The sequence below is a fragment of the Schistocerca cancellata genome, chromosome 6 (assembly GCF_023864275.1).
Source record: "Schistocerca cancellata isolate TAMUIC-IGC-003103 chromosome 6, iqSchCanc2.1, whole genome shotgun sequence".
Classification (NCBI taxonomy): Eukaryota; Metazoa; Arthropoda; class Insecta; order Orthoptera; family Acrididae; genus Schistocerca; species Schistocerca cancellata.
In genome coordinates, this window is record NC_064631.1 from 130,926,868 (window position 1) to 130,998,956 (window position 72,089).

Genomic DNA, 72,089 nt, shown 5'->3' on the forward strand with positions numbered 1-72,089 from the left:
TGCAGTCCTTATAGAGATGGCCAGCAGCCATCTGCTGCGACTGTGCAGGTGCACAATCACCATCGAAGAGTCTTGCAGAGAAGATAGCAAGTCCATAAACCACCACTTGTGCACTCACAAAGTTTTTGGAATTGTCCGTAGAACCAGCAATGCTGTTATCCAGTCCCTTGCTGAATTATTAACACACGTGCAAACACTAACAGTCCCTGCTTCTCACATATTGTCCATATACTATGACCAACAGAAATGTGTGCAGTGAAATGAATGTTTACAAGTTACTTAATTTGATGAACTGGTCTCAATTACAATTTTAGAACATAAGAATACAATTACAAAGGTACAAAATACATCATTAAAGAACATAACAATACAGATAACATTTGTAGTACAGGCTTTACAACAGAATAGAAATAACATATACATCAGTGTTATAGGAATTATGAGTACCTACATAAAAGATCAGAATAACTTTTGAAACATCAACTTCACACATGAGCATTAAAACAAAACAGAATAAATAATGTCTAAGCATATTTACAAGGTAAATAACATATTATTAATGCCAATTATATTTGAGGATAACAGTATTCCTCATCACAGTGAATATAGCTTAGTATTAGAGAAATTCTACAACATAAATCTTATTAGCTAAACATATAAAGACAGGAAGAACATAAATACACAAGGGTACACAAACATATAGAGGGATGACACAAAAGGAAAGGACAGGGTTTGTTGTACTGCAGTATTTTGCATGGAGATCTCCCTTCGTTCATCATTATTCCCAAAAGTCCTATCTAAGCTTGCTTTCTGTATTCTGTTCACATCCTCTGTCAAAAATAGTTTTTCTCCACTGTACAGTATCCTTTTTTTTCCCCCAAACCATTTTCATATAGCTTCTCAATACATTTCTTCCAAGTCATCATAGTTAGTTTCTTATATAGTCTACCCCTCTTAAGCTAACTTAAATCTACTGAGCTCAGATATATATACCGAGGGACGAGGCAATGCAGCATCACATAAAACAATTAATATAAACGGCAATGAAAAAAACGCAGATTTGCGAAGCAAGCAGCATTAAGAAATTAGCAAAGCAATTGCAATATTACAACTAATATAAGACAATGTGCAGCAAACAATAAAAATAAATCATTAGTAAAACTGGCTTAACAGAATAATACAAAGTCAAATTCAGTAACACTATGCCTGACAAACAGCAGTAACTTATACCTAAACATGACATAGCTCAAGCAGAAAAAATATTACAGTAAAAACAACAATGCAGAAAAGGGAAATGTCTATTCACATCTTAATGTCTATGTAATTAAAGTGATGCACCATAAAAACTAATTCTACAAAAAAATTACCAAGTACTCGAAAAGAAAATTATATATGCAGTTACTGTTATTAGTCCCTTCTTATTGTTCTTTCCATTCCAAAAGCTCCTTTTTCGAAGAATATGGATCATAAAATAATTATTTAATAGATCTGTTGACAGAAAGTGTTCACATTAGCAAATGCATCTAAGTTTATTTTGTAAAACTAATGCTGCAACACAGCTGGAAACCAGATATTAAATGAAATAAGCAATTATGCAAACCAAAGCATAAAAATATCATTCAGTAGTCATGTGACATTTCATAAGTTAGTAGAAATTCTCTCAACTCTCGTAGAAAGACGCTTGTCATAATCAGGTGTGCAGATGTAAGTATCTTTCCAAGTAATGAGGGTGTCGCATTGCCATATGAAACATCCCTTTAGAAAAATTATACACGACTGTGCTTAAACTGACACAATATTTTTAGCGCAACGCAATCTGACTTTCAAACATCCCTACAAAAGAATGGCCCTGACTTACATTAACCTATACGTGCGTGCTTGGAATGACATGGGGTTTTATTAGAATAAAAAAAAACACCCCATATTGTTAGCGGCGTGAAAGATCTCTTGCGCGCGTCGTTTGGTGATGATCGTGTGCTCAGCCGCCACTTTCGTCATGCTTGGCCTCCCAGGTCCCGAGAGCTCAGTCCGTGCGATTATTAAATTTGGGGTTACCTGAAGTCGCAAGTGTATAGTGATCGACCAACATCTCTAGAGGTGCTGAAAGACAACATCCGACGCCAATGCCTCACCATAACTCCGGACATGCTTTACAGTGCTGTTCAGAACATTATAGGAATGATGGTGGACATATTGAGCATTTCCTGTAAAGAACATCATCTTTGATTTTTCTTACTTTGTTATGCTAATTATTGCTATTCTGATCAGATGAAGCGCCATCTGTCGGACATTTTTTTAACGTTTGTATTTTTTTTTTTTTTTTTTTTTTTGTTCTAATAAAACCCCATGTCATTTCAAGCATGTGTGACAATTTGTACCTTTTTATCTACGTTATTCTGTGATTTATTCAGTTTTCAGATTTATACTGACCTTTTGATCACCCGGTACACCATCACTTCCACAAGCCACGCATGACTCAACTTGTCATAGACGCGATCGAAGTGTATAGAGACCAGTACATAACAGACAACATGTTATTGCCAGTGCGATCGCACCGCAGTAGTAGCGGAGTTCCGTTTGTACATTGCTGTCCGTTCCTGGATGGGTTCTCCAGGCATTCGCCAAGTAAAACCAACCCCTTCGGATTGCCACAGGACAGAGAATGATTCATCACTTCAAATCTGCTATCCAGTAACATACTATCCAATGGTGTCATTCTTTTCCTCATCTCAAGCGTTTGTTAGCACTGGCTGCAGAAATTTATGGCTTATGAGGAGCTGCTCGATCATCATGCACAGTCATTTTAATTCCCTATGCACAATCATTGTGCTAGTTGGACGTCTGGTAGCAGTTTGTAACTCGCGAGTGGTTCCTTTTGTTCTAATTTCACGCGACTTTTTACACCCACCATCCGCAAACCTTGGCGGACCCTGTCCATCAGTACAAGAGATATGGCTGGCCTTGATTTGATTTAGCTGTGGTTGTTCCCGCTTCACAGTCACGTCACTAACAGTCGACATCGACAACTTTAGAAAGGCTGAAATATCCCTGCTGGATTTGTTTCTCAGGTGACACCCAACGACTAGCACACATTCCAAGCCGCTGGCCTCTCCTCACAGACACATTCTCCTGTTACTGCTTCTCTATTTTCCCATATAGACTGAAGTATGCCATTGTTAAACCACTGCATAAAAAAGGGGATACGTCTGATGTCAACAACTACCGCCCAATCACTCTTCTGACTGCCTTATCCAAAATTCTCGAAAAAATAATGTATTGTAGAGTAGCTTCACACCTTTGTAAAAATAAAGTTTTAACAAAATGTCAGTTTGGTTTCCAGAAGGGTTTTTCAACGGAAAATGCTATATATATTTTCACTAATGAAATATTAAATGCCCCAAGTAACCGGAAGTCACCCGTTGGGATTTTTTGTGACCTATCAAAGGCTTTTGATTGTGTAAATCATGGAATACTACTAGATAAGCTCAAGTACTGTGGTATGAATGGGACAGTGCTCCAATGGTTTAAATCATACCTAACTGGAAGAGTACAGAAAGTTGAAATAAGCAGTTCACATAACATGCAAAAAACTGCTGATTTCTCAAACTGGGGAACACTCAAGAATGGGGTGCCGCAAGGTTCGGTCTTGGTTCCTCTGCTGTTCTTAACATATATTAATGACTTGCCATTCTATATTCACGAAGATGCAAAGCTGGTACTTTTTGCCGATGATACCAGTATAGCTATCACACCCAACAGACAAGAATTAACTGGTGAAATTGTAAACGAAGTTTTTCTGAAAGTCATTAAGTGGTTCTCTGCAAATGGGCTCTCATTAAACTTTGACAAAACACAGTATATACAGGTCCACACACTAAATGGAATGACACCATTAATAAATTTAGACTTCGATGAGAAATCGGTAGCTATGGTAGAATATTCAAAATTTCTAGGTGTATGCATTGATGAGAGGTTGAACTGGAAAAACACACTGAGGATCTGCTGAAACGTTTGGGTTCAGCTACTTATGCTATTAGGGTCATTGCAAATTTTGGCGATATACATCTGAGTAAAGTAGCTTACCACGCCTATTTTCATTCTCTGCTTTCTTATGGCATCATATTCTGGGGTCACTCATCATTGAGTAAGAGTGTTCATTGCACAAAAGCGTGTAATCAGAATAATTGCTGGAGCTCATCCAAGATCATCCTGCAGACACTTATTTAAAGAGCTAGAGATATTCACTGTAGCCTCGCAATATATATATTCACTTACCAAATTTGTTATTAACAATCCGAACGAATTCAAAAGTAATAGCAGTGTACATGGCTACAATACTAGGAGAAAGGATGATCTTCACTACTCAAGGTTAAATCTAACTTTGACTCAGAAGGGGGTAAATTATGCTGCCAAAAATGTCTTTGGTCACTTACCTAATAGCATCAAAAGTCTGACAAATAGCCATATAGCATTTAAAAGGAAACTAAAAGAATATCTTAATGGCAACGCCTTCTACTCATTAGATGAATTTTTGGATGTAGTAAGTGGGTAATTTCCCCAACCCCCACAAAAAAATTAAAAATATTAAGTGTCATGCAATATTTTGTGTAATGTAATATCTTGTATAGACACCTTTTATTAACCTGACACGTTCCACATCATTACAAAGTGTCGTATTCATGATCTATGGAACAAGTACTAATCTAATGTACTCTAATATAATGACCACACAATACTACCAGGCACCTTCTGCATCGGTGGGTTCGACTCTCATGACATCTAGTCATCTATTCTGCGTTACATAGGTGTGTCCATACACTTATGGTCAGAGAATTCAAATTCAAGCTGTGAATATGAATGGCCACTTTGTCTAGGATCCATAAACTTCCATAAAAAGTTTAACTAGATTGCAACAAATTTTGTATGTGCAAAGAGGACACATGGATAATGGAACAGAATATGTATAGTAATATTATGCGTGTGATATAAATTGAGGTGGACGAGAAATGTAATCAAGGGAATGGATATTAGGTCGACCAAGGAAGGTCTTTGATGGATTCCAAGACATAAGAAAATGCGGCGAACTAGTGGAAAATAGGTAAAAGATGTTAAGAGACATGCAAATGCAACGTGTAGGTGTATATCTCAAGAAGATAATTCAGAAAATATACTGAGGATGTCAGGCAAATCCAGTAACCGAGTTTGGTTTATTGGAAATGTTAAACGAGAGAAAATGAAGCAGTTCCTAACACACGGCACTGCCACCACCTCATACCAGCCAATGAAAAACGGAACCCTAACTACCTTACCACCTTCTTGAAAGGTCAGCGTTTTGTACAATTTTTATTGCCATTATTGCCTTCCAGAATGGGCTGAAGTAAACAATCTGACTGACGTCTACGACCCTAAAGTCAGGGGAATTTTTCACTCAGCCCGCTGGAAGCGAGATTACACACCAGATCTGTGTTTCGTCACCCCTGGCTTAATAACACCAGTCCCTCGAGTTCGGAGACAAGTGCTTCAAGATTTCCCCCATAGTCAACACAGGCCAGTAATATACAAAATCGGATTCCAATTATCAGTTATGCATTCCACGCACAGACCTTGACGGAATTAACGAAAGGCAGATTGGAAGATGTATACCAACGACACTGATGCTAACATCTGGTGGATTCAAGCAGTACCTGATAGCTACACAAGGTTTGTAGGATTGATTAAAGCAGCAGGCAAAAGATCTATCCAAAGAGGTTTCCGCAAGGAATACATACTACACTACTGGCCATTAAAATTGCTACACCACGAAGATGACGTGCTACAGACGCGAAATTTATACGACAGGAACAAGATGCTGTGATATGCAAATGATTAGCTTTTCAGAGCATTCACACAAGGTTGGCGCCGGTGGCGACACCTACAACGTCCTGAAATGAGGAGAATTTCGAACCGATTTCTCATACACAAACAGCAGTTGACCGGCGTTGCCTGGTGAAACGTTGTTGTTATGCCTCGTGTAAGGAGAAATGCGTACCATCACGTTTCCGACTTTGATAAAGGTCGGACTGTAGCCTATCGCGATTGCGGTTTATCGTATCGCGACGTTGCTGTTTGCGTTGGTAGAGATCCAGTGACTGTTAGCAGAATATGGAATCGGTCGGTTCAGGAGGGTAATACGAAACGCCAAGCTGGATCCCAATGGCCTCGTATCACTAGCATTCGAGATGACAGACATCTTATCCGCATGGCTGAAACGGATCGTACAGCCACGTCTCGATCCCTGAGTCAACAGATGGGGACGTTTGCAAGACAACAACTATCTGCACGAACAGTTCGACGACGGTTGCAGCAGCATGGACTATCAGCTCGGAGAGCATGGCTGCGATTACCCTAGACGCTGCATCATAGACAGGAGCGCCTGCGATGGTGTACTCAACGATGAACCTGGGTGCACGAATGGCAAAACGTCATTTTTCGGATGAATCGAGATTCTGGTTAGAGTATTATGATAGTCGCATCCGTGTTTGGCGACATCGCGGGGAACGCACTTTGGAAGCGTGTATGGAAGCGTGTATTCGTCATCGCCATACTGGCTTATCACCCGGCGTGTTGGTATGGGATGCCATTGATTACACGTCTCGGTCACCTCTTGTTCGCATTGACGGCACTTCGAACAGTGGACGTTATATTTCAGACGTGTTACGACCCGTGACTCTGCCCTTCATTCGATCCCTGCGAAACCCTACATTTCAGCAGGATAATGCACGTCCGCATGTTGCCGGTCCTGTAGAGGCCTTTCTGGATACAGACAATGTTCGACTGCTGCCCTGGCCAGCACATTCTCCAGATTTCTCACCAATTCAAAACGTCTGGTCTTTGGTGGCCGAGCAACTGGCTCGTTACAATACGCCAGTCACTACTCGTCATGAACTGTGGTACCGGGTTGAAGCTGCATGGGCAGCTGCTGTACCTGTACACGCCATCCAAGCTCTGTTTGAATCAATGCCCAGGCGTATCAAGACCGTTATTACGGCCAGAGGTGATTGTTCTGGGTACTGATTTCTGAGGATCTATGCACCCAAATTGCGTGAAAATGTAATCACATGTCAGTTCTAGTATAATATATTTGTCGAATGAATACCCGTTTATAATCTGCATTTCTTCTTGGTGTAGCAATTTTAATGGACAATAGTGTAGGCTGGAATGACGAGATCAACAGATTAAGAGAAGAGTTTGATGAAAACATCAGCAGAGAGAAAGCACCTGAACTATTACAATCTCTGGACAACGCTAGGAGAGACAGGTGCGTAAATACTGTTGAAAATTTAAACTTCATTCATTCAGCAGGATGGCCTCGTCACTGATACGGAAACTACATTCTGCTTCTATACCATTGATGAAGACCACACAAGATATTTATGATCAGACATAACACTCTTGTTAACAGATTCGGTATCTTGAATGGCCTCTATTGTTCGTTTGAATTGCTGATTGCTGGATCGTTGTTATCAGTCTCTAATACCAAGTCGATCTTCGTACAGTGTCCCTTCGGTTCTATGTTGAGCACGCGACACCATATATACGGGGCTTTATAGTAACAATTCTTAATTCGTGCCAGGCTGGGACACGAACTTGTATTTTCTGATTATTCCTTAGCCCCGCCTTAACCATTACGCTATCTGAGAGTTATCCCAGACTTTACTAAAGCTTTTATTGTCACTGATGTATCCCCAAAGTAATCGTAACACAACCACCAGATGTTGTCCTCCAGGGCAGTGGGGATGCCATCAGTGGGGTAGCTGAGTTAGGGGAGAACTATGACCGTGGTACAAGGCGTATGCAGGTTCAGTTTTCGAAGTGTGGACAGACTGCAGGAAACGGTCACGGAGAGGATAAGGAGCAACAAGGCTCGAGTGGAAATGTGGCCAGGAATGTGTTCCAAGAGCAGTACACCCACTAGAAGGTGGAGATAACATTCTTTGAGAACGTAGGTTTCGAAACAGAAAACGTACATGAGAACACTCCAGGCAGGTGGGAATGGAATGTGCTGTTTGTACTAGAGTATTAGTGCTGCCATCAGCAACAGTTGAGCCCCAGTGTGAGGTAGGCGTCAATGTTGTCGACTTGCGTCTACACGTAAACCCAAAGAAGCTGGAGCACCATTTCGTAGTAGCTACTGTGCGCTTACCACCATCAGAGGTACATCTTCCGCCAGGGGAGGCAGGGTCACCTGCAGGAAGTGCAGATAAGTGTCACCTGTGTAACGACTGATGCCACGAGGTAGTCGTCAGCATTCCCGATCCACATATTGAGGTAACCGATGCTGATCATTTGCTTCCACTATACCAGTAGAACACTAGCACAGACAGAACATTCTCACTTGTTTGCTGTGTTCTCATATGTGATCTCAGTTACTGACACGGCCCACCATGTTTTACCTCCACATTGCATTAAGTGTACCTTCCTTGGAACGCTTTTCCGGCCATAAGTCCATATCACGTTTTCTGCTCCTATTCCTCTCACGGACTGTTTCCTGCGTTTCTTCACATTTCAGAAAAATCACACTGTTTATAATATCATTATATAATTTCATTTCATTTCATTTTCATTGGTTTCGTATTCACTGATCCATTGCTTTAATCTCAGTGCATTTGTTTCTTTTTAGGTAACCTAGGATTTCATCATTACACTATATGCAGTGCGAAAGAATGAATGTCTGCAGGACTCATAGGAGAGCATAATGGAAATGGTGGAAGTCTTAACTAACATTCGTTTGGACACGGATATTAAAGTGCAAAGGCCTGTTTACAGATTCGAGAGGCAACTTTATCCGAGGAATCTAGGAATACCCTAGTACCCTAACTGTTGCTCTCGGGGCGTCCATTAAAACAAGTTAGACTAATTACAGAGCTCACAGAGTCATTCAAGAAGCAATTTTCCATGCGTTTTATATGCAAATAGAATGGGAGAAAAAGTTTGTGTCAAAGTGGAAAGTACCTATAAATAATAAGAATATATTTTAATAAAATAAATAAAGTTTGTGTAATAAATACTGTACAAATTCATGGAATATTTTAAAATTAACAATAAATCAGTCTTCGAGAAATCAACATTTGACATGATAGTTCGCAGTGAGCTTTACGTGCCTTCATTAAAGACAGGTAAAAAATACCGACTTCTTACGAGTCTATGACATGCTACCTCTTACTAACACCAGAACACAATATGTATATTTTTTGTGTTTTATAGCATTGTTGACGAGGGATGCATCAATAAACTCATTGTGTGGCAACAGTGTCGCGATGGGATCCTTCACCGAGGCTCAAACTGGGCCCAGAAGGCAGGCGGAGTCTCGATGGCCCCCGGGATGTTGCAGTGGAGAGGCGGCAGGCCGTCTGCCCGGACTGAGAAGTTCTGCAGAAGCGCCGCCAGCATGAGGAACATGTTCTGTCGGGCGAACGTCTCCCCAGGGCATACCCGCTTGCCTGTGAACACATACAAATAATTGCTGGTTAATGTGTATTGCATACCGAGAGACATGTAATAAAGATGAAATTAAAACTCATGTTTTATTAAATTGGTGGCACACACAACTAGTCTGAATCATATTCAACGAAGAGAAATCAAAGTGGGCTGCTGAATAATTCTGACAGCGAAAAAACTATTACCAACTATGGAGATAACAAAAAGGGAGTTGCACAAAAGTGATAATTTTTGCAGGCGACACAAATGTTATAATTAATCTGATTAGATGACAGGAACAGAAGCAAATGCTAATAAAGTTTTGCAAAAGGTTAATGTACAAGGTGTTATCCTAAGAGTGTGCAAAAATGTAACAAGACATAGAGGATGCTCCACTGAACAATTTGAGGTAGGGAATCTGGGGTCAGAGAAGTCAGCTTAAAGAGATGATAGGAATAAAATCACATGACTGTGTTCTCTTTTATTTACACTAATTAACTGCTAAAACTATCACTGACAAAATAAACCTACCATTTGAATTGTATCTTACAAAATGTGCTGAAACTGACTGCCATCATCCTCAATGCAAGCATGTCTACGACGAATAAGAGCCGGCCGCGGTGGCCGTGCGGTTCTGGCGCTGCAGTCCGGAACCGCGGGACTGCTACGGTCGCAGGTTCGAATCCTGCCTCGGGCATGGGTGTGTGTGACGTCCTTAGGTTAGTTAGGTTTAAGTAGTTCTAAGTTCTAGGGGACTTATGACCTAAGATGTTGAGTCCCATAGTGCTCAGAGCCATTTTTTTTGACGAATAAGATTCTGACGCACTCTGACAAATATCCCTTTCGTGTTTCGAATCACATCACAGGCAACTATTTCCATCTCCGTATCCACTGGGGTCTCTTACTCAAGTGACCTTAGATATTCCCATAGAAAATAACGAAGGGGATTCAGGTCAGGTGACCTTGCAGGACATGGAATAGGACCTCCCATTCCTATCCAAAGGCCAGGAAATACTGAACCAGTACTGCTCCATCGTATTGTACTATACGTCTCTCAACAGCAATGAATAATGAACGGATCTGTTGTTCATTCATAACACGTTCTGTCATGGGGCAACAGAGCCTCGTTATCGACAAGTAAAGTAAACAAAACCTGCATCATGACTTCCTCGCTATCAGGGTCGCATTTCTTGTTTCCTTGCAGGAAATAAACAATGTATATCTAAATAAACAGAACAGAACGCGTAAACTTGTACGTGTGTTATTTGTAAATAAGGTGGAAATACCGTAATGCTAGAAAAAGCGGTAGACTAGTTTATTTCCACATTTCCTTAAGCTGGCTTCTCCGACCCCAACCTATCTACCTCAGATTGGTCAGTAGAGAATTCCCTATGTCCTCTTACATTTTTGCACGCTCTTACGGAAACACCCTGTATGGTAATAAAAAATTGAATTTTTCTTAATTTTAGAGACAGAAAATGGCATAATTTCTGTTTTCTACGAGAAAGAAATGACAACATGAACGATTTCTTGGCCTTCTCAGTAAAATCCTTTGTGACTACGTCATATGAAGAATAACTACCAATGTTTCGTCTGCTATAGCAGACAGCCCAGTCACACTTGCAACCACACATCGAAAAGGAGGTTACTAAAATGGGTTTCAGCTGTAGAAACCTACATTCTTACATTGAACTTCAACTGTACTAAGAAAGCCACACACTTGCTTGTCAACTTCCACAAGATCGGCGTAAGAAGAGACATAAACCAACCAACTTTCCAATCGGTAGACGTTGAAATATACCGACAAAAACTGGATATTTAATACGCTTACGCACTGGAAATGTAAATTACTTGTACAGGGTAACACATACCAGTGCTGAAGGGTAATGTGAGATCCTTGGTGCACAGAGTGCCGTCGCTGTTGAGGAATCTCTCTGGTCTGAAGTGCTCTGGGTCTCTCCACACATCCTTGTCCATGTGCATACTCCATAAATTGGCCACCACCACAGTTCCCTGCAACACAATGTATTAATCAGCACACAGAAATTTTTAACTCTGTGACGCTTAGAGAAGTCATACATACATGACTTCTGTAGATATTGTGATACCCACATGTCACTCAAACTCCGACTTAATAAAGTAGAAATAGTGTGTTTTGATATTAAATGATTATAAGTACTGTGAAATGGTAGTCACCACTGCACCACACCTTCATAAATATTTCGTCTTCCTGCGCCAAACAGCAGAAGCCAGAGACCAATAGCTGACTTTGTTACTCAGTATCGTGACAGGATCTGGACGTTTCCAACTGACCTTTGGTATGGAGCATTACAATAGGAAGTAGTGGTTCTAACTGATCGTTGGTATGGAGCATCCAGACAGCGGATAGAGGTACCTGGCTTAACTTTGTGCACGAAACCAGTGGCTGTAGAGATTCTCTCTCACGGTTTACATGGACAATTCCAGTAGGAGGCAGAGATTTAGAACTTACCTTTGGTATGGTGTACCCCCGTAGGGTTGTGTCCTCTGTAGCTGCATGGGGTATCCCGATTGGCAGCAGCGTCTGTATCCTCATCGTCTCTCGCAGGATGGCCTCTGTGTACGGTAAGCTGCAGGCAACAGGTTGATGTTAATATGTTAAACATAACATACTCACAAACATAACACTCTTATAAACATAATTTCCAATTCCTCAAAGAACTCCCTTTGATGAATGATGCGGAGATGAGAGTATATTAGTTGTGCAATGAATTATCTGAAGAGTGCAAGGTATTTTTCTGCGTACATGCATAGAAATAACGTCTTCTCATCTGTATAAACTTCCCCCCGTGAACCATGGACCTTGCCGTTGGTGGGGAGGCTTGCGTGCCTCAGCAATACAGATAGCCGTACTGTAGGTGCAACCACAACGGAGGGGTATCTGTTGAGAGGCCAGACAAACGCGTGGTTCCTGAAGAGGGGCAGCAGCCTTTTCAGTAGTTGCAGGGGCAAGAGTCTGGATGATTGACTGATCTGGCCTTGTAACACTAACCAAAACGGCCTTGCTGTGCTGGTACTGCGAAGGGTTGAAAGCAAGGGGAAACTACAGCCGTAATTTTTCCCGAGGGCATGCAGCTTTACTGTATGGTTAATGATGATGGTGTCCTCTTGGGTAAAATATTCCGGAGGTAAAATAGTCCCCCATTCGGATCTCCGGGCGGGGACTACACAAGAGGACGTCGTTATCAGGAGAAAGAAAACTGGCGTTCTACGGATCGGAGCGTGGAATATCAGATCCCTTAATCGGGCAGGTAGGTTAGAAAATTTAAAAAGGGAAATGGATAGGTTAATGTTAGATGTAGTGGGAATTAGTGAAGTTCGGTGGCAGGAGGAACAAGACTTTTGGTCAGGAGAATACAAGGTTGTAAATACAAAGTCAAATAGGGGTAATGCAGGAGTAGGTTTAATAATGAATTAAAAAATAGGAATGTGGGTAAGCTACTACAAACAGCATAGTGAACGCATTATTGTCGCCAAGATAGACACGAAGCCCACGCCTACTACAGTAGTACAAGTTTATATGCCAACTAGCTCTGCAGATGACGAAGAAATTAAACAAAATTTAATAGTCATGGGTGATTGGAATTCGGTAGTAGGAAAAGGGAGAGAAGGAAACGTAGTAGGTGAATATGGATTGGGGGTAAGAAATGAAAGAGGAAGCCGCCTGGTAGAATTTTGTGCAGAGCATAACTTAATCATAGCTAACACTTGGTTCAAGAATCATGAAGGAAGGTTGTATACATGGAAGAACCATGGAGATACTAAAAGGTATCAGATAGATTATATAATGGTAAGACAGAGATTTAGGAACCAGGTTTTAAATTGTAAGACATTTTCAGGGGAAGATGTGGACTCTGACCACAATCTATTGGTTATGAACTGTAGATTAAAACTGAAGAAACTGCAAAAAGGTGGGAATTTAAGGAGATGGGACCTGGATAAACTGACTAAACCAGAGGTTGTACAGAGTTTCAGGGAGAGCGTAAGGGAACAAATGGCAGGAATGGGGGAAAGAAATACAGTAGAAGAAGAATGGATAGCTTTGAGGGATGAAGTAGTGAAGGCAGCGGAGGATCAAGTAGGTAAAAGGACGAGGGCTAGTAGAAATCCTTGGGTAACAGAAGAAATATTGAATTTAATTGATGAAAAAAGAAAATATAAAAATGCAGTAAATGAAGCAGGCAAAAAGGAATACAAACGTCTCAAAAATGAGATCGACAGGAAGTGCAAAATGGCTAAGCAGACCTTTGGAGAAAAGAGAACCACTTGTATGAATATCAAGAGCTCAGATGGAAACCCAGTTCTAAGCAAAGAAGAGAAAGCAGAATGGTGGAAGGAGTATATAGAGGGCCTGTACAAGGGCGATGTAGTTGAGGACAATATTATGGAAATGGAAGAGGATGTAGATGGAGATTAAATGGGAGATATGATACTGCGTGAAGAGTTCGACAGAGCACTGAAAGACCTGAATCGAAACAAGGCCCCGGGAGTAGAAAACATTCCATTAGAACTACTGACGGCCTTGGGAGAGCCAGTCCTGACAAAACTCTACCATCTGGTGAGCAAGATGTATGAGACAGGCGTAATACCCAAAGACTTCAAGAAGAATATAATAATTCCAATCTCAAAGAAAGCAGGTGTTGACAGATGTGAAAATTACCGAACTATCAGTCTAATAAGTCACGGCTGCAAAATACTAACGCGAATTCTTTACAGACGAATGGAAAAACTGATAGAAGCCGACCTTGTGGAAGATCAGTTTGGATTCCGTAGAAATATTGGAACACGTGAGGCAATACTGACCCTACGGCTTATCTCAGAAGCTAGATTAAGGAAAGGCAAACCTACGTATCTAGCATTTGTAGACTTAGAGAAACCGTTTGACAACGCTGACTGGAATACTCTCTTTCAAATTCTGAAGGTGGCAGGGGTAAAATATAGGGAGCGAAAGGCTATTTACAATTTGTATAGAAACCAAATGGCAGTTATAAGAGTTGAGGGGCATGAAAGGGAAGCAGTGGTTGGGAAGAGAGTGAGACAAGGTTGTAGCCTCTCCCCGATGTTATTCAATTTGTATACTGAGCAAGCAGTGAAGGAAACAAAAGAAAATTCGGAGTAGGTATTAAAAGCCATGCAGAAGAAATAAAAACTTTGAGGTTCGCCGATGACATTGTAATTCTGTCAGAGACAGCAAAGGACTTGGAAGAGCTGTTGAACGGAATGGATGGTGTCTTGAAGGGAGGATGTAAGATGAACATCAACAAAAGCAAAACGAGGATAATGGAATGTAGCCGAATTAAGTCAGGTGATGTTAAGGGTATTAGATTAGGAAATGAGACACTTAAAGTAGTAAAGGAGTTTTGCTATTTGGGGAGCAAAATAACTGATGATGGTCGAAGTCGAGAGGATATAAAATATAGACTGGCAATGGGAAGGATAGCGTTTCTGAAGAAGAGAAATTTGTTAACATCGAGTATTGATTTAAGTGTTAGGAAGTCGTTTCTGAAAGTATTTTTATGGAGTGTAGCCATGTATGGAAGTGAAATATGGACGATAAATAGTTTAGACAAGAAGAGAATAGAAGCATTCGAAATGTGGTGCTACAGAAGAATGCTGAAGATTAGATGGGTAGATCACATAACTAATGAGGAGATGTTGAATAGGATTGTGGAGAAGAGAAGTTTGTGGCACAACTTGACTAGAAGAAGGGATCGGTTGGTAGGACATGTTCTGAGGCATCAAGGAATCACCAATTTAGTGTTGGAGGGCAGTGTGGAGGGTAAAAATCGGAGGGGGAGACCAAGAGATGAATGCACCAAGCTGATTCAGAAGGATGTAGGTTGCAGTAGGTACTGGGAGATGAAGATGCTTGCACAGGATAGAGTAGCATGGAGAACTGCATCAAACCAGTCTCAGGACTGAAGACCACAACAACAAGAAACTGTATAAAATGTAAGATTGGAATAATATTATCTGTTGTGAAAAGAATTGCGCCATGTAATACGTTTACCGCAAAAGTAAATGTAATAGGAAGTTCTAATTTCGTTACCAGTTATGAACTTGGGAGAAAAAGGATATGAGTGGTTACAAATTCCTGAGAGCATACGTTTCCAATAACAGTCAGATAATTTTATCCAATATTCATCTCATCATGCTTGTCTTAAGCAGTAATGCACAGAATATTAAGGTATTCATTCGATAATAATTAACTTTCTCCATTACCATGGTAACTAAGATGAAGCGTTAACCACATCAGGGGTAAATGCACGACAAAGCGGCTTGTTGAAAAATTTTCACTGCTAGAATTCGTCTGGGGAGTAAAGAAATGATTAACATCATATCGTAAGTGTGGTCATTAGTGAGGCGGTAGTTCTGATAGATCCATTTTCAAATTATCTATCCTGGAATTTGTCTTTATTAAATTCTGGGAACCATGTAAAACCTAAATCGATATCCTTGGACGGGGGCTTGATCAGCATTTTCTGAAAAGTGAGCCCAGCTATTCCAGAGTGAAGACCAGTGTGCCCAAGGTCTCATGTCTGTGAGAAGTGAATAGGTGGTGCTCTACAGTTCTTGATCATCAGACTGTCTCGGGGGCTAATTTGCAAAACAGTCCATAATGTGTTCTGGTAGTCCATCCACTGGAGATGTTAATCGAGAGATGTCCTTGGTGGTGGTGATGGTGGTGAGAAGAGTAGGCTACAAATCACAAACACATTTCGGTATCTTCTGCTATCGTCCAATCAAGAAAAACATGAGTGTGACTGTATATAATACTTGCACTCTGCATAGAACCCTACACTGATGAGCTGCAGTAAAGATGTGTTACATGTGACGAAGGAGATGTGGAAACTATTCTGGTGAGATAGTTGTTGCAACTGGACTCCCTGACACCACCTGCAGGTGGTGGGTTGTATCGGCTAGCCAACTTGTGTGAGCCAGTGGCTATATGTCTAGTGCATACTCACTGGAGACGGTCGTTGAGGTTTGGAAGCCTCGAGTTTCCCACGACTGAGTCCAGCTCTAGTTGTGCTCGCCTCTGCGCCTCTGGGTGGCGGGCTACGTACAGCAGGGCCCACGAGAGCACTGTTGACTGCACCATGGAAGCTGGCAAGAAGGTGTCGAACAGGGTGACCCCCAGCTGGTCAGCTGCGAACACAAACACCTGCTGTTGACACTTGATACAGCAAATGTAACAGAGACTCTTACATGTATTCTTGGATGATGTATTGGCGTTTTGTAGTACTAAGATGGAGCACCAGCTCAACATATCCAGGCGCTCATGATGGTTGTTGAGCAAGGGCTCCATGAGGACAACAACAATTGGGGCGAACATAGGTGTTAAAGATATCGAAGATATCAAAATAGCCACAGCAACAACAATAGTTTTTGTCAAGTGAAAGTCGACAGTCATGAAGTCCCCCCATCCCTCGAACCGTCAGTGACAGCATTTATAAGACATGTGGTTTCTATACCTTTTACTTTTATGATAGAACTTAACAGAAACAGGAGCAAGTTCATTAGTTAATAAGATACAGCTCCCATTTAGTACTTACTGGAATATACTGTATCAGTACCCGTCTTCTTCTTCTCTTTTATTTCTTTCAGGTATCTGTCAATGAAGTCCCTCATGTGATCATCTGAGTATGTCTTCTCGTGTTCCTTGATCACGTGCTGCAAAAAGACAGACTTAGTCATTTATGTGTCATTTCTGCCAGAGAAGAAAAAACAATACCTAACTTTATTCTGTATTATCAGCCTCAAGTCAGAAGTCAGTTACCATTTATATATACAGAATAGATACATATGGAGACCGCAAAATGTAGTGAATAAAGGGTAAAAATTTTATTATGAAGATTTGGTTCAAAAATGGCTCTGAGCACTATGGGACTTAACATCTGTGGTCATCAGTCCCCTAGAACTTAGAACTACTTAAACCTAACTAACCTAAGGACATCACACACATCCATTCCCGAGGCAGGATTCGAACCTGCGACCGTAGCAGTCGCGGGGTTCTGGACTGAAGCGCCTAGAACCGCTCGGCCACCGCGCCGGCGAAGATTTTGTCTCAGATATGTAATTAGTGGATATCACATCTGGTTAAGTCTTTGAGACGGTAGACGTGTAGTGTAAATACTGTCCTAGCAGCCGCCTAAGGGTCTGTAATGATAGGCAGATGAATGAAACAGATGTCCAATGGACAGGTACACTTCCTTGTTGGGCAGAATATTGCTGTTGTGATGAAATAGTGGGGCGCATTCTTTTTAGCAAAAGTTTCTGTTTGGAAGCCAAAAATTTACCAGCATGGATTACGTTCTCTTCTTTATTTCGTTATGGGCGATTATTAACCAGAAACTGCAGCTTGAAATTACTAAGCCAAGTAGAAAGTTTGAATATGAGATAGCAAATGAAGCATAACTGTTTTGCACGTGGACATAAAAGGAAAGTAATTCGTACATGTAAAATTGTCATTGTAATGGGTTATAAACTGGCAGCTTTGAAAATTCGTAGTTTTTCATTTTCAATTAATAGTTTATTCCATTTATGAAATTCTGGGTGTTTAAGAGAAATTTCTATGTTAGAAAATGAAAAACAATGGTTGAAATTCATACAGATTTTCTAAAGATGTAAGATAAAGAGAAGAAATTCTATCGATGTATAAGACTGTAATCACCAGTAAGTTGTAAAACTGTAGTTAACAACAGTAAAATATGGCAGCTGGCCGGCCATGGTGGCCGAGCGGTTCTAGGCACTTCAGTCCAGAACCGCACGACTGCTTCGGTCACAGGTTCGAATCCTGCCTTGGGCATGGATGTGTGTCATGTCCTTAGGTTAGTTAGGTTTAAGTAGTTCTAAGTTCTAGGGGACTGATGACCTCCGATGTTAAGTCCCACAGTGCTCAGAGCCATGTGGCAGCTGGCAAAAAGTGTTGAACATTGGCAAAAATTCAGTGTCACGAAGACAGATGTAAAAAGAGACAACCCTCTCAGAAATTCAATTGGAAATCCCATTGCATATCTAGGTCATGCCTGAATTTCACGCTAGATAATTCATTATCTCGTAAGTTAAAAATGGTTCTTAAATTGGTGACAGTATTGCTGGGGAATTTTAAGGGTTTAAACATCCACGATAAAAAAAGTTGAAAGCAGAAGCTGTGATCTAGGATGCTTCAGCACTCTTGGCACGAATCATATTAACGCTCACTCATAGGTGTGGAGTTTAAAGAATACTCGGGAAAGAAGTACATAGGAAAGTAATTTACTGACACAACGTGAACACATTAGTAACGTGAAAACGGCTCAAAATTTTGTCAGCTATGTTGACACTGTTTTAACACGCGAAGTGAGGATGGTATGCTATTGAGAACCCGATTAATGTCAAATACGTCAGGAAAAGAATATGCTGGCAAATGATTCTCATCTTACTACTTACTAAACGAACATTTGACGAAATGTGTTTCTCTTCTTTGTTTTTTCTCCATTCAACCCAAACTGGTAAGGGGACCAGAATGATTAGGAATATTCACGAATCAGTTGAGCCACGGCTTTATAAGTCTCTTTTCTCGAGAATGAATCATATTTCTTTGAGATCCATCTGATGAAACTCGAACATTTGCTCTTTTTTACAGTTTTTTTATATGATCAATCCAGATGGTTAATTTAGATATTTTAAACTTGTTACTGTTTCCAGGGGTTAGTTGGCAACAGTGAAACTGAATAGCTGTGGATTCACCTCTGCCCTTCCCCACCCCCGCCCCCTTCCATTTATTACCAATACTTCCAGCTAAATACCTAGGGAATAAATTACAAACCACTTAAACTGTAACCACCACATACAAAAATTTGTGGGGAAGGCGAACCAAAAGCTGCGCAAAACCTAAGAAAAATACTGTATACCCCATGCTTGTCCGTCTTATTCTGGAGTGTTGTTGCACATTATGGGATGATTAACAGATGAAATTGATGGAGGACGTTAATAAAGCTTAGTGAAGGGCATTCCATTATGCATTATCGCGAAATACTGGCGAGAGTATCAGTGACACAATAAGGAAGTTGAGGTGCATGTCATTAACACAAAGAGGCTTTCCGTTGCGGTGAGATCTATTTTCGGAATTTCACTCAGAAATCTTCTCTTCTCAATGCCAAAATATTTTATTGACTCTTGGAAAAATGACCATAGCAAAAAAAATGCAATAAATCTAAGATCACACAAAAAGATTTTGGTATAAATTTTCCGCTTGTTAGAGTAAAACGGAAGAGAAATAATCTGAAAACTAATCTATGAACATTAATACAAACATTTAAGTTTGAATTGTGGAGTAATCACATAGATGTAGAGTTGTTACACTCAGGGTCACTGCTAATTCCTGCACCAGTCATCGATCCTCTACCTGTCTTCCTACTACTCGTTAGAGACTTCTTCTGCTGCTGTTTTCTCTCCTCTACATAATAGTTAAAAGCAGCTGTACATAACTGGACTTGCTCGATCTACTCTGGAATATCTTGCTTCCACCACCGAAAGAATAGTGGATACCTCGGTACTCACATGGAAGTAGGTCAGGATCTTCTCGGCGGACTCTACTGTGTCGTGGTAGCCGGACATCTTGGGCGCGATGGAGGCCAGTGCGGAGTGAAGCGTCAGGAGACCGCCTGTGGCGTCTCCAGCCCTGGCCGCCTGCAGGCCCGCGTGCCCCAGGTAGCGGCACACCCCGTCTGCTGTGCGCGGCAGCCGGCTGCCCGCCACCACCGGCATGAAGCCGTTGATGAAGCCAGGGAACAGCGCATCAGGTAGCAGTACACGCCGGCTGCCGTCTCCTGATGATGGTTGCACCACAATCTGTCGAAACGTCGTTTTGTATTAGTAGCAGGAATTAAAATATGAGGTGTAGTATTTGAATATATGACACAAAACTGAAGAAGTTTTTCCCGATTACGGTTCTTAAAGCTTCAACCATAGAATATATTAGCACTACATTAAACTAAAATAGAGTCCAAAAGCATCTGCATTAAGGTTGGGTTGTTTTGGGGAGGAGACCAGAGAGCGAGGTCATCGGTGTCATCGGATTAGGGAAGGACAGGGAAGGAAGTCGCCCATGCCCTTTCAAAGAACCATCCCGGCATTTGCCTGGAGCGATTTAGGGAAATCACGGAAAACCTAAATCAGGATGGCCGGACACGGGATTGAAACGTCGTCCTCCTGAATCATCTGCATTAGGCCTAACAGATACTCCAGAACACAACCAAATTCCGAGTGCCATCCTTGGATATCACACCACACTATTCCAGGTGTTAAGTTAACGTAGACCCAGGTTTGAATAGTCGTCTGCAGCATGTGTGGATGATCAACACAGATTCTGTCTTGGACAACACCACAATGAGGTGCCCAGCTGTGGTGTGTGGTTGTTGTATGACTGAAGTGGACTGTTACAACTTCCCTGGTTTCAATTTAAAGGAGCCACCTTTCTGAGTAGTCAATCTGAGCAGTTAGTCATTTTACATCTATGCTCTGCAAGCCTCATTACAGAGTGTGACAGGCGTACCTTGAGTACCATTGACAGATTCCCCCTTTCCACTTCCAGTTGCGAATGGTGCACGGAAAGAAATATTCTTAATAAATTTTCACGTTCGAATCTGTCTGATTTTACTTTCATCGTCTTTTCGCCAAGTCTACAAGGACACAGCTGTTTATTAGCTGACTTCTCAAAGGAATGCGCTCTCGGAATTACAACGTTAAAGCACTAAACAAACATGTGACGAAATACAGTGCTCTTCTTAGAATCATCACTCTTTGTTCCACCAATCCTATCTAGTAAGGGTCCGGTATGTAAACAGTCATCTGGAGCTTACGACGTTACTCAGAAGCTTGTTTACATATATATACAAACACGGCATTTCCCAGGTATTCATTTTGCCTATTTTCTATTAGAAATGAAAACAAAAAATGAACTGTGTTTGTAGAGAAGTAACGAAAAAATTTTGTCTCCACGTATTCGTGAAAACAACTTTCATATTATGAAACACCTGTACAAAGAAATATGCATCATTTACAAATCTATACGAACAGCATCCAAATTAAGAAACATGATTCTGGGCAGTTTTCTTTTACGCTGAGTGCACCTACGTTTTTCAAGCATTTCAGTGTTTCCTAAACCGTATCTCCTGAACGACGATAGGTAAGTGCTTCTTACCCCTCAAAGCGATTGTTGCCTAATGTTAATGGATATGTGTACCAATTTTGGTTGAAACTGCACCAGTGGTTTAGGAGGAGATGTGGAACATAAACCCACACATTGCACATACGTATTACCTTTTTTTAATAATATATGGTGATTGTGAACTGTAATAGTTCTACGTACTGTTACAGCCACTACCTTGATAATGAACATGCACTACAGCGAAGAACTATCGCAAAGTTTGCACTAATTATAGATGACCACCTGTACAGCAGATGTCTAGAACATCACGAGTGCGACCAACACTACTTGTCTACGTTGCGTGCAGCTAGCAAGAAGGAAGGCTGTTCCTGGGACTCACCTCATCCTGCCGTTCTCCCCGGATGAGCCCCACCAGCTCCGCCATCTCCGCTTCGATCTCCGACTCCAGGTGGTCGGAACGCCGTCCGAAGCCAAAGTCCCTCAGGTACCTCAGAGTGAAGCGACGCTGCTCCATCAGCTCTGGGCCCACTCTGAAGTTTATGCCTGCACAGCGTCGAGCATAGCCTTATCAGCATTGACATGACGTTGAAGAAACTGATGCAATTCATTTATGAACATTTGTTGAGAGATTGCACGGAATGGAATGTGCCATGAAACTGTGGGCGAGGGAGTGGCTGGGAGGGTGTGAAGCCAACCATTCGGCAAGGCGTACCTAACGTCAGTCACTACATTGAAATGAAGCAAACGTACCAAGCTTCGAAATAGGACACTGGCCACTTACACACAGCTCAAAGCCCCAGTCTATAAACCTGTGGCCTACAGTTCACTGCACGCCACATTTTATCAAATTTCATTACACATTTTGGCGAGAGAAGATCTTATTTTGGCGTAAGGGCAGATTCATAACAGCGAGGTGCTCGAGCCAGGTGCGGTAAAATTTTTAAAGACTGTGTGATTCCTGAACTGCAGCCTAGGCTTTCAGGCCGTAAAGTGTTGCATAGTGACTGGATCATACGTTTTTAGTACAATGATCACCCAGCCTCATTCATATGTTGTCCTTTTCTATGATTTTGGTTTTTCCGTGTGTGTGTGTGTGTGTGTGTGTGTGTGTGTGTGTGTCTGTGTGTGTGTGTGTGTGTGTGTGTGTGTGTTTGTGTTTGTGTGTATGCGGATTGTTACATTCTCATTGTTTCGTGTTGTTTTTGTTTTGTTTTAGCAATATTATTAACACACAGCTCATAAAAGACTTCAGTGTGGGCTCACTGAAAACATGTCTGTCATGTGTCCAAACCAATGTGTGATAATCGTCCCTTCCATTCAGGATTCACAAGATGTAGTATCTGTACCCAGAAACGATGTGGGAATGAGAGTTTCCGTAATAACAACTGATCAGCGTAATATGGGAACACAATGAAGTAACTGGCCGAAATAATAAGAAAAAAAGACATATTTCATGTTCTTGTCTATTAACTTGAATTTATTATACTTATTATACCTGATAACGAAGGAACATGACACATAGAAGAAGCCTGACAAGCAGCTTTATTATTTAGAAATAAAGTTGTCACATGTTCCGGTTTTAACGTGCACATAAGACCAAGATTCGTGAAATGTGTGCGATTTGTGAAGTGTAAAGGGCACAAATATAGCCCCTTATCCAGGTATGGTCACCCTCTTTAAACTCTCCAGCAAGTGGTGCACTCGTGCAGTATTAGCGTCAAAGCTTTCAGAGGGCCACAGTAAGGTGATAAGGTGAGTGCATGAAACAAGAAGCGTTCTTTGCGATAGTTCTGAATCTTGTTTTTTATTTTCGGAGATGAGATGAGTTTTTGTTACGTTTTAGTTACAGAATGTGCTTCACTGTCAAATATAAATATTAGCTATCCAGTTTTTTAACCACAGAAAGTCAGTCATGTCTATTTTGTCTTGGATTTTTGAAAATATCTTACATCAACTGTGCCTCTGGCAATCAAGCACCGTCTGTAAAGCGCGCCGTTCTCCTGATATGGCTCCCATAGAAGATGTCGGTGATGAAAATGACGGCGGTGGTTATGAAAAATGTCGAATTTGATACACAGTGTATTCGCAGGAAAACAAAGGACAAAAATGGATTCTGTGATTAAAGTGCAATTCGCGAAGCCACGAAAAATGCAGTCGTCGAAACTAAATTTATTTGCACTCTTTGTTTGAAACATAAGTGCTAATACTCGGATGTTTTCTAGTATCAACTGATTTTTACAAATTCTTTTGGGTTTAGTGATTTTCTTGCCAACTCTCAAAGTTTTGCATATCTTTAATACATGGGGTCTTATTTAGATCACATTCCTCATAAATGAAGAATAGCCACTTTCTTAAATTATCATTACTTTTCACATTCTTCATGAAGCTGTTACACTATTTGACACTAGCACAAATAGTAAACATACTTGGGAGTGTAATGGTCACGTGCTTTTCTTTGTTCTGGCAGTCTGATGGATAAACAAGTGATAAAAATAGGTGGCCAAATTTTGGGACTCTACCTTACACGTTTTTCACGGTTAAAGTGGAAAATAAATACCAGATTTGGATTGTTTCCATATTGCTCCAGCATAAAGCTGGAAACTAAATAAGGAAAACTATTAAACTAATGTTAAACTTCCTTCCTCAGGTAGCAGACATTGCTTACCTAGGTCCTCATGCGGCATCCTCTGCTTGATGGCGACGTTGGATATGCGGCCCTGCAGACTGGGGTTGTTGAAGGCCTCCTTCGCAGCCTCGTAGTCGCTGATGACCACCACAGGTAGCGGTCCAAAGTAGAAGCCCACCAGTTTGGAGTTGTAGCGGCGCGTGAAGGCGTCCATCACTTTGTATGGGAATTTGTAGTTCTCCAGCAGCAGCTGGATGTAGCTCCCCCATATTGGTAGCGCAGGGGGCCCTGTAGCATACAGAACTGGAAATGAGTTCTGCCACGCAGGTAACAGCGGCAACAAAGCTGGAAGCAGACTTGCCAAGTACTACATTCCCACGCAGGTAACAGCGGCAACAAAGCTGGAAGCAGACTTGCCAAGTACTACATTCAGACATGTCATTTTGTTCATGTGATGCACACAGTCAAAACGCTTGTATTTGAAACCACAATATGCTTATGTAACAGTATACGCGGCAACTGGACAATCAAAATCCTTATTTCCTTAAGTAAAAGGTAGACCAGGACACTTAGTTTACGTCGAAAACTTTTAGGCAGACGAGTATGCAAATACGTTTAAATTACATTTCTGTGGACCTGAAGATCATTAAGAACGAAACTAAATGCTATCACTATATAGAATGACTAAAGCCTAGCGATACACTACAGAGAAGAAAGGTGTAGCGAGAGATTTTGGGGTTGAAGAACCTTCCGACGTTACTGAAACGTGCGTAGAATAAACCAGAAGAAAACTTTTTCTACGCCATGTGAGCAACGTCTCAGGCATATGTTACCACCAAGGGAAACTCATCGTCCCATTCCCCCAGATTTTGTGATCAGATGCCCCAATGGATATCCCGTCAAAAACTGAACACAGATAAAGCTTGGTAACAGGAAGACGGTGTAGTGAACTGTGAGAAAAGAAGGAAAATAGAAACAGGGAACTGTCCAATATCAAGATAAGAGTATGCAACACTGAGAAAATTTGAGTGAATATGGAGTCATGTTTATATGGCCACGGTGTTGGTCTGCGAAGGGGTAATATGGGTCCAAATCTCCCTCAAGCTCTACTTTCTTTTTTCTTTTTTTTCCCTAAGATTATAAACTATGCGTCCGATAGTAGACGTGACTGTTTGTATTCAGATTTTTATCTGCGTCATAGTGTAACGTCCGTGTTACGAAGGGACCTCCAGATGCACGTACCTTTATCTCCGATATGTTCTACACAAGTTATGACTCTTGCATTCCGTGACTTTGTTGTAACATAGTTCACACCCGTTTCTTTGTTGTTTTCATTTCTGTAAGTGGTCTATGATGTATCTCGCGTGCACTTATTATTCTTTACATTTACTTGGGATGATAATATGTTCTAACCACATGACTCATATTGTATAACCGATGTATAGAATAAGGGCTGTTCAATAAAGAATGATCATAATTTTTTCTCTGGCAACATACCGTTACTCGTCCTCATAATTTTTATGATCTTCCTCAAAGTAGTCTCCCTTGAATGCAATGCACTTGTCCCAGCCTTTCCACCAAATACATGATGGAAACCATTTTTTCAGAGGTCCTTCAAAATCACCTCCGTAGCCTTCACCACTGCATCTGATGTTTGCTAATGCCTCCGACGAAGTCGTTACTTCATGTTAGGGAATAGAGAAAAGTCACATGGGACTAAATCCGGACTATATGGAGAGTGAGGAATGCACTACACGTACATTTTTGTAAGATATTCACCAACAACATTGGCAATATGGGGACGCACATTATCGTGGTGCAGGATCATGCATGCTTCACGAAAATGTGGTCTTTTTCGCCTGATATGGACTTGCAATGTTTTCAGCACATCCCTGTGGGATTGTGCAGTCACTGATATGTCTGCAGGTACAGCACGCTGATAAACCATTCGATGACTATCAAAGAATGAGATGACCATATATTTCCCAGTAGAAGCAACCAGTTTGGGGATTGGCGATGAAGGAGATTTCCACACTGAGCTTTGCTGTTTGCTCTCAGGATCAAAATAATGTTGCCAAGTTTCATCAGCAGTGATTACATTTGAAAGAAACTCCAGATCTTCGTCTAATATCAGCTTTAAATGCATGCAGACCTGCATGCGAATGTCCTTTTGTTCGGGAATCAGCTGTCTAGGAACCCATCGTGGTCATATACATATCGTGTGTAATTTCTCTGTGACCAACTTTTCGGTGGCACCCAATGAAATGTTCAGTATTTTAGAAAGTGATATTAAGGTAAGTCGTCGATCCTCTCTCACAATGACAGCAGCAGTGTTGATGTTTTCTTCCGTACGAGCAGTAACTGGAGTACCGGGTCCACCGTCCTTTGAAATTGATCGTCTGCCCTCTTTAAACATTTTAAACCACTTTCGAACTGTGCTGTAGGGAAGAACAGACTTTCCGTAGGTCTCCTGTAACATTGTATAGGCCGCAGCTGAAGATTAGTTGAGACGAAAGCAGAATCTCAAAGCCGTATATTGATCCTCGCGTGTCACCTCCATTGGAGCGGTAGGAGATACTGAACATGTCTGACCTTGAAACCAGGAGTCCCAACAATGAAACTACTACGGTGTGTCTGTTGCACATTAAGCTAACAGAATATCATACGGTTAAATTTTAGCGTGAGAAATTATGATCAAAAAAAGTTATCTGATTCTTTATTGAACAGCCCTCGTACAACAATCGCCAAGACTACAGAAAGAGAATAGACACTTCAGTGACCGGACGGGCAGTTCATAAATTTGTGAAAAAAATGGGACACTAGGGAGAGTTGAACACGGATCTCTCGCTTTCTAGTCCAACATCGTAAACATACAACCACGGGCGCCGAGGTTCTTGCAATTAGCTACATGTTGCAAATTTTGAGCTTTAACCGTTCACTATTTGTATTTTGCTTCCTCCTTCACAGTTAAGTGCATCTTCTTCTTGTTTTCATGATTGATTTGCGTTCAGTTTTTGAAGAAGTGGAAGTGGATCACTGAGCCATTTTACCAATAAATCTGAGGAAGATGCGATAGCGAGTTTCCCTTGTTACGCAGGTGCAGGAGAATTAAAATGTCAACATTTTATAGCGTTGACTTCATGGTGTGTGCTAGCAGCATTGTTCTGATTACAATTTTAAGCTGCAGACAAGTATATTGTTCATGTTGTTCATTGTATACCTGCTTTTTAATACGTAAGAACATCTACAGCTACAGCAACCTCCAAATTCCGAAAACCATTGTAAAATGCATGGAAGAGTGTAGTTTCCATACTACCACTTATTAGGGCTTTTTCTCGATCCATTCTCATATGGGATGTGGGAAGAATGTCTAAACGCCTCTGTGGGCGTTGTAATGAGTCTAATTTTGACTTCACGATTCCAATGGGAGCGATGCTTAGAAGGTTGTAGTTATTCCAGTATTTATCGTTTAAAGTTGGGTTTTGTAAGACTTAATCGGGATAGTGTGTGTCTGTCTTCTACTATTTTAGATTCCCCAGAATCTCCGTGGCACTCTACCACGTGTTAAACAAAGCTGTGACCATTCTCGTTGCCTTTCTCTGGATACATTAAGTAACCCCTATCGGTTCTACTTACCGTGAGTCCCACACACTCCGGTAATATCCTAGAACGGGTAGCACAAGTGATTTGTAAGCATTCGCCTTTGTAGCCTGATCGTATTTCCTTAGTATTCTCATAACGAACGGAAGTCCGGTACTTCCGTTTAACTCGGACTGAGCCTATTTGCTCATTCCACTTTATATCCATAAAACTAGTGCATCCGTGTGTGTAAACGATCTGGCCAATTTCGTTTGAGACCCACTGATATTGCAGTTCCAGGATACTACGTTTCTTCAGTTTGTGAAGTGCACGGTTTTACATTTCTGAAAATATAAAGCAAGTTGCCACGCTTTCCACGAAATCGCTATTTCGTCAAGGTACGACTGAACATATGTGCAGCTTTTATCACGCAGTTCTTCATCGTGGTTCACCGTATCACGCGGAAAAACTCGTTCCAGTTATCTAACACTGTCTACAAGGTCATTAATATACAACGCGGACAGCAAACGTCGCAACATATTTTCTAGAGGACACCAGAAATTACATCTGCAAGTCAGAAATCTCTACATCCATCCCAACATAAAATCTGTAATTTGTGAAGACATTTTGTGTGCCATGAGGTGCGATGAAAGACACCTCGTTGTTGCAATGTTCCTGTGTACATGGTTCTTAATATATCCCCAAAGGATAAAATCACTAGGCGTCTGGTCAGGTGAACTGGCGGGGGGAGGGGAGGGGGAAGGTGGCAAAGGGACAGAGCCATATCATCTTCACCACTACGCCCAATCCAGCGATGCAGAAGTTCGTCGTCTAGGTAGCGACGAAAATCTATGCTCCAGTGAGGGGTGCTCCGAGCTTTTGGAAGATGAAATTCTCGAACTTAGCAGTCAGAAGTGAAGACAGTGACAATTGAAACCTATCAGGGTAAGAGGTACCATTACTGTACTCTTATGTAAGGAAACCGACCCATACAGCTTCGTCTACGACATGGCACAGAAAACATCAAACTCAGTGAATCTCGTTCATGCGACACAATTTCATGTGTATGTTCAGTATCGCTCATTCTCACACTGTGGTGATTAACTTTTCCAGTTAAATAGAAGGGTGCTTCGTCGCTGAGTAAACACGGTGTTATAAAAACCGTGAACGTATGCAACATTACCTCTCATATTTGTATTACTGACGAAATAAGTTTTCAGATGTAAACCATTTTACTGCACGTCAGAAAATAATGGCAGTACTTGATCGGGTAAAACTAACCGAAGTATTTTGCTGTGGGATGAGAAAAACAGTGCCTTTTGGGATGCCGTTAGAGAGACTGAGAAATCAAAGCCACATAGAAGTATTATAGTATGTCTGTATACGATTTAACACATTGACTTGCAGCTTCGCAACGACAGTGTTAACTGTCTAAGGCCGCATGACTTCTCTCGTGTAGTCACCATATCATTTAGTTTAAAGCATTTCAAAATCCCTACATCAATTCCTGAGTGTAGCCTTTAGACACAGACACAAAATAGCAGTGGAGGACTTTAATTTATAATGCGATAGGCTGTTAGAAATGTGGAAAGATATCTTCCCAGAATGGGACAATGGTGTTAGTACGATGTATCCAATACCTTTTTGAAAGAAACAAGTTTCCTGCTCCGGCTGTTATTTGCTTATACTTTAATTTTATTCTGGGTACTATGTCGTTTCGGCTATGTAGCCTTTCTCAAGTAAAATGTTTAAGCCGTTAACTACATATGTTTTGGGTTACATTCATTTCCATGGACACTCCGTGGGTGTCCAGGCTTAAAAACTGTAGCCATGATATTTGGTACAATACAAACAGTAGATCACAACTACGCCATTTATTGCCGCCAGGTAACACCCAACTGTGTGCAGTGACACCTCGTCACAAACGAGTATAGGCATAGAGAGGGAACAACATATCTGCAACGAGACTCTGTATGATCTTATCATGTTTAGTAATAACTGCATATCACCTTAGGAAGGCAAGTAAACGAACACTCCGTCAATAGGATAGCGAAAATATGGAGTACATTATTGGTCACACATGGTGTTGGTTCAAATGGCTCTGAGCACTATGGGACTCAACATCTTAGGTCATAAGTCCCCTAGAACTTAGAACTACTTAAACCTAACTAACCTAAGGACATCACACACACCCATGCCCGAGGCAGGATTCGAACCTGCGACCGTAGCAGTCCCGCGGTTCCGGACTGCAGCGCCAGAACCGCTAGACCACCGCGGACGGCCACACAGGGTATATGTAGGCTGACTAAGTAACTGGCCATTGATGGATAGCTGGCTATTTCCACGTAGTATGTACACACTGGGAGCAGACGAAACCAAAGCTGTGATCCGCTGATCAGCCCGCTAGTATAGACAGACAGCGGGAAGTACGTACCTGGTGGGAAGTTGTCGGGCCTGGAGTACGCGCTCTTCACTAGCAGAACCAGCAGCAGCACGACGATCACCCCACACAGGAGGAGGGCGAGAGGCGACATTCTGGTAGGTCTCTGTCCTCAGTCACTGTCTAATCTTCACCGGAGGTCCTCGTTATCCCTGATCACGCTAGATGCACAGGCAGACAACTGGTGATGTTGCTTTCTTTCTGCCTTCTGACCACATGGACCCCCTCAGCTGCTTTTTAAGCAGCGCGACGCCCGCTTCCCTCACCACGAGACCCCTCTGAGATAGCGATGCCCTGCCTCTCGGAGACCACGCCCACACCGCCACGTGTCGTGACTCGGCGCCTCTCTCGCTGGAGAGCTACTACCACAAAACCTTGCGTCATCACACGGCAACAACAATCTGCAGCGACGGAATGTCGTCATGATTTGACACAAATACATGTACTCTCATACATCATCATGAAATCTTACGTATCAAATGATATGGCACAATTCAGACGCAGGGTAAATGACATCTTCTTTAAAGCCAACTCCCTAAGGAAAGTTCCTGACACATTTTACTGTCTCGTCAGCAGACTGTCGATTCCTCGACCTCTTCCTCTGATCATCACTTCTTTCCAGATTGAATTTTCACTCTGCAATCTATTGTGTACCGATTTCCTACTTCCAAACAATGTGCAGAACAGTGACTCGAAACAGAACATTTGGCTTGCGTGGGATAAAGGTCTGCCGACCCATGGCACTCCCTCGCGTTTTCACTACCATTAGCGCCTGCATAGAATTCTACAGGCTGTGGCGCTGTGGCACATGTACACATATGACTGATGCATCAATAGAACCATAAATTCACCGAGTTTGCTTGGTGTTCATCATATGGTTTACGAGTGCAGTGCCTTCACAAAATGGCGACAAAGCTAGAAAAGAGTTTTGTGTGTGTTGGAAGACGCGAGATATTTCTCATTGACTATAGTGCAGCATGCATTCAGAATGAGTTATAGAAAAGAAATACCACGTAAACAGAGCACTAGTTGGTCATATCAACAGTTTGGGAACAATCGATGTCTCTACAACAGAGAAGTACTGACTGATCAAGTGTGCCACGTGGAACAGTGGCAGTTTCTTTTGCAGTCCAAAAAAGTCAACGGTCTGTGCAAGCCACAAACTTGAAATATCGCGGCAAACTGTGTAGAAGATTTTGCGACGGTGGTTATATTTCAAACTGTACCGTCTGTAGTTCGTGCAAGAATTGAAACCTCAAGATTATGGCTGGCGTCTTTAATTTTACATCACAATGCAGGAAGCACTTAAGGATAAACATTTCACCTAAAATCTGATACTCAGCGACGGAGCACCCTTCTATTTAACTGGAAAAGTTAAAAACCACAGTGTGAGAATGAGCGATACTGAACATCCACATGAAATTGTGTCGCATGAACGAGATTCACTGAGTTTGATGTTTTCTGTGCCATGTCGTAGACGAAGCTGTATGGGTCGGTCTCCTTACATGAGAGTACTGTAATGGTACCTCTTACCCTGATAGGTTTCAATTGTCACTGTTTTCACTTCTGACTGCTAAGTTCGAGAATTTCATCTTCCAAAAGCTCGGAGCACCCCTCACTGGAGCATAGATTTTCGTCGCTACCTAGACGACGAACTTCTGCATCGCTGGATTGGGCGTCGTGGTGAAGATGATATGGCTCTGTCCCTTTGCCACCTTCCCCCTCCCCTCCCCCCGCCAGTTCGCCTGACCAGACGCCTAGTGATTTTATCCTTTGGGGATATATTAAGAATCGTGTTTATGCATCCCCTCTGCCAAGGACACCGGAACAGCTCAGAGAAGACGTCAGTGTTGCTGTGACGACCATTGACAGGTTGCTGTAAGGGGTGGAAGAAACTTTACTACCACTTGGACGTGTCTTGTGTGACCAGAGGGATACTCAGAACATTTGTAGAACGTTAAATGCAAACCGAGTGAATTTATGGTCATATTCGTGTATCAATCATACTTTATATGCAATAATTTGCCAAATATATACCTTCGAAAACCTATGAGTCATTTGTAGTACGAATACATTTCGAGAACTTCTGGACACCACCTTGTATGTTTACTCAGGTCTGTGTTCCATTCAAAGACTGTCCTGGGCTGGAAGAAGACTCTTCATTACATTAAACAAACAGTTTGGTGTCTGTAAATTATCTTTATAACATCCGACTTCAATCAAAACTATACTAGATAATAACTGGTTTTTGACATGTGACAAGATAACTCATAAAATTCTGATTCCTCATTCATACATGTCAATATGCACATCCCAGTGGCACCGAAGAACGTACAGACTGCATTTAATTTCGCTCCACGTAGGGAAAACTGTTGTACCTTAGAACCATTTTCAGACTTTCTTGTTTCATTTTTAAATGATGACATTCACTTTCTGTGTACTACAGTGTTTGCCGCACGGGATTAGCCGAGCTGTCTGTGGCGCTGCAGTCATGGACTGTGCGGCTGGTCCCGGCGGAGGTTCGAGTCCTCCCTCGGCCATGGGTGTGTGTGTTTCTCCTTAGGATAATTTAGGTTAAGTAGTGTGTCAGTTTAGGGACTGATGACCTTAGCAGTTAAGTCCCATAAGATTTCACACACATTTGAACTACAGTGTTTGCCTGAAATTGTAAAAGTTGCTTTGAAAAACGAGAGTTTTTCCAAATGTGGAAATGTACCTGGGAACAAACATTCTTTTGAAATTTAAAAGTGTTGCAGTCGGGAAAATCTTGTCAATATTTTATTTAATAGTCTAAGGTTTTCATATTATTTGCTGTTGACTCTTGACGAACTATCCTTATGATGTTGTCCATGACTATTATGAAGAGTAACGGAGAGAGCACACTTCCTTACCGAACCCCTCTGTCTGTTATAAACCATTCTGATTTCTTGCCATCCATTACAACGCTATTCAGGCGTTTGTTATACCTGTTTCTAATTCTGCGTTGTATTCCTATTCACTGTTCCACTCAATTCAGACCTTGCCATATCACTTCCCTTCTGACAATGTTGTAATCGTCTTTTAAGTCTATGAATCTAAGTTGGAAAAGTCATCGACAGATGTGCCCGTAACTACAGGCAAGCCCCAGGGAAGTGTATTGGCAGTCCTTGATGATCATACTGCATATCATAGAGAACTGGCAGACAACATTAATAGTGACATATGACTTTTCACAAAAAATGTAGCTATCTACAATGTTGTAGTGTCTGAAAAACTTGCTGAGATTGTAAGCCATGTCTTGATAAAATTTCAAAGTGGCTAAGGACTGACAACTTGCTTTAAATATTTAGATTTATAAAATTCTGCACTTCGTCAGATGAGTAAACATAGTGCAGAAGTCATCCGATCAAACTGCGGTACTTCCTTTGCGAGACAAAGTCTGTTAAATCATTCATTTGTTTGGAAGTAGTTGGTATCTCTGTTATCGCTGGCGCACATGACTTGCAAGTCGGGCACATGTTGCCTTCCTGTCTCTCTCGCTTCTCGCTCTCGCGCTCTCTCTCTCTCTCTCTCTCTCTCTCTCTCTCTCTCAGAGTCAGGCCGTTTTATCAGATAACACTTACTACAAGGGCAGGCAGCCAGCTTGCTGATTAATATGACGTAAGGATTCCGAGCCACGTGCTGTCGTAGTTCTGACTCGCTATTTTGCGACGTGATAAGCTCACGTTGTGATCATCGAGGCACTTGGCAGTCAATTCATAAAAACTGGACGTATATCTGCCGAAACAGCTGCGTGAAACACCACAAATACGTGAACTGTTCCATGAATTTCGGAACATAGGCTGTGTTCGATCTTTGCGAATTATCTTGAAGCATACTATCTATTGACTAGTAGTTAGCAGAGATTCAGAAAACACCGCCCTTGTGTAAGACAACTAGCTCTTTATTATCACGAATTAATGACAGCTGTTGACAGGGTATCTGAAATTGGTTTCATGTTTCCAAATTTGTGGTAACGTTCCTCACAAGCCGCTTCCAATCAAGTTGATCGGCAATAGAGTATCGTCCCAGTTGTACGACTGAATACGTGATATAAGAAAGGACGGTAAATGACGGACAGTCTTCGAGTAAAACGGATGTGGTATCTGTAGTTCCCTAAAAAATTACTACAGGTCCTCTGCTGTTCTTAATGTACATAAATGATTTAAGGGACAATCAGAGCAACCATCTTCCATTATTTGCGGATGATACTGTCAGTTACCGTCTAGTAAAATCATCAGAACACATAAAGGCAATTGCACAATGATTCAGACAAGATAACCGTATGGTGCGGCAATAGAGCCTAAATAATGAAAACTATGAGTTCGTCAACACAAGTACTGAAAGTAATCTGTAGTTACACCATAAATCTCACAGTTCTAAAGGCTGTCAATTCAAATAAATACCTAGGAATAACAGATAGGAACAAATTAAACTGCAACGATCAAGTACCTAATGTTGTGGAGAAGCAGAACCAAAGACGGTATTTTATTGGCAGAAGACTAACAAATAAACTAACAGACTGCCTGCACTACGAATATCAATCTTCTGCTTGAGTATTGCTATATAGAATAAGATCCTTACCAGACAGGATAGACGGAAGTCATCGAAAAAGTTCAAAGAAGGACAGTTCGTTTTGTATTATCGGTGTATAGACGAGAGAGTGTCACTGATAGGATGCGTAAGTTGGGGTGGCAATAACTAAAATAAAAGCGTTTTTCGTTGCGGGGGTATCTTTCCAGAAATTTCTGCCTCCCTATTTCTCTTCCAAATGGGAAAATATTTTACTCAGCCCACCTACATAGAAAGACATGATCATCGTAACAAAATAAGGAAAATCGGAGCTCACACGGATATAATTTTTCCCCCGCACGCTGTTCCAGAATGGAATGGCGCAGAAGTATTGTGAAAGTGATTAAATGAACCCTCTGCCAGGTCTTAAGTGTAAATTGTGAAGTAGAAGGCAGTTTAAATCTCTGTAATAAATTGAGGTCCCAGGATCCGACGTAGTCCTTCTCCAGTTCTACATAGAATTCGCCAGAGGCCTAGCCTCGCCTTCGCCAAAAGTTAACTGTAGATCCCTTCGGTTTACTGGCAGTATACTGGGAAGATTCAGTGAGTCTACTAAGGGGATCGCTTACAAAACACGCATGCGACCCATCCTAGGTTACTACTTAGCTGTGTGTGATCTGTAGCAAACAGGGCTAACAAGGGACACTGAACTTATACCATGAAGAGCAGCACGAATGGTAACAAATTTGCTCGACTCATGGGAGAGGGTCAAGGAGATTCCAAAAAACCCTAAACTGGCGAACGCTTGATGGTAGACGCCACATATTTTGCGAAAGCCTACTCATAACGTTCCAGGAACCAGTAACCTGTGAAGAATTAACTCGCAAACCGCATATCAGACTTTTGCGATAAAAGTGGCACAACGATAAACGTCCCGTTTTCCATAGATCACGAAAAACATTTTTGGCCATAATAAAACGCTATAGATACAAATAAATTTATCAGCACTAACCACAATGGATACGACTTCAGGATCAAATGATGTTTCAGTCATTTCTAACATTAACCCCAAAGAACTGCCCTTTGTTTTAGTTATGTCACTTTTTGTGTCTTGCTCAACTGTTGATTATTTGGAGTCCTGATTCCTTTCTAGAATAAAACGTTTACATATGTAACTTTTAATATGCAAATTGGCTTATTAATAATGTTTTATTTCTAGTAATGTATCGCACTGCATGGGATAGAATTTGACCAGTAGATTTATGGTGTCCTTTGCTGCAAACCCGTAACGTTTCTGGCACTCACATGTGCTTATTAAATCCCATAACAAATTCATATGTGTAAATCAAATGGCAGTATCATATAGTGTTATGGAAGTCTAACATTAATTAGACACTAAAATGATTGAATCATAATGAACAGTTCAAATATTCAAGAAATACTTACAACGTCTTTGTAATAAGAATTACAATATGTTCTTGTTGTTTTCACACAGAAGAAACTGATTTGAGCCAGCTTTAACCAATTTACTTTTTTACCCACATGTAACAGCATAAATGTCACTTCTATCACTGCTTCAGAATTGACAGCAGTAAAAATTGATACTATTTGATTATAGGATTTCACTATGGATGATGAGTTTCTAGGACAGTGTAGCTCATGAATTATTTTATTATGTTCTTCCTTTGGTTCCTCATCATTTGGATTTGCCATGTGGGCTTCGAATACATTCCAAATTAGCAAGACATCCATCATTTTTACTAAGGTTCAATATGACAGGCGTACACTAATGGTCACATCATACTTCTACATGAAAAGAGAACAAAAAAAGAAATGTACGTATATTCGTAAAAACTGAAACAACTTAAATGATCCTGAACTACCTCTCCAAAACCTACAAAACTGAGTATGTTAGAAAATAATTCCTCTAACGTGAAGCAGCTGAAAATATCATCACTGTATCATCACAAATAATGCAGTTCATACTATAGTCAAAAGTATCGTGTCTACTCTGAGAACTAACAGTGGCTAAATTAGAAAACTACAAACTTTTTAAGGTGGAAACGCAACTTTTCAGTTTATTCATTAACTGAGAAAACTCGAAGTTCAGTTAAATGATTTTTGAAACTGGGAGCAATCCATATTATTTAACCGTTCTACGATTACCATGGACGACTAAAGTGACTCAAATAAAAACATCACGCTGTTTTTTTGTGACTTCAATCCTAACGAACGACACAAAAAATAACACTGTTTTGAACTTTGTAACAACGATCCGATCGCTATGGGATTCAATAGTCAACTAGCAAAGCAAAGTTATAAGAACGTTCCCACTCAAAACAATTGCTGTGACACAATTGTCTTCTAACGGACAAATTATGAAATTATAGAAATACACTTTTCATGACTGGTCGGTTATCATTTCTTCAACGCTGTCACATAAAACCTCAAGAATTAAGATTATTGAATTGTGTCACTTGGGTTGCGAGGGATCGATAAGTGTGGCTCCCATATGGACCGCAAAGTCATGACTTAAACACGCACAGAGGGATTTAAGCATTCTTTCTTCCTGCGCTACATATGCAAATGGACCGGGAAGAAGTTTTCATAACGGGTACCACGAGAAGTACCCTCTGCTATGCACTTCACAGAGTACATGTATGGATGTAGACACACAAAATACGGCAACACAGGAACTTCTCTCTTGGAAAAGGAGACTGTTTTAGATGCTGCGTGTGTTTAGTACATAAGTGCTTCAAGAAAATGTTCTTCATTTTGGCTAATAATATTTCAGTTATGCCGCGCGGGATTAGCCCAGTGGTCTCAGGCGCCGCAGTCATGGACTGTGCGGCTGGTCCCGGCGGAGGTTCGAGTCCTCCCTCGGGCATGGGTGTGTGTGTTTGTCCTTTGGATAATTTGGTTTAAGTAGTGTGTAAGCTTATGGACTGATGACCTAAGCAGTTAAGTCCAATAACATTTCACACACATTTGAACATTTGATTTCAGTTATGAGCTTGTGGAATTGCTGGTGAGAACTGTCTGTTATGCGGTGTTATTTCTAGTCTTTAGTGTTATTAGTTTTCAAATATCAGCTGCATATAAGTTTTTCATATACGAGTAGATAATCTTAATGGGTGAGAGAACAGACAAATCTCCGTACCGGTACTTGAAAACCGTTTTTATTCCTGTGCGGCCATTTGAGCTGGTGTACTTCCTTTCCAAGACAGTATTTATCAGCGCATTCCTCCCGTTTTGTTTACAAGAGGTTGAGAACCTTGAGTTGGCATTGCTGGACTGAATGACTCGCAACTCCCACACTTGTTGTTTTACTGTCTCTCTCTCTCGCTGAGTTCTCGCTGTCTCTCTCTCTGTCTCTGTCTCTCTCTCTTTCTCTCTCTTTCTTATGCAAGGTCAGACGATAGTAACAGATAACGCTGAGTCCACGGGCCGGGCGCCAACATGCTGATTAATATGACACACAGATTTACCGGCACTCGCATTCTTAGTGCTGACTCGCCATTTTGCAACATGATGTGGCATCAGCTGCTAAGTATTTCGTCATTCGGTTACCGTTGTGAGCTGGCGGCTATTCACAACATTTCTTACACATCTTCAACTGTAAAAGAAAAAAATGTCCTGTCAGCTGAGGACTCTGAACTCCAATATCGTGAAACATGTTCACTGATATTCCGAAGATTTAGCAGTGTCCATAACCCAAAAGCCACTATTGAGGTGAACCACACGATAGTCGATACTAGTGGAAATGTTCTATCACAGTTTTAAGAAATGAAAAATATTAAGTATGTTCGCATAAATCAATAACTGCTGTGATATATCAAGTCTAAAACTGAACTCACTTATCAAATACAACACGTTGTTGAAGCAAAATACGTGTTGCCCTAGTAGCAGCCAAAACCCAAATAGGCCTGCTCCGTGGTCTACTGACAACATGAGGCCACGACGAGCGAATCGTGGATTTGCTTGAAACTCTACTATTTTAGTAGTCCATTAGGACAACATAACGTGCACATAGTAAGGCGCACAACTTACGCGATTTCGAGAAAACCGTAAGAGAAGTTGCGAGCATCAGCGATGTATCGGCCCTGACCACGAGATGACGGCGGTCATGTTCTATCTCTGTAAAAGGCTGAATTGAATCCCGCTCATGTGTTTTTTCTAATTTATATTTCTTCAACGCCAGTCATGCCATTTCAAACATATTACATTTGAAAGGTAATTCGAAGGAAAGACACGTATTTGCATAAACTTCTACTGATTTTCATTGTTTTTTGGTTGCCAATTTTGACTTCACTGAAAATTATGCCCGTCGTGATTTCTGATATCCATTACACCTGCAGTCGGGTAAGGTACCGAGATCTGTTTTGCGTCTGGGCGCTTCGGACTGCTGATACTGGTTTCAAGGACGAGGGACAGGCTTGGAAAATCCAAGTCAAACATCGATAAATAAAGGACTAAATAACTATATTCGATAATGCAATGAGTTACAAAAAGCAAGAATATGAGGGTAATGTACATTTAATCGTAGGATGTGCTTTCGACATTACAAGTTGCAAAATGATATTTTTCATACAAACATGAAAAACATAAATTAAAACGGCATCTACTACATCGAGTGAATAGAACCTTCCTGCGTGACTAGTGTTTCTAAGGAAAAACAAAGCGTTACTTTGAAAATTTTCTTCTGACAGTTTGGATGCAACATTTTCGTAAATATCGGTGCCGAAAATTTAATAGTATCTTTTGAGAAACAATTTCTCGTTCGTTGTCCACCAAATATGAACAGGTTTAAGGATCTTGATAATGTTTTTACTATCCTACGGAAATAAAAGTCACTTAACTTTTTTTTCTAATAGTGAAAAATAATTAAATGGCCAAATAACTCTGGACGTTCAATAAAACGTTCCTGCAAATACACGAGGCTTTTCGTCAAATGACCTTTCACATGTAGTATGTACAACATTATATGACTACCGTTGAAAAAAATATAAATAAAAAAAACATGAGCACGAATCGATCCAGGAATCCACCATTATGGAACTTTGAAGGCTAACCATATGAGCGCCGCCAGCTTGTGCCCAGAATCTCAGAGCGCAAGTGCATTGTGGACGACTAAAACTTCTGGTGCGATCTGCTCCAAGTAGTACGCCTTAATACTTGCATAATTATGTTTTCCTAATGGACTACTAAAAGTGTACAAAGTTTCAAGTAAACCGTAGACCGAACGCCATGGCTTACCACTATGAGTACTGACGCCTTCCCACATTCACCGTGTGAAGTCACATCCGCCTATCACAGAAGATGCGCTCGCCAACCTTGTGAGGGATCCTCTAGTACGTGGAACCCGATTTTGTGATATATTTCATGAAAAGTGACATGTAATGGTTATTACATGTAGAAGAGATTATATCTTTGACACCACTGAACCAAAGATGTTGCCTGAGTGGCAGAATCGTTTGTAAGTAAGGGCACAGGGGTGAAAAGCTATATGGGCGAAGAGGCAACAAACCACGTAATTCCATTCCAGACCACGAGAGGCCCTAGGGGTCAAACAAAGCTGGAATTGACCTATGAGAGCTGTCTAAACTGCAATGGTGGTTGTTTTGAAATATTCTATCGTCTTGCTCTGCACTGAAGTCTGTGGTCCTCGGTTACAGTCGTCTTTGTATTTGTTTCATATTTACATACTACTCATCTTCATTATAAACAGAGTTTTTACTTGAAATTCATAAAGTTCACCGTGGAATTGAAGAGATTTCCTGCTGAAAAATGTCCACAATTAATTGTAAGGTAATACATTTAATTTTTCATTAAATAATCTCGTAGCCTATAAATGAAATGTATTCTCTTCTATCGTGAATTAAGCAGTGTGGTTTCCGTTTGTTTATTTAAATAACTGATACGTGTGTAGTAGTTTTATTTAATGAAGACCTTTATGTTTTTTTTTCAGAATATTCAACACAACAGATTGACGTTGAAATACTCCTGCAAGTTCCCTGGCTGTTCATCTGGGTATTACGTGGGTTCAACGGAGGACATTTGCAACAAGCATTTCTACAGATTTCCAAAACAACCTCAGGAGTTGCTTCTAAAGTGGAAGAGTGTTTGTAAACTGTTACCAGATGTGAACTGTGCTTCTTATTTTGTTTGTGAAGATCATTTTCTCGAAGAAGATGTTATGAATAAAAGTAGGCATAGGTTAAACAGGGGTGTGTCTCCAAAACAGGTGACATGTGTTCCTTGTGAAATTGCCAAAATTGGTAGTGAATCAGGTGACACTGTTGTTAATAATGAATTGGTCCTACCAATCACTAGTGGTGCTATGGCAACTGTTCATTTTACAGCTGATAATACCTGAAGTGAAAGTGGTGTTACTGAACTACAAAGCCTTAGTTGTGCTGTGGCAAGTAGTTCTCATGTAGGTGTTTGTACCAGAAGTGGATCAGGTGAAACTGATCTTAATAGTGAATTAGACTTACCAAGCACTAGTGGTACCATGGAAAATCTTTATTATACAGGTGCCAATACCAGAGGTGAAACTGGTGTCAGAGAATTACTTAGCACTAGTTATGCTGAGCAGAGTAATTCATTGAGTGATGCCGCTCTTAAATTTTTTATCTCCCCTCAAAATGAATCTGCAGATAGTAAGAACACATTCTTATCTGAAACACTTTGTAATTAGGAAAGTGGGTATTTAGGTACAGGGTTTCAAAAGCAGACATAACTCCAAAAAGCTACATCATGAAAAATCAGAACTGAAAGCACTTAAAGATTTATATGTCAGCAATACTTTCTCTTTTATAGAACCTGATTTAAACTCTGTTGACAAAGATTTCATAAACAGCCAATTACGAAATGCTCATCGATCAGCAAATGCAAGGCGATGGACACCTGAGGACAAAGTATTTGCTTTATCCTTATACAAACGAAGTCCCCGCCTATACAAATATTTGTCAGTTCATTTTTATCGTCCTTCTGTAAGGTATCTGAAATGTCTGTTGTCTTCTATACCTTTTGAACCAGGGTTGAATACTTCGGTCATGAATGTAATGAGAGCAGAAGTTGAAGTAATGAACAACAGTGACAAATATTGTGCTTCGTTACTTGATGAAATGTCTTTAGAAAGAGGGTTGTATTATAATGCAAGCAAACAAGAAATTTCAGGGGGTCAAGATTAAGGGCATTTAGGGAGGGCAAATGTTCATGCAAATCATGCATTAATTTTCATGGTTAGAGCATAAAAGCTGGAAGCAGGTTGTTGCTTATTATTTCACTCACAACTCAGTTTCAAATATCACTTTAAAAAGTCTTATTACCTACGTCATAAGGCAATTGCAAGAAATAGGGCTAATGGTAGTTTGTACAGTTTGTGATCAGGATGCAACCAACCAGAGAGCACTGAAGGAACTCTGCTGTGAGAAATCTACTGAGTCCAGTCCATTTCATTTTGTAGTCAGAGATGAACCTATTGCAGTCATTTATGATATCCCACATCTGTTAAAAAATACTAGAAATGCTCTGCTAGGAAATAAAATACAGTTTGTGATTAAAAAGAGACCAGTTTTGAATATATTCACAGAGCTTTTCTTCTGGATCAGCAGAAGATGTTGAAGACTGCCAAAACTACATAGGAATCATTTTGAATTAAAGGATTCTTTTACTGAAATGAAAGTCAAGGTAGCTGCGGCCCAGCTTAGTCACAAAGTTGCTGCAGTTATTGAAAATTATGTGGCATTTATTATCTTACATGCTGAGGCAATATACACTGCAGAATTTATTGAAAAGATGGATTGTTTATTTGATTCACTGAAGAGTACCTATTGTTATCCACAAGATGGAAAGTATTATAAGTGTGCCCTCTCTGCCGAGTCCCAACATATTGAAATGTGGTACAGTCTGTTAAAGGAAATGGAAAATTGGAGAGCGTTGGAGCTAGGCACAGGGAGAGATAAGACAAATATGTTCAGTTTCATAAGTGGCTGGCAAACTACAATAAGATCACTAAGGTTCATTTGGAACAAATTAAAAAAATGGTTTTAATTTTTTAAGCATGAGGGCTTTCAATCAAGACCCAATGGAGAATGTATTTTGTTCTGTGAGGCAGCATGGTGTTGAAAACAAACCCAACTTGCTTTCAGTTCAAAGCAGCATTGAAAACAGTTATAGTCAATAACATTTCCTTACCTACAAATTCACTAGGTAATTGTGAGGATGATAGATGCATGCCATTAAGCAATTTAAGGCAATTTTTGGGAGTTAGTGATGACAACTTTCTTGACTCCACAACAGACCATTCCATTATGGATTAAAGTGCTTTATGTTGTGCCCTTGCTGATAATGAAGCTGCTGTTGGTAGTGGTGGAGCTGATCTACGAAATGACAGACAAGAACTAGCATATGCAGCTGGTTACATTCTATGAAAGATGGGTGTAACACCTGAAACCAACTGTAGTAACTGTAAAACAATTCTGTTCTCACCAACACCCACAGAGCATCATTTATTTACAAGTTTCAAGGAATATGATTCTTTAAACCCAAAATTATTGTACGCTAGTGACAGCTTAATGTCCTTTGTAGCAAATGTTCATAGTCAGTTTTATGCATTCTTTTATAAATGTGGACACCAGGAACAATTGGAGAACACATTCTATTCACTGTTTTCAGAGGAAATAACATTTTGCAAGGCCCATTTTCTGAACAGTATATTTTAAGACAATGTGTACCTCTATTACCTTACAAGTATGTGATAGATTGCAAACACACCATCAGCTATAAAAGACTTGATATTGTTAAAGACAAATTCAGTAAACGGTTTAAAGGTTTATAACAGTTAAAAGAAAATATTTCTTGTGTTGTTGAGAAATAAAAAGTTAGTTTTGTTTTCATTTCACTGTTTTCATTTCACTGTTTTTATCCACCATTCCTGCTTTTGGTACTTGATATTGATGTTTTCTTTTTTGTGTTGAAGTATTTACAGTAGTAAGATGTAGAAACCTTTTTAAGAAATTAATGGTCAGTAGTGCAGGTTCGCTGGGCAGTTACTCAGAACTTACAGTCCTAAAATATAGTTGTAACAAATTTTAGAATTCTTCATTAACTAATACTGTGATGAATATTTCTTAACTGAACCTCTTTAACTGTTGCTTATTCTCTTAATAATAGGCTTTTTTTCTCCATTGATCCAGCAGCTTGTATGACATAAAAATTATGACATTATTCAGGAATATTTTAGTCCAGTTTAGCTGCTACAATGTTATTTTTCTTTTGCTTCAATTATTTACACTAGGAGCTTGTTCGAGTTGCTCCAATTTCAAGTGTTGCATCTAGTTCTTATGAACCATAAAACATGTTGGAATTTTTCATGTTGATAGATAACAAGTCTATTTTTGACGTTTACGCATGACAGTCGTTGCTCCTATCATGTTTTATTGTTTGTCAGAAGCAAACGTCAAAAATAGACTGAAAATATTACTGAATAAGTTTCTCTCTGCTGTAGTTCAGTGTGCTATGGCTGTGTTCCAATTATTTTATTATGATGCCAGCCAAAATAATTACATAGCATGCCCAGAAAAATAAGGTAATAGAATTAAAATAAAAATAAAAATCTACAACATAAGTAAACTAGGGGGGGGGGGGGGGTGTAACCTGCAATGTTTTCATCTCCATACCACTTGAGGCGCTGCTGTCGGTCTGTGTTTCCCACTTTTAACATGGGAGTTGCGTTTCTCTTTTTTCTTGTTCTGTGAGTAAGGGCATGCAGAGCGCAGTAGCAGTTTTCGTGGCACTCTGTTAGAAGCAGGATATAAGACTTTAAGCTAGTGGCTATCTGTGAGAAATCAATTGTTGGCCTATAGATGCAGCATAATACCGTTTTGTAAGGTAATGAAATTTTGTACATTCAGTTTTATGTATGCAGCAACGCAATGTGGCCTTTGCTAATTTTACAGTTCTGACCCTTGAATGTAGGAACCAAGTATTTGCCATCAGATTTAATGTATAGGTTGATTTGGTATGCCAGATTTGTAATATTTTGTGTGTTTTGTAATCCTGATACAGACAAGTAAAATTTTGGAATCTATTTTGTCAAACGATGCCAGACCTTTTGTCATGTAACAATCCAAGTATTGTTAACTATGTCAGTAATAGAATTGTAGAACAGTTGAAAAGCTCATGGATTTTGAAATTAATGTAAAATGTTTCATACTACATTTTGGAAGGAGGAACTTTATTTTGAATACAATTTTGTAAATGAAGAATTCAGCCATAGCATACCTTGTTATCAGTACCTCATCCACTACCATGTCGTGTGACAGTATCCGTGTGAAGCTATTTTACGGCCGGCATTGCACTCCGCTGAGCCAAGACTGAATATTTTGGATGCATACTGTGGAGAGAACAGAATAACAAGATTACATCCATTGCGACTCAAGAGCTAAGGAAAATGTAATTCGTTGTTTATTTGCATAGTGAGTTTTATCAGTTTATTGCACTGGGACGTAGAACTCGATGCTCACGAGACTGAGTAAATTTCAGAGGGATTGATTTCATTATAGGCATTACATACTGGTTTTCCAGATTAAGCTGTTTAATTTTTCTTTGGATTACAGTAAAACTGATATAAGCCCGCCATTTGATCAACAGCACATCACACAGTAAATTTGGATAACACAAAGTTATTTTTAAAGAACGAAACAACAATTTTTGAAGAACGTTACAATTGGCAACATCTCTGCCAGTCGTTCGCTTTGTGAATTCTTTCATATTAAAGTAGATATATATTTTATGTTCTCTCGACCACTTTGTAGCGATAATGGTAGTTAGATTTTTGCGCAACGCAGTTTACTAACTTGTATAAAAAATTTCCACAGTTCATCAGCATTCTTATGCTCTGCCTTTGTTTTTTTTAATTGAGTCGAGTATTGAAATTTTGTTTATAGTTTTGCTCCCTGATTTAAGATGCTCGCAATACTGTCAAGTTTCCGGCGCGTAATCTTACAATTACAGATACCGAAATGGACGACTTTCCGATTATTGACAACAATGTTGAGTATGATAGTGACCACTCTACGGTGCAATAGTTAGAAAGCACCACAGAAAACGTGAGTTCCGTTTCCAAAAATAATGAACAACTTCCTGACACTATAATTTCACCCACTAATTTGACTAGTTATCAGACGGTAGATTCCGGTATTGCGGAAGCCGCTGATCTGCACTTGGGTGAAATGCACAATTCAAAACTTGATTGTTTAACGAATTAGGTCAGTGATTTACCTACTTTTCACAAAATTAATCTGAATGCCAATAGTATGTCAGAGGAAGCAATAGTGCACAGTATTCAGTCTGTTCTTAAAAATCCGATAGATTTCATTAACGGTAATTGTGCGGATAATGCAACAAACGAGACGTCCATGGTTGTAGATGATGTCTCCACACCTCGAAGCACAACACTGGTGGCCCCCGTCGCACCAACTCAGAGCAATATGGAAGCGACGTTCCAAAATCTCATGCACATGTTCAATGAAAAATTTTCCATCATACGAGAAAAACAAGATGACACCACCACTCAGTCCAATGAACAACTTTCCAGCATACAAGTAATACGAGAAAAACAAGATGACAACACACTCAGTTCAATGAACAATTTTCGGGCATACGTGACGAGCTTAAATCATACACAGAAACGACTGGTAACTATTTCAGACAGGTAGATATAGACGTTAAGATCAGTGAAAAACGTCTTTGCGATAAAATTGAAGTCATAGCCAGGCAACGCGCAGACAGCACCAAACCTTTGAGAGGTGACATTAATGCTTTGAGATATCAAAGTAGTGAAACCTAAAAAGCTTACAGTTGCTGGGCAGTTACTCAGAACTTATAGTCCTACAACATAGTTGTAACAAATTTTAGAATTCTTCATTAACTAATACTGTGATAAATATTTCTTAATTGAACCTCTTTAACCGTTGCTTATTCTCTTAATAATATGCTTTTTTCTCCATTGATCCAGCAGCTTGTGTGACATAAAAATTATGACATTATTCAGGAATATTTGTAGTCCAGTTTAGTTGCTACAATGTTATTTTTCTTTTGCTTCAATTATTTACACTAGAAGCTTGTTTCGAATAATGAAAGAATAGTTCAACAAGACACTCTATTATATTCACATCTTAAAGTTCACACTGAGACCTCAGAAAGGCGATACCAAGACTTTCTCCGTAAACACACTGCAGAAAACAGTTTTTACAGTCATTAGCCGTACCAAGACATGAAGACGAACAGCAGTTGCTCACTAGTCTTACAACCCATGTCGACACTAGTATAAATTCCGTTACAGACTATGTTAACAATGTAAAACAATCAGCAGATGTAACTGATTTCAAAACCAATGTTGACACACGAATCCAGCAAGTTGAAGAAAAGTCCACAGATGAAATTGAGTCGTTAAGCACCCGTCTTGAACAAATAGAGCTGGTGCAGGACCCTGACACAATCAAAGCAGATTTGAAAAAGATGAGCAAAACTGCACGAAAAGGCAGAAAAGTGAAGAGGGTTAATATATTGACCAAAGCCTCGCTCAATAATACCTTGGTCTAAAATAGCCCTTATGTTCTTGCTTGATTTGATCTCGATAGATAAACGGAATGTTGCCTTGAATGTATCATGTGAATAAACAAAACTGGATATGATTCCTGGTACATTGTTAAATACTTCAGAGTGCTGTACAAGAATATGCTGCAACTGTTGGCGCTCTTCTTCGGTCGAAGCTTTACATTCATTCACCTTAGTGTTGATCGTCTGTACAATGTCACAATCTACTTCCTCAAGGATATTGTTACAGCGGCAATACGTGTCTGTAAAGAATGTTGTATGCCAGTTAGTATTCTTAGATGCTGAAACGACCTCTACTCTGTTAATGTATTGCTCGTCAGCTGACAAAGTATTCTGAAAAGTGTCGATACTTGTTGCGTACCGGGTTTCAGTATAAGCAATGACTTCTTAAAGTTGATAGCGTCATGTTCGACAAGGAAATCCATACCAAGGATAACATCGGTTGTTAAGACAGGAACGACCCAGAAATTAACAGAAAATGTGTGATCAGCAAGTATAAAAGGTAGGTTTGCAGTTTCACATCTACTCCCTTGTTAGAGATTGCGCCTCGAATTTTCGTCTTACCAAGTGGAAAGGTAGGACAGGTATTGTCAGCGTTACATTTCTGGAATGCTGTTTCATTTATCACTGTTACTGGTGAACCAGAGTCAATCACTGCAGAAAATAAATACAAACCAATTTTAATTTCAACAAAGAGATGAGAAATATTCTTTTGAATTTGGTGTCTCTCTTGTAATAGTGTGTCCCTAATGTTGTCGAAGGTTATTAAGTTTTGCTGAACGGTATTATGAGCAGAAGACTCACCTTGCCCGTTTTCCGATTGAGCGGCGTCGGTAGTCTGTAGTCATACATTACTAGTGGGCTAATTGGTGGCAGAAGATTGCTGTGATGGTTCAATCATATGTACTGTACGGTTGTTTTGGTCTGCAGAATGCCGCGGTGGATGGAGACGAACATTAGGTTCATTAAGAATAAACTAAGACTGCTGGGGTTCATTGTGATGAAAGTTGCTGTTGCCAAAATTAAGCTTAAATTGTAGATTATTGCCTTCATGCTTGTGAAAATTTCTTTGCTGTTGATCGTTTCGATGTGACTTGACAATTGGTTTTTGTGGGAGAAGTTATTCCCTTGCCGTTGCATAAAATTACTGGACTGGGCTGTACTGGTAAAGCTGGGCGGTGGCACATTGACCTTCTTAGCTTGTCGACCGTATTCTTGTTGGATATTTCCCGGCTGGTGTAGCTGCGGCAAGAATTTCGGCTTGAAACTGTGATCGTTGGCCTCGAAATTCTGATATTGATGCTGCTGCTGAACAAACTCGTTATCAAAATGTTGTCTCTTGTTAGAATGTCAATATAATGCGTTATCGGTATCAAATCTTTCATTTCTCTTGCTATGGAATGGGCGCGATTGCTCGTTACCTTGGTTCAAATGGCTCTGAGCACTATGGGACTTAGCAGGCCGGAGTGGCCGTGCGGTTCTAGGCGCTACAGTCTGGAGCCGAGCGACCCTACCGTCGCAGGTTCGAATCCTGCCTCGAGCATGGATGTGTGCGATGTCCTTAGGCTAGTTAGGTTTAATTAGTTCTAAGTTCTAGGCGACTGATGACCTCAGAAGTTAAGTCGCATAGTGCTGAGAGCCATTTGAACTTAACATCTGAGGTCATCAGTCCCCTAGAACTTAGAACTACTTAAACCTAGCTAACCTAAGGACATCACACACATCCATGCCCCAGGCAGGATTCGAACCTGCGACCGTAGCGATCGCGCTGTTCCAGACTGCAGCGCCTAGTACCGCTCGGCCACTCCAGCCTGCGATTTTCAAGTGTTTCTAATCTTGCCGATAGCTCATCACATCTTTCCGTGAGCGAAAGAATGTGTGTGGAATTGTTTGAATCTACAGCGTCGACTTGCTCGCTTCGTCTTGTGATGGATTCACGTCAGATAAACGAAATCATTACTGAAACCGACCATCCGCAAACTCTGGAAGGCCTCTTACAAAAATTTCACGGAACGTCAATCTATTCTACTCTAGACCTAAAATCTGGATTCTGGCAAATTTAACTGCATCCTATTGCAGAAAATACACTGCTTTTCTTAGTTTCGGTAACTGCTATCAATTTTGTAAATTACATTCTCGTTTAACAATTAGCTCCACTGCTTTCATCCGTACGATGAATACTATTCTTCCAAATTATTCTGTTCTTCGCATGTTACTGCCAACTTTTCTTACAGGTGTTACCGTGAACCTCAGTAAATCTCATTTAGGCAAAACTTCCATGAAATTTATAAGTCGTGTAATTTCGGCTGACGGCACTACTCCCGATCCCGACAAACTACAAGCCATCCGTGACATTACAATTCCGTCTCCAAAAAAGAACTTCGCAGCTTCCTCGGTTTGATCAATTTTTTCGCCGTTTCATACACCACTCTGCACTAGACACCCCTAGATTGTGTCATCGTACTGGTAAAAATACTATCTCGTCGTGGGACGACCAAGCACAATTTAAGAAATGCTTTACTTAACGCTCGCCGGCCGGAGTGGCCGAGCGGTTCTAACCGCTACAATCTGGAACCGCGCGACCGCTACGATCGCAGGTTCGAATCCTGCCTCGGGCATGGATGCGTGTGATGTCCTTCGGTTAGTTAGGTTTAAGTAGTTCTGTTCTAGGGGACTGATGACCTCAGGAGTTAAGTCCCATAGTGCTCAGAGCAATTTTTTTTTATTTAACGCTCCTCTTCTATCACATACTGATCCGACAATCCCGATCCGACAAAGAATTTTTCGATTGCTACAGACTTTTCCAAGAGTGCTCTTGGTGTCCATGTATTTCAGGAAATAGAAGAAAATAGTACAACTGTTAAGAAAAACATCGCCTTTGCTAGTCACATCCTTGCATCGGCTGAAAGAAATTGTTCTATCACCGAACTCGAAATATTATGTGTTGTTTGGGCTTTCACTAAATTTCGCCACTTTTTCTACTACAGATACACAGCAGTTTACACGGATCACAGAGCTATTCAATTTCTTTTATCAGGTAAACTCACACATGACAGACTCAGTCGTTGGAAATTTTGTTTGCAGGAATTTGATTTTACCGTTGTCCACATCCCAGGAACCCATAATACTGTAGCAGATGCTCTTTCTCGCTCACTCTGCAGTAACCGGCAAGAAATCGTCGCTAATTTCTGTCAAACCAATTTCAGCCTTCTCTATATTAAACAAGTAGCTTTTGAAATTTGTATTTCAGCATCGTTAAAAGACATCGCCAGAGAGCAGAGCAAAGATGACGATGGGATAACAGAATCGCTTACCACCAGAAAAATTTGTCCTCTAGTGGTAACTGTTGTCTGCATCTGTTCTATACAATTAAATTAATTCCATTGAATCGCCACTCTAAAACCCTTTAGAGAAAAGGGAGGAAACACTTCACTGTAGTAGACAAGATGTTAAGAAAAGTCTTCTCATACACTCCTAGCGACGTTTTTTTATTTATATTTCTTCTCTACACGAAGATGAGGGCTGGCAGGAGATAAAACCACTTTCCAGCCAAAAAGTTATATCTTTTAAGTTGTTGTAATTGTGGCTTTAAAACTGTGGGTAGGTGACAAAGCTGACGAATGTTTAATGCAGACTGACACTTAACAAGATTGTCACAAATAGACAGAGGTGATGAGGTCTGTACTGCTACGGCATAATGGTGTTGTTCGTGATGTTTGACAATCAGATACGTTCGTTTCGACGGTATGGTAATGTGCAGCTTTCAAAATGTTCTAAATGACGTCTTCTGACTTGCAGATAATTTTAAGCTGCCCTTAAAATATTTGTTCTTCAACTGGTGTCTGGAAAACAGCTCGCAATCAGGAAGCTGACAGTTTATAGCGAAAAAACTCCGCACAGGCCTCAGATGGCTCAATGTTACCGACCGACCGCCGTGCCACCCTCTGCCGATAGGCATAGTGGATGCGGGTACAGAGGAGCATGTGGTCAGCACACCTCCCTGCTGGCCGTTGTCAGTTTTCGTGACGGGAGCCACCATTTCTCAGTCAAGTAGCTCTCCAGAACTGTCCTCCCAAGATCTGAGTGCACCCCGTTTGCCAACAGCGTTCGGCAGACCCACACGTCACCCATCCAAGTACTAGCCAAAACAGAGAGCGCTTAGCTTTGATGATCTGACGGAAACCTGTGTTACCACTGTGGCAAAACAGTTGGTTGACAGTCTATACGACGGATAAAACCTAGATGGGTAAAATAGCTGATAGTGAAAGGAATTGTAGGAAGAGTAAGGCGTCGTGAAATGGTAATTGCATGTAATAGGCAAAACGTACACTATGAAAGCTTTTCGTGTTATCAGCCGAGTGGCGTCGTCGACTTGTCGGAATATTTCAGTAGAGTGCGTAGCCATCAACTTCAGGCGAAATGCGTGTATGACAAGGCTAATCTGCTGAGCAGCTTACCCTTCTTGATCCGTAATTTTTGCCGCGTAGAGGTATGATATATGTGATTGTCGGCTTTCTCGGCGTATTTCAGCTATGAAATCTTCTAGGGTTATCAGACGAGTGGCGTTGTCGTCTTGTCGCAACGTGTTAGTGGATTCCCTATCCCTTCACTTGAAGATGGTGGATAGTGAACCCATTGAAACGTTGCAGGAAGACGACGACACCACTCGGCTGAAACCCTAGTAGATTTCATAGTTGAAATACGCCGAGAAAGCCTTCAATCATAAATACATACAGTGCTTGGTAATTATTAATGCTACATTTCTCAAAAAAAACCTGTAAGAATGCGCACTGAAATGAGAACGGGTTACTAAAGCAAACCTTCAGCACTGTAATGTGAAATAATGTGATCAAATTGTGTGAGGAATAGTACCAAAATGCGGAAAAGACGGGCAATCCACATTAACGTAAGTTAGACAGGTGTTGACGTGTGCACAAAGAAAAGCTGGTCAATATAGCGCTGTCTAACTTAAATGTTTAAAAGGAATGAAGACGACAAAAGTAAATTTCGCAACAGGACAGGAAGTACACCGTTAGGGGAGGCAAAAATTGATATCGTAAGCCATTAACAAAGTGTAGTATCGAGCTATAATTTGATTCCGCATTTTAAGTGGAGAAAAGCTACTGTCACACCTGCTGAGATGGCGGAAATGTACAGCAACAATGCACCATCGTAGGACACAACGGTTAGGTGCTGCAGACGCTTTCTGTGTGGTCAAATAAGTCTGGATGAGGTAGAACAAAGAACACCTCTCTCTGAAGACTGAGAATCGCAAGGGTAGTGGAGACCCTGTCGATGGCAGTAGAGGAAATACGTCTTGAACATTTCGAACATAACGAAGGTCACCATTCGCTGGGTTTTGCGACTGCTCAGACACATTAAAAAGCCCACCGAGGCTGTGCAACAGCAGAAATGTTGCAACTGTGGCAGTCCAGTTCAGACAGATTAAATTTTCGTGCCGGGGACGAATTACCGTACTTTCCTCAACTTCATTAACAGACTGGGCCATTTTGTTATGGCTCCTCTAACGGCAAGGTATGGTGCTGTGGCGCGATGATTTCTTTGCGTACACGGAAGTTGACATTTACTTATAAACAAACAAAAAACTTATTACACTACTTCCTTTTTCAGGGTAATAATTGAAAACTTTGTGGTAATACTCGTATGCAGGCGTGCACGCAAGTTTTCGTGTCAGTAGCGACAAAACATTTTCCCCATACATTTTATTTAGAATTTTCAAGACATTGCTACAGTTCATGATTTCCCCAGTTAGATTCTACAGAACACTTTTAGTCCCAGGTCAGTGTTATAAACTAGATAGCAGTATAAATATAGTAAAATACGAGATAATCATCTTCCCTCATCCGCGTTTGGGCCTCCTATTATTTAATAAGGAAAGTGTTTCTGACTTGAAAAAACACAATTTTTTTCTTGTTTTACTTCCCGTACATGTTCCGGAGAAGTTTCTGCATCTTCAGTGTTTTTTGTTTCATTACCTTATTACATATTGGTGTTCACAAATATTTTTGGTATTTGGTATTTGCAGCGCAGCTATGATAATTATCTTCCAGTAAGTAATTTTTGGGCAACACTGAAACGGTGTGTGTTAGGAAGCTCAACTCGGAAACCGGATCTACAGAAAATAACATACTGGAAGGATAATTATAGTTGTCCTGCAGATACCAAACAGAATTGTGAACTTCAGTATGTCATAATTAGATAATAAAATAAAATCCACTGATGATGGGAAACTTCGCTGAAATATACATGGGCATAAAACAAGCAAAAATTGTCTTTACTTAAGACGGAACCAAACTTCCTTGTTACATATAGCAAACGCTGTTTTTACATTTCCAGGTTTAACATTTTCTTGCCATTTACGTTATTTTCTGTTGGTCCTATCGCATGCACTATTCTCTCACTTAACCGTTTTCTTACAATTGAAAATCTCGTATGAGTATCACTTCACACTTTTTGCGCTTTGGAACAACTATTACAAGTTTCAACATCGATTTTAAAATCGATTTGTGAGGAAACTACGTCGTGTTCCCACTCACATACAACCTGTTGGATAATGCGTAACATAAAATTGTACAGTTTGTACAATAATCTGATTAATTTTGGGCTCTATGAGAAATATAGGTGCTATTTTTAGGGGTATTTTCAAAAAGTTTCCGCAATGGTTCGTTACTATACAGTACTCTAAACTACATTAAACCGCTTAAAACAGCAACTGAATTTGTTTCTCCTCTTAAAGGCAAGACATGTAAAACACAAAACAATATCGAAAAAAACAAATTATTGATGCCAGCGTAGCCCGATTAGTTTGTAGTAATTTTGCAAAACTGTCACTGACGACTTTTACATTTTTATTTTTGTTAGTCATAATTTTAACAAAAGTACTTGATTTTTCAACTGCTTGTTTAGGCATTCGGAATTCATATCCATTTTTACACCTTCATGAAACTTTTTGAAATTTCTGACTGAATGGTTTATGAAAGCGCCATTCCCTCACTTTCATTCGTTTGTGACATACGAAGAGTTTAGTAATATCGATCATTTTTCCACTCTATGCACTACGCTGTTAAACCTCACCATGCACAATATAATAAGTAAATCACTTTCATGCACTACACCGACGACGTCCTATTTTAGCGACAAGTACCGGTCAACGTCCCCACAGTACATAATCGATCAAATGGCTCTGAGCACTATGGGACTTAACATCTGAGGTCATCATGATGACGTCATCTAGGGGTAGAACTTAGAACTACTTAAACGTAACTAACCTAAGGACATCACACACATCCATTCCCGAGGCAGGATTCAAACCTGCGACCGTAGCGGTCGCGCGGTTCCAGACTGCAGCGCCTAGAACCGCTCGGCCACACCGGCTGGCCACAGTACAAACGAGCACCGCTTTTGCAAATATGAAGACATATAACAAAATACTCAACTTTGAATTAGGACATGACAGTTATTTTAATTTTCAAACGAGGGAGCCTTTTGTCGAGCATGTTTTGTCGTGCAACTGTTTTGTTACAGCAAAAGCCTTTTGAGGTTTATGAAGATGTGCGCTCGTACCATCAGATTTTTCTTTGAAGAGACTCGAGTTAGGCGTCAATTAGAAGCGAACCAACAGAACTATCGCATAATGATTCCATTCTGCGTTAGGCTATACGGATCAATTTGCTTTTAAAGTTCAATATATATATCTTTAGTTGAGATTGTAGTAGTAATTTGGCCACTAGGAGAGTGAACTTTTCATTTCCTAGGGACGCAACATTTCCGAAACGGAACTCACTCCATGGATATAATCCTTAATTCTCAAATACTGTCCATCACAGTCGTTAAATTAACTCTACCATGCTACCAAGTACACCATGTTAATTTGCACATTTCGGACATATTTTTACTTGGTGTACTGCACGAACGAATTTGTTTACGTTTCTTGCAGCAAGTTTTACATTTACGCCCTTGCTTCGGGAACAGAAGGCACATCTCCCTGAAATGGTGTGCCTTTGGATAGACAGTGCTGCTGCACTGGAGTGCGCAGAATCCCTGAGATTGTTTCTTAGAGATTACGAGACAAACATAGGGTCTTTATTCCTGCCTCAACATGCGACCCTATCAAATTAGTAGCTTTCTATAGATATTTTGCCGATTTCGCACGGATTCTTTAGATTTGAATCAGAACACAACAGAAGTACCACAGAGATGAACGGCCTTCAGCAACCCATAGAATATGCATAGAGACCATCTGTGAGCCTTCCTCTACACCGAGCAGGTAAGTCATAAATTACCAAAGCAATAACGTCGTCTTTGTAGCACTGGAGAACTCTACGATTTCGGTAATTCTGACCATTCCACGCTTGTTTCATTTCGTTATTCCCACCACCGTTATAGAGTGATCACTGAGCACAGAAATTAACCAATTATCAAAAGTGCAGTTTGTGTTAGTACCATGAAAAGATTTGTTCATCTCCGTAGACTAATACTGAGCAACAAGAACTCACTTAGGAGTTGAATCCTTACCGGTATAGACTTCTACATTTAATATACAAAATATCTCAGCATCACACATCATTATTATCTTCTTTCCATATTTATTAGGTTTTGATGGAAAGAACATCTTAAAAAAACACAGCCCTCGGAAACCGAGTAACTGCTCACCAACCGTACAGTACCGAGACGGCACATAAATTCCTGACTGGTTTTGATAATGTGATAAAAAACCTGTCTTACTGCAGCCAGTCGGTCATTCTTTCGAAGTTCACTCTTACTTTCGCGATCATCAAAGCGTAAGCAGTTAGTCAGGTGTTCAAATCTTGCCTTTCAAATGGCTCGGAGCACTATGGGACTCAACTGCTGAGGTCATTAGTCCCCTAGAACTTAGAACTAGTTAAACCTAACTAACCTAAGGACACCACAAACATCCATGCCCGAGGCAGGATTCGAACCTGCGACCGTAGCGGTCTTGCGGTTCCAGACTGCAGCGCCTTTAACCGCACGGCCACTTCGGCCGGCAAATCTTGCCTTTGACATTGTATCACCAAAACAGACTACACCTGTGTGTATATAATAGTTCACACGTGGTTAGAGAATTTATTTTCAAAACTCCACCTAGTAAAGATAATCCAAAAAGTGCCTTCAACTCTGTAACATCTGTCTCACGAGTAAATGATAGTCTTACTAAACGCAGCTCCTTCATCTTCATTCCTTTGATATCGACCGCTGGAATACCCTGAACGCTGCATGAAAAGTACTACGTTTGTATGACTTACACCTGTTTTGCGAAAAAATAACTCCCGTAGTTTGACTCCAGCGTCAATGCTTCTCGTGGCACCTTTGTTCCCAGGCAGATAAAGCACAATGTTTATTGCAGGGCATCTTACGTTCTTTGGCTTTTTAGCACACAATTTGTATTTATTCTTACCAGCAAGTCTATCTGGTACATCAATCACTCAAAGGAGATATTCAGATTCACTGTTTGAGTCGTGTTCACCAGGAGGAGTACAAATAACTGAAACACACTTGTCGCCATTTCATGAAGTACCACCTCGCTTAGAAAATTCACCATCACTATTTTTTCAGGCCTGTTGCTTTTGCTTGTTATTGAAATATACTTACCAACATTCCCTGTACGACTACTTCCGTTAGCATATTCATCATCACCATTTCCTTCGTGCCTGTTGTTTTCAGTTGCCTCGTCTGGTTCACTGTCTAAAAAGAATCTCTTATATCGATGTATTCACCATCTCACTTAAGCAGTAGTTTCATAATTTCATTCTGTTAATGGTCGTGACCACTTCTTTGTTTGGTTAGCGCCATTCAGTTTGTGAATACCCAACAATAGTTATCGGAATAACAATAATTCAACTTGGGTACAGCCACGCGTGGTAGCCGCGTGGTCTAGGGCGACTTGCACGGCCTGCGCGGCTCCCCCGTCGGAGGTTCGAGTCCTCCCTCGGGCATGTGTGTGTGTGTGTGTGTGTGTGTGTGTGTGTGTGTGTTTGTGTGTGTGTGTGTGTGTGTGTTGTGTTGTCCATAGCGTAAGTTAGTTTAAGTTAGATTAAGTAGTGTGTAAGTGGAGGGACCGATGACCTAAGCAGTTTGGTCCCTTAAGATCTTACCACAAATTTACAAATATTTTTTAACTTGGGTACTATATCTCAAACAAAAACAGATGTTTCCAGTTTATATGGTATAATCGCACACTATAAGTCAGTGCTGCCAACTCGCTTAAATAACTAAGAAATAGACACACCGTGGGATATTATAGTACCCTGGGTAGGGTTTAAGGGTTAGAGGACTGTGTACACATTTAACAATTTCGTCACTCAATCGACTGACAGCCTCATTTCGTTTTATTGTATCTTATTACTAATGCCCGTCGTTTGTTGACATTCAGTCTTTCGTTTCTTCTGAGCTACTCATTGTTCACAAGTACTAAAATCACAAGTACTAAAATTCCGAAAAATCTGACTAGAAATGTAAATTTAATTTTGCCTTTTTCGTCAAACAGATACTGTACTTTATTTAATTTTCCAAAGATGATGACATTTAAAATTCTACATCACTTTTTAGATGTTTCTGTTAAACTTCAATTTATTATATAGTTCTTTCTTCTAATGTTAGCAAAAACGAATAATGCATCTATCTCTAGCACAAATGCTGTAGTGTAGCTCAGGAATGTTGACATGTTGAAAAAATGGTTCAAATGGCTCTGAGCACTATGGGACTTTTAACTTCTGAGGTCATTAGTCCCCTAGAACTTATAACTACTTAAACCTAAGGACATCACACACACCCATGCCCGAGGCAGGATTCGAACCTGCGACCGTAGCGGTCGCGCGGTCCCAGACTGTAGAACCGCTCGGCCACCCAGCCGGCTGACATGTTGAAAACATACTGTTGATCCATCTGCTTACTGTCATTGTCGCGACAATTACTGTTGTTAGCTTCTAACAGTTCAGATTACTGAAACAAAAATACCGACATTTTGTATCGATATTCTACGAGAATATATAATACAAAAACCGTCCTTTGATAAAAAAAAAAAAGAACCTGTCTGAGCAGCCCATCACTAATGATGGCACTTACGATGCGGCTTAACGCCTTTTCTCCTTCCTTTTCTCTCCCAGACTAATACTAGGGATGTAAATTTTTCCTGAATTTACTTTTCAATACAGTTACTCCTGATGTGCCCGCCACTCCAGCTGAACTGCCATGGGAATGCAAGTAACGAAAATGAAAAAATTAATTGTTGTCGAATTAATTCCTGATTATTCTGTACTCTGGCATTACAGGATGAATATGGAATAAAATAATCTGTTTGCCCTTAGAAACATATACAGCCAGAATCTTGTAACCACCGACGTCCATCTTCTGCTGCAGCCATAACTGCTAACGAAATTAGGATTGCTGATTTAATTAATTTTGATGCCGAGAATATCACATAGCACAATTTGTATCACAATTGATATATCAAAATACAGTATTTTCCCAGTGTTTACATTTCATATACATGAAAATACGTTATGTTTCTGTACACAGAACAATACTTTGACACATTCAAACGTTTCATTGTACCACCAGACTCATATATGTACTCCATTTACCGATCATTCGTAAAAGAGAGCTCTTTGAGTAATTGGAAATTATGCTGATAAGAATGTTCACGTGCAGTGAAGAATGTTTTTTTTTTGGATACTGACAGCAACCTGTTGTCTGCAGCTTACCATACACGGAGGCCATTCTGCGGGAGACGATGAGGATACAGACGCTGTTGCCGATCGGGATCCCACATGCTGCCACAGAGGACACAACCCTGCAGGGCTACTCCATACCAAAGTTCAGTTCGAAACCTTTACCTCCTAATGCAGTTCTCCGTATAAAATGTCAGGGAATCTCCATCAGTGTTGGTTTTTCTCCATATCAAAAGTCAGTCGGGATCCTGTACACCTGTTGAGAATCGTCTTTCCAGTGGCTAGGATGGAACCTGTAGAACCTGTTCAGATACTCTATACCAGCTATCAACTAAGAACCTCTACCTCCTTGTGGAGCTCTGCATATTAAAGTTAGTTGGCCCCGTTGGGATACTCCATATCAAATGGCAGCTCTGAGCCACTAGCTTCTGCTATCTGATCCAGGAGGACAATGTCTGAAACAGATTTTGCAGTGGTGACTACAAGTTTTCTAATTCATTGAGAAGGCCGAGAGAGTAGAATAAATTATAAACATTAAATATCGATACACATCATACCTAGTCTATTAACTTGAAATTTGAGCGACTTATTAGTATTTCTACAGCAGTATTGTATGTATGATTCCTCTATACGTCATAGAGCTAAAAATTTCTCACTGCTGATTCGTATCTTGTGCTGCAGGGAACTGTGGTAGTAGCCAACTTATGGAACATGCACATGGACAAAAGTGTGTGGAGAGATCCAGAGAGCTTCAGACCAGAGAGATTCCTCAACAGTGATGGCACTCTCTGCACCAGGGATCTCACTTTACCCTTCAGCACTGGTATGGGTTACTTGCCCTAATTATTTACTTTCAGAGTACGCAAACGTTTTTATTTATACCATGAATGTCGCTACATATCACCTCTATCGATTGGAAACTTTGTTAGTTTATATTACTACCTACAAAGCTGTTATAAAAGTTGATCAGCACATGTTTGGCTATTATAGCACACAAAAGTGTAAAATAAGAATGTTGGCTTCCGTGTCTGGAGTTCACTTTAACAACATCGTTTTGAGTGTGTGACTGAAAGTACGACATGGTGAAGGCTATCCCTAGTAGCTGCTGAAACACTGGTAATTACTCTATACATGACGTTGTGACATACCAAGAAGGAGTTTATTGAAAAGGGCAAAAAATGTTTCATGTTGTTCTACCTTTCTCTCACAGCACTGAAATATACTGTTTCTTTCTGTTTCTGAAATTAAGAAAGGTTCATTCCGCAGACCACCAAGTACTAAGCTTTTGCAGCGGTTTATTAGCAGTTTCTTCTGCTGCTGTCCTCTAATTAAATTAATTGCAATATTTACATCACTTGCAAGAAGTGTTAAGTCTACTCAATGGAAGTTAAATGGAAAGTCGTTCGCATAGATAGTAAGTGGTATAGGATCCTGAATAAAGCGCTATGGTACTGTCTGTGATTTCTCGATACTCCCTAAAATTTTGTTCCCTAACACAACTATTAATTACTATATTTCGCTTTCTTTTCGTTGAGTATGATCCGACTAGTTGCACATGCCAAGATTAAATCCATACAACCTGTGTTTTAATTTTAACTGTCTCTCCATTCCCGTCAGCTAGCAAGTGTTTATACAGGGTGTTTCAAAAATGACCGGTATATTTGAAACGGCAATAAAAACTAAACGAGCAGCGATAGAAATACACCGTTTGTTGCAATATGCTTGGGACAACAGTACATTTTCAGGCGGACAAACTTTCGAAATTACAGTAGTTACAATTTTCAACAACAGATGGCACTGCAAGTGATGTGAACGATATAGAAGACAACGCAGTCTGTAGGTACGCCATTCTGTACGTCGTCTTTCTGCTGTAAGCGTGTGCTGTTCACAACGTGCAAGTGTGCTGTAGACAACATGGTTTATTCCTTAGAACAGAGGATTTTTCTGGTGTTGGAATTCCACCACCTAGAACACAGTGTTGTTGCAACTAGACGAAGTTTTCAACGGAGGTTTAATGTAACCAAAGGACCGAAAAGCGATACAATAAAGGATCTGTTTGAAAAATTTCAACGGACTGGGAACGTGACGGATGAACGTGCTGGAAAGGCCACAGAGGGCAACGCGCAGCTAGTGCAGCAGGTGATCCGACAGCGGCCTCGGGTTTCCGTTCGCCGTGTTGCAGCTGCGGTCCAAATGACGCCAACGTCCACGTATCGTCTCATGCGCCAGAGTTTACACCTCTATCCATACAAAATTCAAACGCGGCAACCCCTCAGCGCCGCTACCATTGCTGCACGAGAGACATTCGCTAACGTTATAGTGCACAGGATTGATGACGGCGATATGCATGTGGGCAGCATTTGGTTTACTGACGAAGCTTATTTTTACCTGGACGGCTTCGTCAATAAACAGAACTGGCGCATATGGGGAACCGAAAAGCCCCATGTTGCTGTCCCATCGTCCCTGCATCCTCAAAAAGTACTGGTCTGGGCCGCCATTTCTTCCAAAGGAATTATTGGCTCATTTTTCAGATCCGAAACGATTACTGCATCACGCTATCTGGACATTCTTCGTGAATATGTGGCGGTACAAACTGCCTTAGACAACACTGCGAACACCTCGTGGTTTATGCAAGATGGTGCCCGGCCACATCGCACTGCCGACATCTTTAATTTCCTGAATGAATATTTCGATGATCGTGTGATTGCTTTGGGCTATCCGAAACATACAGGAGGCGGCGTGGGTTGGCCTCCCTATTCGCCAGACATGAACCCCTGTGACTTCTTTCTGTGGGGACACTTGAAAGACCAGCTGTACCGCCAGAATCCAGAAACAATTGAACAGCTGAAGCAGTACATCTCATCTGCATGTGAAGCCATTCCGCCAGACACGTTGTCAAAGGTTTCCGGTAATTTCATTCAGAGACTACGCCATATTATTGCTAGCCATGGTGGATATGTGGAAAATATCGTACTATAGAGTTTCCCAGACCGCAGCGCCATCTGTTGTTGAAAATTGTAACTACTGTAATTTCGAAAGTTTGTCTGCCTGAAAATGTACTGTTGTCCCAAGCATATTGCCACAAACGGTGTATTTCTATCGCTGCTCGTTTAGTTTTTATTGCCGTTTCAAATATACCGGTCATTTTTGAAACACCCTGTATGTGCTTACAGGCAAGCGGGTGTGCCCTGGGGAGACCTTCACCCGGCAGAACATGTTCCTCATGCTGGCGACGCTTCTGAAGAACTTCTCAGTCCGGGCAGACGGCCTGCCGCCTCTCCGCTGCAACATCCCGGGAGCCATCGAGACGCCGCCTGCCTTCTGGGCCCAGTTCGAGCCCCGATGAAGGGACTTGTCCCTTCAATACTCTTCGCGTAGTTGTTAATGTGTTGGCTTCTCCCATTCCGAGACTGTTGCTATACAAGACATTGTTGCCTAACTCATGAACATTGCTATAGAGCACGAAGAATTAACATATTGCGCTGTGATACTCATAAGACGTAGGACTTGGTGGAAATGGGAGTATGCAATAATTATTTTGTTGCCTTTCTCTAGCACAAAGCTCGGCATAGCATTGCGAATTGCCCTCTCACATGTTGATTCCTTGAAGACTGACTTTTTGTTATCTACCAAATACTCTCTGAATATGTACAGTATTTATTATACCAACTTTATTTATTTTATTAAAAATATTTTCGTTATAGTAGCTCTGGTGTTGGTTATTATCCTTGTGTCCCTGTCAGATAACATACATCTGCCTTTACACCTACGTTCACATCCATACTCTCAGAACGACTGTTAAATGCATGGCAGAGAGTACTTCAACTATATCACGCATTTTTTTCACCCCCTCCATTCGTGTATGAAGCACAGGAAATATGGTTGCTTAAATTCCGCTGGGAAAGCTGTTATTAGTCTAATCTTGCCTTTGCAGTCCATACGACAGTGGTACTTAAGGACTCTAGGCTATTCCTAGTTTCCTCTCGAAAAAGTAAGTAGGCGTTTGCAGTTTAATATGTATTGAAACGTCTGTCAGTTCAGAATTTTCAAAATATCCGTTAAAGTCTTTCACGGATCAAACAAATGTGCGTTCGTTCGTACTGCCATTCTTTCTGTGCTTTCAGTACGCCCTAGGATGGGTTCCATAACCTTGGGCAAATATTCTAATACGAGACACAAGTTTTGTGTAAACAAACGCTTTTGTAGACTGAAGTGCATTTTCCCAGTAGCCTACCAATGAATCCAAGTCAACTGACTGCTTTAAATACGTCTGCGGTCATTTCGTTTCATATCCCCCGAAATTATTACATCGAGCAATTTGTATGTCTTAACTGAACCTTATTGTGAGGCATCAATACTGTAATCACGCGCTACTGCATTTTTCCGTTTCTTGAACTGCCCAATTTTACATAATCTCTAGCAGATATGGTAATGTTTCATGTAATAACTGAGTCACATGCTGGTTGGATAATACGAGAAGTTTATGATAGCTCAGCTCAGCTGTGATACACCGCGGTCTATTGTGTACTGATTAAGCCATAGATTACACGAACGAATAAAGTGCACTGAAGTATAATTAACGGCACAATGCGGAAGAAATAAGAGAAATATAATGAAATGCAATGATATAATGATATGTTATATAAAGCCATTTTGTGGTATGAGGCGAACTGAAATAAAAGATCTCTGAGAGGATAATCAGCACACCCACTTGGAGTGGGAGATAAAAAGATATTTGATTGAATACGTTTCAGTGATATAAATCACACATGAAAAACACCAGACAAGTGGAAATATTATGTCTGTACTATGTTTTAGTGCTACAGTGGTAGTGAGCAGTGAAACGTCAGCACTCAGCGGGGATTATTCGTGACCACCTCGTGGAACCAGTCATCCTTCCTCAACGCCACGCAGACGAGGCATATCTGCATTCCCTGTGAGCTATCCAGACACTCCTGCTGGAAGACGAGCATACGGTGCTACGAAGGGTAACGCAAGCCCTGCGTATATGTCATCGTGTGTTCAGTATAGAACTGAAAAGACACTGCACTTAGATCGGCTTGGTTTTGGAGCCTGTTACCAGTTACGATCCAGCCTTCAGCAACGCAAGGAAGAATGGAGGCAACTGAAGATACCTGAATCCGTTAAATAGAATCTTCCGTCTAATCACAAATAACTTGCAAAGATAACATTACGAGTCGCTCCCGCAGACACAATGGGGCGGGGGAGGGGGAGGGTACATTGGTAGCAGCATCCCCTGGTGAGAATTCATTAAGTTTACGAATATGAAAAAGGACCTGTAATCACAGGGCCCGAACTTTTATGAGCTAAAATACGTGAAACATTAGCATTGCAATTACCTGAAAATGTAGATAAAATGACGTAAAACGATGTAAAACATACACTATTCGTAAAAAAAATTCGAAGACTAATTTGATTCCTTGCCTATAAGCGACATTATCGTAGTAAATAAGGTGGCAGGTTGAACCCTTCAAAATTCCTTTAGTTTCAGAAATTATTCTCGTAGAATATCGATACAAAATGTCGGTATTTTTGTTTCAGTAATCTGAACTGTTAGAAGCTAACAACAGTAATTGTCGCGACAATGACAATAAGCATATGGATCAACAGTATGTTTTCAACATGTCAGCCGGCTGGGTGGCCGAGCGGTTCTACAGTCTGGGACCGCGCGACCGCTACGGTCGCAGGTTCGAATCCTGCCTCGGGCATGGGTGTGTGTGATGTCCTTAGGTTTAAGTAGTTATAAGTTCTAGGGGACTAATGACCTCAGAAGTTAAAAGTCCCATAGTGCTCAGAGCCATTTGAACCGTTTTTCAACATGTCAACATTCCTGAGCTACACTACAGCATTTTTACTAGAGATAGATGCATTATTCGGTTTTTCTAACATTAGAAGAAAGAACTATATAATAAATTGAAGTTTAACAGAAACATCTAAAAAGTGATGTAGAATTTTAAATGTCATCATCTTTGGAAAATTAAATGAAGTACAGTATCTGTTTGACGAAAAAGGCAAAATTAAATTTACATTTCTAGTCAGATTATTCGGGAGTTTAGTACTTGTGATTTTAGTATTTGTGAACAATGAGTAGCTCAGAAGAAACGAAAGATTTAATGTCAACAAACGACGGGCATTAGTAATAAGATACAATAAAACGAAATGAGGCTGTCAGTCGATTGAGTGACGAAATTGTTAAATGTGTACACAGTCCTCTAACCCTTAAACCCTACCCAGGGTACTATCATATTCCACGGTGTGTCTATTTCTTAGTTATTTAAGCGAGTTGGCAGCACTGACTTATAGTGTGCGATTATACCATATAAACAGGAAACATCTGTTTTTGTTTGAGATATAGTACCCAAGTTAAAAAACATTTGTAAATTTGTGGTAAGATCTTAAGGGACCAAACTGCTTAGGTCATCGGTCCCTCCACTTACACACTACTTAATCTAACTTAAACTAACTTACGCTATGGACAACACAACACACACACACACACACACACAAACACACACACACACACACACACACACACACACACACACACACATGCCCGAGGGAGGACTCGAACCTCCGACGGGGGAGCCGCGCAGGCCGTGCAAGTCGCCCTAGACCACGCGGCTACCACGCGTGGCTGTACCCAAGTTGAATTATTGTTATTCCGATAACTATTGTTGGGTATTCACAAACTGAATGGCGCTAACCAAACAAAGAAGTGGTCACGACCATTAACAGAATGAAATTATGAAACTACTGCTTAAGTGAGATGGTGAATACTCCGATATAAGAGATTCTTTTTAGACAGTGAACCAGACGAGGCAACTGAAAACAACAGGCACGAAGGAAATAGTGATGATGAATATGCTAACGGGAGTAGTCGTACAGGGAATGTTGGTAAGTATATTTCAATAACAAGCAAAAGCAACAGGCCTGAAAAAATAGTGACGGTGAATTTTCTAAGCGAGGTGGTACTTCATGAAATGGCGACACGTGTGTTTCAGTTATTTATACTCCTCCTGGTGAACACGACTCAAACAGTGAATCTGAATATCTCCTTTGAGTGATTGATGTACCAGATAGACTTGCTGGTAAGAATAAATACAAATTGTATGCTAAAAAGCCAAAGAACATAAGATGTCCTGCAATAAACAATGTGCTTTATCTGCCTGGGAACAAAGGTGCCACGAGAAGCATTGACGCTGGAGTCAAACTACGGGAGTTATTTTTTCGCAAAACAGGTGTAAGTCATACAAACGTAGTACTTTTCACGCAGCGTTCAGGGTATTCCAGCGGTCGATATCAAAGGAATGAAGATGAAGGAGCTGCGTTTAGTAAGACTATCATTTACTCGTGAGACAGATGTTACAGAGTTGAAGGCACTTTTTGGATTATCTTAACTAGGGGGAGTTTTGAAAATTAATTCTCTAACCACGTGTGAACTATTATATACACACAGGTGTAGTCTGTTTTGGTGATACAATGTCAAAGGCAAGATTTGCCGGCCGAAGTGGCCGTGCGGTTAAAGGCGCTGCAGTCTGGAACCGCAAGACCGCTACGGTCGCAGGTTCGAATCCTGCCTCGGGCATGGATGTTTGTGGTGTCCTTAGGTTAGTTAGGTTTAACTAGTTCTAAGTTCTAGGGGACTAATGACCTCAGCAGTTGAGTCCCATAGTGCTCCGAGCCATTTGAAAGGCAAGATTTGAACACCTGACTAACTGCTTACGCTTTGATGATCGCGAAAGTAAGAGTGAACTTTTAAAGAATGACCGACTGGCTGCAGTAAGACAGGTTTTTTATCACATTATCAAAACCAGTCAGGAATTTATGTGCCGTCTCGGTACTGTACGGTTGGTGAGCAGTTACTTGGTTTCCGAGGGCTGTGTTTTTTTAAGATGTTCTTTCCATCAAAACCTAATAAATATGGAAAGAAGATAATAATGATGAGTGATGCTGAGATATTTTGTATATTAAATGTAGAAGTCTATACCGGTAAGGATTCAACTCCTAAGTGAGTTCTTGTTGCTCAGTATTAGTCTACGGAGATGAACAAATCTTTTCATGGTACTAACACAAACTGCACTTTTGATAATTGGTTAATTTCTGTGCTCAGTGATCACTCTATAACGGTGGTGGGAATAACGAAATGAAACAAGCGTGGAATGGTCAGAATTACCGAAATCGTAGAGTTCTCCAGTGCTACAAAGACGACGTTATTGCTTTGGTAATTTATGACTTACCTGCTCGGTGTAGAGGAAGGCTCACAGATGGTCTCTATGCATATTCTATGGGTTGCTGAAGGCCGTTCATCTCTGTGGTACTTCTGTTGTGTTCTGATTCAAATCTAAAGAATCCGTGCGAAATCGGCAAAATATCTATAGAAAGCTACTAATTTGATAGGGTCGCATGTTGAGGCAGGAATAAAGACCCTATGTTTGTCTCGTAATCTCTAAGAAACAATCTCAGGGATTCTGCGCACTCCAGTGCAGCAGCACTGTCTATCCAAAGGCACACCATTTCAGGGAGATGTGCCTTCTGTTCCCGAAGCAAGGGCGTAAATGTAAAACTTGCTGCAAGAAACGTAAACAAATTCGTTCGTGCAGTACACCAAGTAAAAATATGTCCGAAATGTGCAAATTAACATGGTGTACTTGGTAGCATGGTAGAGTTAATTTAACGACTGTGATGGACAGTATTTGAGAATTAAGGATTATATCCATGGAGTGAGTTCCGTTTCGGAAATGTTGCGTCCCTAGGAAATGAAAAGTTCACTCTCCTAGTGGCCAAATTACTACTACAATCTCAACTAAAGATATATATATTGAACTTTAAAAGCAAATTGATCCGTATAGCCTAACGCAGAATGGAATCATTATGCGATAGTTCTGTTGGTTCGCTTCTAATTGACGCCTAACTCGAGTCTCTTCAAAGAAAAATCTGATGGTACGAGCGCACATCTTCATAAACCTCAAAAGGCTTTTGCTGTAACAAAACAGTTGCCAGACAAAACATTCTCGACAAAAGGCTCCCTCGTTTGAAAATTAAAATAACTGTCATGTCCTAATTCAAAGTTGAGTATTTTGTTATATGTCTTCATATTTGCAAAAGCGGTGCTCGTTTGTACTGTGGCCAGCCGGTGTGGCCGAGCGGTTCTAGGCGCTGCAGTCTGGAACCGCGCGACCGCTACGGTCGCAGGTTTGAATCCTGCCTCGGGAATGGATGTGTGTGATGTCCTTAGGTTAGTTACGTTTAAGTAGTTCTAAGTTCTACCCCTAGATGACGTCATCATGATGACCTCAGATGTTAAGTCCCATAGTGCTCAGAGCCATTTGATCGATTATGTACTGTGGGGACGTTGACCGGTACTTGTCGCTAAAATAGGACGTCGTCGGTGTAGTGCATGAAAGTGATTTACTTATTATATTGTGCATGGTGAGGTTTAACAGCGTAGTGCATAGAGTGGAAAAATGATCGATATTACTAAACTCTTCGTATGTCACAAACGAATGAAAGTGAGGGAACGGCGCTTTCATAAACCATTCAGTCAGAAATTTCAAAAAGTTTCATGAAGGTGTAAAAATGGATATGAATTCCGAATGCCTAAACAAGCAGTTGAAAAATCAAGTACTTTTGTTAAAATTATGACTAACAAAAATAAAAATGTAAAAGTCGTCAGTGACAGTTTTGCAAAATTACTACAAACTAATCGGGCTACGCTGACATCAATAATTTGTTTTTTTCGATATTGTTTTGTGTTTTACATGTCTTGCCTTTAAGAGGAGAAACAAATTCAGTTGCTGTTTTAAGCGGTTTAATGTAGTTTAGAGTACTGTATAGTAACGAACCATTGCGGAAACTTTTTGAAAATACCCCTAAAAATAGCACCTATATTTCTCATAGAGCCCAAAATTAATCAGATTATTGTACAAACTGTACAATTTTATGTTACGCATTATCCAACAGGTTGTATGTGAGTGGGAACACGACGTAGTTTCCTCACAAATCGATTTTAAAATCGATGTTGAAACTTGTAATAGTTGTTCCAAAGCGCAAAAAGTGTGAAGTGATACTCATACGAGATTTTCAATTGTAAGAAAACGGTTAAGTGAGAGAATAGTGCATACGATGGGACCAACAGAAAATAACGTAAATGGCAAGAAAATGTTAAACCTGGATATGTAAAAACAGCGTTTGCTATATGTAACAAGGAAATTTGGTTCCGTCTTAAGTAAAGACAATTTTTGCTTGTTTTATGCCAATGTATATTTCAGCGAAGTTTCCCATCATCTGTGGATTTTATTTTATTATCTAGTTATCACATACTGAAGTTCACAATTCTGTTTGGTATCTGCAGGACAACTATAATTATCCTTCCAGTATGTTATTTTCTGTAGATCCGGTTTCCGAGTTGAGCTTCCTAACACACACCGCTTCAGTGTTGCCCAAAAATTACTTACTGGAAGATAATTATCATAGCTGCGCTGCAAATACCAAATACCAAAAATATTTGTGAACACCAATATGTAATAAGGTAATGAAACAAAAAACACTGAAGATGCAGAAACTTCTCCGGAACATGTACGGGAAGTAAAACAAGAAAAAAATTGTGTTTTTTCAAGTCAGAAACACTTTCCTTATTAAATAATAGGAGGCCCAAACGCGGATGAGGGAAGATGATTATCTCGTATTTTACTATATTTATACTGCTATCTAGTTTATAACACTGACCTGGGACTAAAAGTGTTCTGTAGAATCTAATTGGGGAAATCATGAACTGAAGCAATGTCTTGAAAATCATCATCATCATCATCATCATCATCATCATCATCATTTAAGACTGATTATGCCTTTCAGCGTTCAGGTTGGAGCATAGCCCGCCTTATACAGTTCCTCCATGATCCCCTATTCAGTGCTAACATTGGTGCCTCTTCTGATGTTAAACCTATTACTTCAAAATCATTCTTAACCGAATCCAGGTACCTTCTCCTCGGTCTGCCCCGACTCTTCCTACCCTCTACTGCTGAATCCATGAGTCTCTTGGGTAACCTTGCTTCTCCCATGCGTGTAACATGACCCCACCATCTAAGCCTGTTCGCCCTGACTGCTACATCTATAGAGTTCATTCCCAGTTTTTCTTTGATTTCCTCATTGTGGACACCCTCCTGCCATTGTTCCCATCTACTAGTACCTGCAATCATTCTAGCTACTTTCATATCCGTAACCTCAACCTTGTTGATAAGGTAACCTGAATCCACCCAGCTTTCGCTCCCATACAACAAAGTTGGTCGAAAGATTGAACGGTGCACAGATAACTTAGCCTTGGTACTGACTTCCTTCTTGCAGAAGAGAATAGATCGTAGCTGAGCTCTCACTGCATTAGCTTTGCTACACCTCGCTTCCAGTTCTTTCACTATGTTGCCATCCTGTGAGAATATGCATCCTAAGTACTTGAAACCGTCCACCTGTTCTAACTTTGTTCCTCCTATTTGGCACTCAATCCGTTTATATTTCTTTCCCAGTGACATTACTTTCGTTTTGGAGATGCTAATCTTCATACCATAGTCCTTACATTTCTGATCTAGCTCTGAAATATTACTTTGCAAACTTTCAATCGAAACTGACATCACAACTAAGTCATCCGCATATGCAAGACTGCTTATTTTGTGTTCACATATCTTAATCTCACCCACCAGCCAGTCTATTGTTTTCAACATATGATCCATAAATAATATGAACAACAGTGGAGACAGGTTGCAGCCTTGTCTTACCCCTGAAACTACTCTGAACCATGAACTTGTCTTTTTCCGCATGCCTTACCTGTCTAACTTATGTTAATGTGGATTTCCCGTCTTTTCCGCATTTTCGTACTATTCCTCACACAATTTGATCACATTATTTCACATTACAGTACTGAAGGTTTGCTTTAGTAACCCGTTCTCATTCTTACAGGTTTTTTTCTGAGAAATGTAGCATTAATAATTACCAAGCACTGTATGTATTTATGATTGAAGGCTTTCTCGGCGTATATCAACTATGAAATCTACTAGGGTTTCAGCCGAGTGGTGTCGTCGTCTTCCTGCAACGTTTCAATGGATTCACTATCCACCATCTTCAAGTGAAGGGATAGGGAATCCACTGAAACGTTGCGACAAGACGACGACGCCACTCGTCTGATAACCCTAGAAGATTTCATAGCTGAAATACGCCGAGAAAGCCGACAATCACATATATCATACCTCTACGCGGCAAAAATTACGGATCAAGAAGGGTAAGCTGCTCAGCAGATTAGCCTTGTCATACACGCATTTCGCCTGAAGTTGATGGCTACGCACTCTACTGAAACATTCCGACAAGTCGACGACGCCACTCGGCTGATAACACGAAAAGCTTTCATAGTGTACGTTTTGCCTATTACATGCAATTACCATTTCACGACGCCTTACTCTTCCTACAATTCATTTCACTATCAGCTATTATACCCATCTAGGTTTTATCTGTCGTATAGACTGTCAACCAACTGTTTTGCCACAGTGGTAACACAGGTTTCCGTCAGATCATCAAAGCTAAGCGCTCTCGGGCTTGGCTAGTACTTGGATGGGTGACGTGTGGGTCTGCCGAACGCTGTTGGAAAACGGGGTGCACTCAGATCTTGGGAGGACAGTTCAGGAGAGCTACTTGACTGAGAAATGGTGGCTCCCGTCACGAAAACTGACAACGGCCAGCAGGGAGGTGTGCTGACCACATGCTCCTCTGTACCCGCATCCACTATGCCTATCGGCAGAGGGTGGCACGGCAGTCGGTCGGTAACATTGAGCCATCTGAGGCCTGTGCGGAGTTTTTTCGCTATAAACTGTCAGCTTCCTGATTGCGAGCTGTTTTCCAGACACCAGTTGAAGAACAAATATTTTAAGG

The 72,089-nt window shown here is 40.6% G+C and overlaps 1 protein-coding gene across 1 annotated transcript; it reads right to left on the minus strand.

Annotated features, from left to right (window-relative positions):
* Nucleotides 1-9,306: 9,306 nt before the first annotated feature.
* Nucleotides 9,307-30,388, minus strand: LOC126088191 (probable cytochrome P450 304a1). Its single transcript, XM_049906316.1, has 9 exons — nt 30,289-30,388; nt 24,315-24,563; nt 22,029-22,192; nt 20,041-20,331; nt 17,052-17,169; nt 16,464-16,644; nt 11,948-12,065; nt 11,328-11,469; nt 9,307-9,479 (listed from the first exon to the last, which is right to left on the minus strand). Exons 1-9 carry the CDS (start codon nt 30,386-30,388, stop codon nt 9,307-9,309), a joined length of 1,536 nt encoding a protein of 511 aa, XP_049762273.1.
* Nucleotides 30,389-72,089: the final 41,701 nt, after the last annotated feature.

Bases quoted from the DNA above. Each gene is read 5' to 3' on its own strand.
- LOC126088191 (XM_049906316.1), bottom strand. From the start codon at position 30,388: ATGTCGCCTCTCGCCCTCCTCCTGTGTGGGGTGATCGTCGTGCTGCTG. The intron at 24,564-30,288 runs GTACGTACTTCC...TGTATGCTACAG, and splicing joins GCCCGACAACTTCCCACCAG to GGCCCCCTGCGCTACCAATA. The intron at 12,066-16,463 runs GTGAGTATGCAC...TGTTGCCTGCAG, and splicing joins AACCTCAACGACCGTCTCCA to CTTACCGTACACAGAGGCCA.